The sequence below is a fragment of the Bufo gargarizans genome, chromosome 7, assembly GCF_014858855.1.
Source record: "Bufo gargarizans isolate SCDJY-AF-19 chromosome 7, ASM1485885v1, whole genome shotgun sequence".
Classification (NCBI taxonomy): domain Eukaryota; kingdom Metazoa; phylum Chordata; class Amphibia; order Anura; family Bufonidae; genus Bufo; species Bufo gargarizans.
This window is the reverse complement of record NC_058086.1, coordinates 8,970,974-9,043,062: the sequence shown is the minus strand read 5'-3', so window position 1 is coordinate 9,043,062 and position 72,089 is coordinate 8,970,974. Positions and strand designations below refer to the sequence as shown.

At 47.4% G+C, this 72,089-nt stretch overlaps 1 protein-coding gene and 1 pseudogene across 1 annotated transcript; both read right to left on the bottom strand.

Moving 5' to 3' along the window:
• Positions 1 to 32,382: 32,382 nt before the first annotated feature.
• On the bottom strand, positions 32,383 to 48,050 carry ANKRD54 (ankyrin repeat domain 54). Its single transcript, XM_044301452.1, has 8 exons — positions 47,797 to 48,050; positions 38,917 to 38,964; positions 38,382 to 38,480; positions 38,108 to 38,179; positions 37,981 to 38,028; positions 37,732 to 37,856; positions 34,977 to 35,084; positions 32,383 to 32,787 (listed from the first exon to the last, which is right to left on the bottom strand). Exons 1-8 carry the CDS (start codon positions 47,972 to 47,974, stop codon positions 32,713 to 32,715), a joined length of 753 nt encoding a protein of 250 aa, XP_044157387.1. The 5' UTR covers positions 47,975 to 48,050; the 3' UTR covers positions 32,383 to 32,712.
• Positions 48,051 to 65,024: 16,974 nt separating this feature from the next.
• Positions 65,025 to 65,226, bottom strand: LOC122944309 (annotated as a pseudogene).
• Positions 65,227 to 72,089: the final 6,863 nt, after the last annotated feature.

Sequence of the window (72,089 nt, the reverse complement as noted above, 5' to 3'; positions counted from 1 at the left end):
CGGCCTCCGTTACTTCGCTAGCCTCCCATTTGTAAGGCTTGCTTTTTTTCTTGGGTAGTCTCAGGGAATACCCCTAAACTTAGTTGCCCAAATGTCAAACAGGGGGTATTCTTCTGAAGAGGCCTACAGGCTTCTGACCCAGTCGGAAGAGGAATGGGAACCCTCATCTGACGAATCTAGCAGGTCAGAATATGAACCTGTAGAAAGCAGTAGCAGTCTGACTCAAAGTTCGGACGAGGAGGTTGAGGTCCCTGATAGCACCAGGCGTACCCGGCCCCGTGTCGCTAGATCACAGGTTGCGCAGGATCCGCTTCAAGGGCAACAGAGTGGGGCTGGCGCTGTCGGATTACGTGGTGAGGCATACACCAGCAGCGCAGCCCTCCCTGGACCTAGTACCAGCACTGCCATACAACATGGTGATGTGGCGAGCACCAGAAGGGCAGTTGAAGCTGGTACGGTGGCACGTGCATTAGTTACCCCGTCGCCGCCACCGCAAAGACGGGCCCGTAGACCCCCTAGAATCCCTGAGGTGCTGGCAAATCCTGATTGGCAGTCCCCAACTTCAGCCGCACCATTAGTTCCCCCTTTCACCGCCCAGTCTGGAGTTCGGGTTGAGACAGCTCAGATCGGTTCGGCCCTGGGATTTTTTGAGCTGTTCTTGACTGCGGAGCTCTTGGACTTAGTTGTGGCAGAAACAAACCGGTATGCCACTCAATTTATATCCGCCAACCCGGGAAGCTTTTATGCCCAGCCTTTCCAGTGGAAACCGGTCCAAGTTTCCGAATTAATTTTTCTGGGCTTTCTCCTCAACATGGGTCTAACCAAAAAACATGAATTGCGGTCATATTGCTCCACGAACCCAATTCATCACATGCCCATGTTCTCTGCTGCCATGTCCAGGGCACGATTTGAGGCCATCCTGCGTTTCCTGCACTTTAGTGATAACACCACCTCTCGTCCCAGAGGCCACCCAGCTTTTGACCGGCTCCACAAAATTCGGCCCCTCATAGACCACTTCAACCAGAAATTTGCAGATTTGTATACCCCTGAGCAAAACATCTGCGTAGACGAGTCCCTAATACATTTTACCGGGCGCCATGGCTTCAAACAATACATCCCAAGCAAGCGCGCCCGGTATGGGGTCAAATTGTATAAGCTCTGTGAAAGGGCCACAGGCTATACCCACAAATTTTCGGATCTATGAGGGAAAAGATCAGACCCTGGAGCCGGTCGGTTGCCCTGACTACCTGGGGAGCAGTGGGAAGACAGTCTGGGACTTGGTGTCACCCTTATTTGGCAAGGGGTACCATCTTTATGTGGACAATTTCTACAAAAGTGTGGCCCTCTTCAGGCATTTGTTTCTAGAACAGATTGGCTGCTGTGGCACCGCGCGAACTAGTCGCGCGGGCTTCCCCCAACGGCTCGTTACCACCCGTCTTGCAAGAGGGGAGAGGGCTGCCTTGTGTAACGAAGAACTGCTCGCGGTGAAATGGAGAGACAACCGTGGCGTTTACATGCTCTCCTCCATTTACGCAGACACGACAATCCAAATTGAGCGAGCAACCCGTGTCATTGAAAAGCCCCTCTCAGTCCACGACTATAACCTTCACATGGGAGGGGTGGACTTCAATGACCAGATGTTGTCTCCGTATTTAGTTTCCCGACGCACCAGACGCTAGTATAAGAAGGTGTTTGTATATTTGATTCAATTGGCTGCATATAATAGTTTTGTTCTCTACAGTAAGGCTGGGAGAACAGGATCCTTCCTCAAATTTCAGGAAGATTCCCCAACTTCTCCTGAGTACGGCGATACCAGATGTGTGACACATTTTTTAGCCTAGGTGGGCAAATGGGCCTACATTCCAAAGAGCACCTTTCTGATTTCACGGGCCATTTTTTACACATTTTGATTTCAAACTACTTCCCACACATCTGGGCCCCTAAAATGCCAGGGCAGTATAACTACCCTGGGTATATGTAAAAATACACCCCAAAACACATTCCCCAACTTCTCCCGAGTACGGCGATACCACATGTGTGACACTTTTTTGCAGCCTAGGTGGGCAAAGGGGCCCACATTCCAAAGAGCACCTTTCGGATTTCACAGGCCATTTTTTACAGATTTTGATTTCAAACTACTTCTCACGCATCTGGGCCCCTAAAATGCCAGGGCAGTATAACTACCCCACAAGTGACCACATTTTGGAAAGAAGACACCCCAAGGTATTTCATGATGGGCATAGTGAGTTCATGGAAGTTTTTATTTTTTGTCACAAGTTAGAGGAATATGAGAGTTTGTAAGAAAAAAAAAAATCAGCATTTTCTGCTAACTTGTGACAAAAAATAAAAAGTTATATGAACTCACTATGCCCATCAGCGAATACCTTAGGGTGTCTACTTTCCGAAATGGGGTCATTTGTGGGGTTTTTCTACTGTTTGGGCATTGTAGAACCTCAGGAAACATGACAGGTGCTCAGAAAGTCAGAGCTGCTTCAAAAAGTGGAAATTCACATTTTTGTACCATAGTTTGTAAACGCTATAACTTTTACCCAAACATGTAGAACAATAAATTTAGCCCAAAATTTATATATGGATGTTGTTTTTTTGCAAAATTTTACAACTGAAAGTGGAAAATGTCATTTTTTTGCAAAAAAATCGTTAAATTTCGATTAATAACAAAAAAAGTAAAAATGTCAGCAGCAATGAAATACCGTATTTTTCGCCCTATAAGACGCACCGGCCCATAAGACGCACCTAGGTTTTTGGGGAGGAAAATAAGAAAAAATTATTTTTAGCTTTTGGTGGGTTTGGAACTAATGGTGGTCTGTGGGTGGCACTATTACTGGGGATCTGTGAAGGACACCGTTATGGGGGGATCTGTGGATGACGGACACTGTTATGGGGGGATCTGTGGATGACGGACACTGTTATGGGGGGGATCTGTGGATGACGGACACTGTTATGGGGGGATCTGTGGATGACGGACACTGTTATGGGGGGATCTGTGGATGACGGACACTGTTATGGGGGGGACCTGTGGATGATGGACACTGTTATGGGGGGGATCTGTTGATGACTGACACTGTTATGGGGGGGGGATCTGTGGATGACTGACACACTGTTACAGGGGGGGGATCTGTGGATGGCACTGTTATAGGGGGGGGATCTGTGGATGGCACTGTTACAGGGGGGGGATCTGTGGATGGCACTGTTACGGGGGGGGGGGGGGATCTGTGGATGGCACTGTTACAAGGGGTGGGGGATCTGTGGATGGCACTGTTACAGGGGGGGGATCTGTGGATGGCACTGTTACAGGGGGGATCTGTGGATGGCACTGTTATATATGTGCCATCCACAGCCCCCCAGCCCAAAACAGTGGCATCCACAGCCCCCCAGCCCATAACAGTGGCATCCACAGACACTCCCCCCCCCTTAACTGTGCCATCTACAGATCAGCTCACCCACCCGCCGCCGCCCCCAGTGCTAATATTACATGTCTTATTCGATTAAAATGTATTAGATATGCCCCCTCACTCCTATATTGCTAATTGTACCTTACATCCTATTCCTAGCTTCTGTAATGCAGGCCGGGCGGCCGGCGCGTCACTCGCTGACGTCACTTGCCTGCGCCGCCTGCTTCATTCATAAAGTAGGCGGCGCAGGCACGTGACATCAGGGAGTCACGCTGCCGCCCGCCCGGCCTGCATTACAGAAGCTAGGAATAGGATTTAAGGTACAATTAGCAATATAGGAGTGAGGGGGCATATCTAATATATTTTAATCGAATAAGACATTTAATATTAGTATATCGGAGCGGCGGGGCGGGGCTATAGTACATTGATTGCACCGCCCCGCCGCTATTCCCGGCCCCCAGCTCCTCCTCCAGTCCCTCCCCCGGCCCCAGCGTACGCTACATCGCATCCAGCGATGTTAAATTGTCCGCATTCGCCCCATAAGACGCAGGGGCATTTCCCCCCGATTTTTTGGGGGGGGAAAGTGCGTCTTATGGGGCGAAAAATACGGTACCACTAAATGAAAGCTCTATTAGTGAGAAGAAAAGGAGGTAAAATTCATTTGGGTGGTAAGTTGTATGACCGAGCAATAAAAGGTGAAAATAGTGTAGTGCAGAAGTGTAAAAAGTGGCCTGGTCATTAAGGGTGTTTCAGCTAGGGGGGCTGAGGTGGTTAAAGGGCTTCTGTCACCCCCCAAAAATTTTTGGGCATATTAAAATCCTTATTGGACGACTATTCTCTATATAAGGCTCTTACCTTGTTCTGTGGCTTCGTTTCATTAAAAATTGAGCTTTTAAAATATGCAAATGACTTTCCTACCAGCAAGTAGGGCGTCTACTTGCTGGTTGCCGCCGCCTCCTCCTTTTAAAAAAACGCCCCCTCCTCCAGTTGATTGACAGGGCCAGGGAGCGCTCTCCTATTTCGGCTGGCCCTGTCTGCAATTCAAATTCCACGCCTGCACCTTACGTGTCTTCATTTGGCACAGGCGCTCTGATAAGGACGCTTGCTTCCTTAGCACTTCCTCAGAGCGCCTGCGCCGAAGACGTCTTCTCTTTCGGTTTTAGAGGTGACGTCATTGGCGCAGGCGCACTGAGGGAGTGCTGAGGAAGCGAGCGTCCTTATCAGAGCGCCTGCGCCGAATGAAGACACGTAAGGTGCAGGTGCGGGATTTGAAATTCTGACAGGGCCAGTCGGAGGAGGAGAGCGCTCCCTGACCCTGTCAATGTCACAACCATGTTATGGCCGTGACTCCTTGGGAGCCGCATACAGTTGCCCGCGGTTTGGGTTGTAGTGTCAATCGCAGCTGGAGGCATAATGTTGTAGGCCTCAAGTGCGGTTGCCGCGGACTACAGCTATGTGTGCGGTTCCCTTGGAGTTGTGTGCGTGTTTGTAAGCACTTTTTCTATGTTTGTGTGCACTCTGTGTTAGGTGTGGTGTGCACTCACATCTTCCCCTCACTGTGGTTGCCCGTGGCAACGTTTGGTTGTTGTGTACATGTGGTGGCAGTGTCCCGGCCTTCTGGCTGACTCCCAGGACATGAGTGCCACCCATGTCGTTGCCTGCGGCAACAGCCACAGTTTGTTTGTTGATTGGACAATTCCCCTTTAACTTGTCTTTTCCCTTCTGTGGTTTTGGAAGGGTTAACTCCCTTCCCAGTGTGTGTGTGAGTCACGGGGTGTGTCTGATTGTTGGGTGTGGCCTCTTGGCCCTATAAAGCCTCAGTTGTAGGCAGTAGCCAGAGAGGGTGCTTCAGCCTTGCTTGCTGGAGACAGCCTCCTGGTTACTTACCAACTGCCAGTGGGGGCCATCCTTCTGGTCATAGCAAATATATAATCTCGTTTGGTGTCTAGAAGATGTGTTTGGTTTTATGTTTGTTTATTGCACCTATGGTCCTGGGTTCCCGTGTGTTGTGTGCTGAGTCCTGTTGTCTGTGGTCAGTACTTCCACATGGGTTCCAGGCTTTGTGTCTGTGGCAGGTGAGAGTTATGTTTGTGGCAAGTACCTGCCATTGCAATAGGTTGCATTTGTTCTCCCTTCCTTGCAGCTTGGCCAGTGAGACTCCTGTTCCTCCGTATCCAGAAGGAACAGGTTGTCTTACCCTGACTCCTAGCCCAGGGACCAGTCGGAGGGTGAGTTAGGGCTCCGAGGTTCCTGAGCATGGGTCCTCCTACCTTAAAGGTCGGCCCATGCAGCTAGGAGTTAGGGTCAGGTTAGGGACGTGATAGGAGGTGACCTGCTCCCTAGTCCTGTCGTCCTGGTCAAGCAGCGACCATCTTCTACCATTGCACGGCTGAGGGTTTCCCCCATCCTCAGCCGTGACAGTCAATCAACTGGAAGAGGGGGCGTTTTTTGAAAGGAGGATGCACTTTGCCTCTAGAGACCTGCTGTGCACCAAAACAGCAGGCTACGAGCACATATGGGGTGTTCGCAAAATTGGGAGAAAATAGAGAACATATACTGGGGTGCATTTTCTCCTTTAACCCCTTGTGAAAGTGAAAAATTGGGGTCTGCTAGTAATTTTTACAAATGTGTGCTTTCAAATGCTTCTCTCAAGTAATTCTGCCTTCTGTGAGACACCTGTTTGCTAAAAAGTACCCTTTCCATTACTTAAAATGTTCGTACGGGGGTGCTCTTTCCGAAATGGGGTCACTTCTTGGGGTTTTTCATTTCTGAGAACTTCAGGAATTTATTTAATGCAACATGGCACCTAAAATCCATGTCTGCCAATTCAGGTCAGTAAAATCCATATTTAGCTGTTTGTATCTAGAGCTCTGCCATGAGCCCATACATCATTTTTTGAGCACATATGGGGTGTTAGCGTTTTCTGAGGGAAATGGGGAACAAAATGTAGGGTTTATTTTGTCCTGTTACCCCTTGTGAAAGCGAAAAATGTGCCGTGCGGCCATACATCATTTTTTGAGCACATATGGGGTGTTGGCTTATTCCGGTGGAAATGGCGAAAAAAAATGTGGGGTGCATTTTGTTCTGTTTTACCTTGTGAAAGTGTAAAAGGTGGGTGTAAAGCAACTTTTTTTTTCGAAAAAAATTGTTATTTTTCATTTTCACAGCCAAGCGTTTCCCAATTCTGGGAAACGCCTAATGGGTCAAAGTGCTCATTACACACCTTGAAATATTCCTTGAGGGGTGTAGTTTCCGGAATGGGGTCACTTTTTGGGTGTTTCCACTCTAGGACCACCTCAGGGTGTGTTTAATTGCAAGATGGTGCCTGTCAATTATTCCGTAGAAATCTGCTTTTCAGAAGCCATTTGGTGCTCCTTTCCTTCTGACCCCTGTGGTACACCCATATAGCAGTATAGAAGCACATAAGGGGTTATTGCTGTAATCAGGAGAAAATGGGTAATACATTAGGGGGTGCATTTTCTCCAGTTCCCCCTTGTGAAAGTGAAAAATTTGGGCCTAAAGTCAATTTTTCGGAAAAAAAATAATTTCATTTTCACAGCCAATTCCATTAATCACCTTGGAGGATAAAGTTCTCACTACACATCTTGAAATGTTCCTTTAGGGGTGTAGTTTCCAGAATGGGGTCACTTTTGAGGGTTTCCACTGTAGGGGTACTTCAGGGTGCAGTGGCGACTCTAGGAACAATATATAGGGGGGGCACAAAGATACCACAGTCAAAAATGGGGGGGCAAAAACAAAATAAGTATATAGAAATAAGATTACAAAATACTAGAGAGTTGCGGTATGCAGGGATACATTTATAATAAAACAATTTACTTACAAAAGAAGCTATTCAGTCGTCTGCTGTGCCTCCTCTGCTTGCTTCCGCGGATTCTTTCCCCTTCTTTCTGTCTCTCGTCAGTGCACAGGCGCACTGTTATGGTGGATCTGTGGAAGACACACTGTTATGGGGGCATCTGTGGATGACACATTATGCCTCTCATTAGCCCTCATTATGCCTCTCATTAGCCCCCATATCAGCCCTTATGCCTCATTAGCCCCCATTATTCTTCATATTAGCCCCATTATGCCTCATTAGCCCACATTATGCCTCATTAGCCCACATTATGCCTCTAATTAGCCCCCATTATGCCTCTTATTAGCCCCCATATGCCTCCTATTAGCCCCCATATGCCTCCTATTAGCCCCCATATGCCTCCTATTAGCCCCCAATTAGCCCCCATATGCCTCCAATTAACCCCATATGCCTCCAATTAGCCCCATAGACCCCATATGCCTCCAATTAGCCCCCATATGGCTCCAATTAGCCCCCATATGCCTCCAATTAGCCCCCAATTAGCCCCCATATGCCTCCTATTAGCCCCCAATTAGCCCCCATATGCCTCCAATTAGCCCCTATATGCCTCCAATTAGCCCCCATATGCCTCCAATTAGCCCCCATATGCCTCCAATTAGCCCCCATATGCCTCCAATTAGCCCCCATATGCCTCCTATTAGCCCCCATATGCCTCATATTAGCCCCCATATGCCTCATATTAGCCCCCATATGCCTCCAATTAACCCCCATATGCCTCCAATTAGCCCCATAGACCCCATATGCCTCCAATTAGCCCCCATATGCCTCCAATTAGCCACCAATTAGCCCCCATATGCCTCCTATTAGCCCCCAATTAGCCCCTATATGCCTCCAATTAGCCCCTATATGCCTCCAATTAGCCCCCATATGCCTCCAATTAGCCCCATAGACCCCATATGCCTCCAATTAGCCCCCATATGCCTCCTATTAGCCCCCATATGCCTCCTATTAGCCCCATATGCCTCCTTTTAGCCCCCAAATATGCCTCCTATTAGCCCCCAAATATGCCTCCAATTAGCCCCCAAATATGCCTCCAAATGCCCCCATATGCCTCCAATTAGCCCCCAAATATGCTTCCAATTAGCCCCCAAATATGCCTCCAATTAGCCCCATATGCGTCTAAATGCCCCCATATGCCTCCTATTAGCCCCATATGCCTCCTATTAGCCCCCATAATGCCCCCAGCAGCCACATTTTTTATAAAATAAAATAAAAAAACACTTACCTCTCCTGCTCCTGGACGGACGCCGCCTGCCATTTTCTCCCTCCTCAGTCGACTGTGCTCTAAACTGGCGCGCACAGCGTGAGGTCACAGAGCGACCTCACGCTGTGCGCAGCCCTGCACAGCCGACAGCCGAGGACCAGGAAGTGGTGAGTACAGAGCGTTCACCACTTCCTGGTTCTTCGGTACTAATGAGCGCTTCCATAATGGAAGCGCTCATTAGTATTCACTCAGGGGAATCAGCGGGGGGGCACCCGGGGGGGCAAGGAACAACATAGGGGGGGCAATTGCCCCCCCTCGCCCCCCTCTAGCGACGCCACTATCAGGGTGTCTTCATATGCGACCTAGCTCCCAAAAGCCATTCCTGCAAAATCTGTCCTCCAAAAGCCCTATGGCGCTACTTCCCTTTTGAACCCTGCCATACATCCATACATCATTTTTTTTAGCCCATATGGGGTGTTGGCATATTCGGGGGGAAATGGAGAAGTTTGTAACATCAGTTTTGAATAGCTTGAGGGGTGTAGCTTCTAAAATGGCGTGATTTCTAGGTGGTTTCTAATATGTAAGACCCAGAAAGTGACTTCATAACTGAACTGGTCCTGAAAAAAGGACCAGAAAATGTTCTTAAAAATTTTAAGATTTGCTTCTAAGCCTTCTAACGTCATTTTTAAATTTTTGGGGTAAATTTGGTATTTTTTCATAAATAAAAAAGATTTTTTTTAATTTAAATTTAACACTGTCATGAAGTACAATATGTGACGAGAAAACACTCTCAGAATGGCCTGGATAAGTAAAAGCGTTTTAAAGTTATCATCACATAAAGTCAGATGCCACATATTAGATTTGCTAAAAATCGCCTGGTCCTTAAGGTGAAAAATGGCAGGGTCCTGAAGGGGTTAAATACAAAAGTCACAAATCAATAATAAAAATCCTTTTTAATAATAAGAATAAGTTCAAATCACTCTCCCTTAAATAAAAATACATAACTAAAACACATCATGGGCATTGCCTTGTCCAAAAACACCCGTACTAATAAAATATAACAATATTTATCCCATATGGTGAATGGTGTAATGGGGGGAAAAAAAAATCATTTTGTTTGTCACTTCACCTCCTCAAAAAAATGTAATAAAAAGTGATCAAAAAGTCACACACTTCAAAATGGTATCCCTGAAAAGTACAGATTGCCCCGCAAAAAATTAGCCCTCACACAACTCTGGGTGTCTTCATATGCGACATAGCTCCCAATTACCATTCCAGCTAAATCCGTTCTCCAAAAGTCATATGGTGCTCCTTCCACTCTGAAGCCTGCTGTGCGCCCATACATCAGTTTTTGAGCACACATGGGGTGTTTCTGTAAACTCCAGAATCTGGGTAATAGATTTTGAGATTTGTTTGTCTGTTAACCCTTGATGTGTTGCAGAAAAAATATACCACAAAATAAGCTCTTATACAACTATGTGAACGGAAAAATAGAAAGGTTATGGCTCTGCAGGTGGGGAAAAAAAAATAATAAAAAAAAAAATACATGGGCACAGCTTCGGTATATAACACAGATCCTGCTGTGGTTTCTGTGCCCTGCTTAGATGTGTACACCTTCTGTATATAACACTACTCCTGCTGCTTGCACTAGTGTCTGTGCCCTGCATACATGGGCACAGCTTCTTTATATAATACTGGTCCCGCTGCCTGCTGTGGTTTCTGTGCGCTGCTTAGATGTGCACACCTTCTGTATATAACACTACTCCTGCTGCTTGCACTAGTGTCTGTGCCCTGCATACATGGGCACACCTTCTGTATATAACACTACTCCTGCTGCTTGCACTAGTGTCTGTGCCCTGCATACATGGGCACAGCTTCTTTATATAATACTGGTCCCGCTGCCTGCTGTGGTTTCTGTGCGCTGCTTAGATGTGCACACCTTCTGTATATAACACTACTCCTGCTGCTTGCACTAGTGTCTGTGCCCTGCATACATGGGCACACCTTCTGTATATAACACTACTCCTGCTGCTTGCACTAGTGTCTGTGCCCTGCATACATGGGCACAGCTTCTGTATATAATACTGGTCCCGCTGCCTGCTGTGGTTTCTGTGCGCTGCTTAGATGTGCACACCTTCTGTATATAGCACTACTCCTGCTGCTTGCACTAGTGTCTGTGCCCTGCATACATGGGCACACCTTCTGTATATAACACTACTCCTGCTGCTTGCACTAGTGTCTGTGCCCTGCATACATGGGCACACCTTCTGTATATAACACTACTCCTGCTGCTTGCACTAGTGTCTGTGCCCTGCATACATGGGCACAGCTTCTGTATATAACACTGGTCTGCAGCTTGCACTAGTGCCTGTGCCCTTCATACATGGGTACAGCTTCTGTATATAACACGGATCCTGCTGCCTGCTTTGGTGTCTGTGCCCTGCATACATGGGCATGGCTTCTGTATAGGACACTGTGACGAATACCGTACCCCGACTCACATTGGACGTCAACTACATAGAGCCAGCGAGATACGGTATGGTCACTGGTTACCAGGGCCTGATGTTACACTGTCCCTGAGGAGCAGGTAAGGTCATCTTGGTACAGTGTTCACAGAGTCCTCCTGTCCACACAGGCACAGAGGCAACAAGCTGAGAGAGGCCTTTCACTGCCCCAGTTAAACAGTGCGTTTTCAGACCAGGTATACTGCCACCAGCTTCTTGTTTGATATAAGCCAAGTCCGCTAACGGGATTATATAGGGTAAGAAACCAACCCGCGGAAGCGTAATACTAGGCTGAAACACGAAACTGGGAATTCGTGATCGAGATACAAGACAGCACAAGATTAAATTATATATTTAATCGCCTTAGGGCACACTAGAAAAAACACTATACACACAAAGAATATATACAGTGGTCTGAAGTTACAAATACAGGTGGCGTGGTACAAACAGTTAAGCAGAACAAAGTTCAGTTTACCAGGTATAGGAGTCCTTTGGGTTGTGATGAGTTCTTAGCTGTGGTCACATGGGAAGCAGTGATGTCAAAAGACAACTTTTCCATTTTTTTTTTTTACAAAGTTGGCATTTGACCAAAATATTTATCTCACCCAGCATGGGTATATGTAAAATGACACCCCAAAACACATTCCCCAACTTCTCCTGAGTACGGCGATACCACATGTGTGACACTTTTTTGCAGCCTAGATGCGCAAAGGGGCCCAAATTCCTTTTAGGCTACTTTCACACTAGCGTTTGGCTGTCCGCTTGTGAGCTCCGTTTGAAGGGGCTCACGAGCGGACCCGAACGCTTCCGTCCAGCCCTAATGCATTCTGAGTGGACGCGGATCCGCTCAGAATGCATCAGTCTGGCGGCGTTCAGCCTCCGCTCCGCTCAGCAGGCGGACACCTGAACGCTGCTTGCAGCGTTCAGGTGTCCGCCTGGCTGTGCGGAGGCGTGCGGATCCGTCCAGACTTACAATGTAAGTCAATGGGGACGGATCCGTTTGAAGATGACACACTATGGCTCAATCTTAAAACGGATCCGTCCACCATTGACTTTCAATGTAAAAGTCTGGACGGATCCGCTCAGGCTACTTTCACACTTAGAAAATTTTATACAATATAATGCAGACGGATCCGTTCTGAACGGAGCCACCGTCTGCATTATATGAGCTGATCCGTTCAGAACGGATCCGCTCTGAACGCTAATGTGAAAGTAGCCTTAGATGGGCATTTTTAGACATTTGGATCCCAGACTTCTTCTCACTCTTTAGGGCCCCTAAAAAGCCAGGGCAGTATAAATACCCCACATGTGACCCCATTTTGGAAAGAAGACACCCCAAAGTATTCAATGAGGGGCATGGCGAGTTCATAGAAATTTATTTTTTTTGGCACAAGTTAGTGGAAATTTTTTATTTTTTTGTTTTTTCTCACAAAGTCTCACTTTCCGCTAACTTGGGACAAAAATTTCAATCTTTCATGGACTTAATATGCCCCTCAGCGAATACCTTGGGGTGTCTTTTTTCCAAAATGGTGTCGTCATCTGTGGGGTGTTTGTACTGCCCTGGCATTTGAGGGTCTCCGCAATCATTACATGTATGGCCAGCATTAGGAGTTTCTGCTATTCTCCTTATATTGAGCATACAGGTAATGAGATTTTTTTTTTTCCGTTCAGCCTCTGGGCTGAAAGAAAAAATGAACGGCACAGATTTCTTCATTCGCATCGATCAATGTGGATGAAAAAATCTCTGCCCAAAAAAAAAGAAAGGAGGGGAAAGGCGTCTGCCAGGACATAGGAGCTCCGCCCAACATCCATACCCACTTAGCTCGTATGCCCTGGCAAACCCGATTTCTCCATTCACATCAATCGATGTGGATGAATAAATCATTGCCGAGATTTTTTATATATTTTTTTTGTATACAAAGTGTTTGCCAAAGCATATGAACACCGCCGCTTCCTCAGCTCATATGCCTCGGCAAGCGTATCTTTTACTGCAGAGGAGAAATCTTGTCTTGCAGCGCCGCATACACCGACTTTTGTGTAATCTGACAGCAGCGCAATGCTTCTGTCAGAATGCACATCAGTGTTGCAGCTAGTCGATCAGTTGGTCCACCTGGAAGGTAAAAAAAAAAAGAAAAAGAAAAAACCAGGCCGCAACGCAATACATTTTATTAACTTTATAATAACATTTGAACAGAACATATAAACTTTATTTAACTTTTTGAACTGAACGTTGACTTTTTTGCTTACTGGTGATTTTTTATTTATTTTTTACCTTTATAGGACAAACCTCTCCTTCCCCATGGGACAATGTGCAAAGCGCAAATCGCCCCAAGATGTGGCGAAGTACATTATGCACTTTGTCCCAGGTGAAAGGAGAGGTTTGCAGCAGCTGTGTGTGAATGGGCCCTAATAGCCCTGTGTGCCTGTCCTGTGAGATGCAATCCCTATGCTAAGTGTACCTGTGTGTGGTACTTCTGGAAACACTCCCCTAAGCATAGAGCAGGGTGGTCAGGGCAGTCAGGACAGAAATAGCGGGTGTCACGCCTTATTCCACTCCTGCTACAGACACAACATTTTTTTCGGGGTGGCGGTCGGTTTGAGGTACCAGCAACAACACTGGGGAAATGTTGCTCGTGTAGACGGCTCACTACACTGGTGGATGGGGCCACGGAACCTCCTGGATACAGGAGGTTATCGATGATCTCTTCCTGAAATTTGAGGAAGGATCCTGTTCTCCCAGCCTTACTGTAGAGAACAAAACTATTATATGCAGCCAATTGAATAAAATATACAGACACCTTCTTATACCAGCGTCTGGTCCTGCGGGAAAGGCGATAAGGAGCCAACATCTGGTCATTGAAGTCCACCCCTCCCATGAGCGAATTATAGTCGTGGACACAGAGGGGCTTTTCAATGACACTGGTTGCTCGTTCAATTTGGATTGTCGTGTCTGCGTGAATGGAGGAGAGCATGTAAACGTCACGCTTGTCTCTCCATTTCACCGCGAGCAGTTCTTTGTTACACAAGGCAGCCCTCTCCCCCCTTGCAAGACGGGTGGTAACTAGCCGTTGGGGGAAGCCCCGGCGACTAGGTCGCGCGGTGCCACAGCAGCCAATCTGTTCTAGGAACAAATGCCTGAAGAGGGGCACACTTTTGTAGAAATTGTCCACATAAAGATGGTACCCCTTGCCAAATAAGGGTGACACCAAGTCCCAGACTGTCTTCCCACTGCTCCCCAGGTAGTCAGGGCAAACAACCGGCTCCAGGGTCTGATCTTTACCCTCATAGATCCGAAATTTGTGGGTATAGCCTGTGGCCCTTTCACAGAGCTTATACAATTTGACCCCATACCGGGCGCGCTTGCTTGGGATGTATTGTTTGAAGCTAAGGTGCCCGGTAAAATGTATAAGGGACTCGTCTACGCAGATGTTTTGCTCAGGGCTATACAAATCTGCAAATTTCTGGTTGAAGTGGTCTATGAGGGGCCGAATTTTGTGGAGCCGGTCAAAAGCTGGGTGGCCTCTGGGACGAGAGGTGCTATTGTCACTAAAGTGCAGGAAACGCAGGATGGTCTCAAATCGTGTCCTGGACATGGCAGCAGAGAACATGGGCATGTGATGAATTGGGTTCGTGGACCAATATGACGGGCAATTCATGCTTTTTGGTTAGACCCATGTTGAGGAGAAGGCCCAGAAAAATGTTAAATTCGGAAACTTGGACCGGTTTCCACCGGAAAGACTGGGCATAATAGCTTCCCGGGTTTGCGGATATAAATTGAGTGGCATACCGATTTGTTTCAGCCACAACTAAGTCCAAGAGCTCCGCAGTCAAGAACAGCTCAAAAAATCCCAGGGCCGAACCGATCTGAGCTGTCTCAACCCGAACTCCAGACTGGGTGGTGAAAGAGGGAACTAATGGTGCAGCTGAAGTTGGGGACTGCCAATCAGGGTTTGCCAGCACCTCAGGGACTCTAGGGGGTCTACGGGCCTGACTGTGCGGTGGCTGCGACGGGGTAACTATTGCACGTGCCACCGTACCAGCTTCAACTGCCCTTCTGGTGCTCGCCACTTCACCATGTTGTACGGCAGTGCTGGTACTAGGTCCAGGATGGGCTGCGTTGCTGGTGTATGCCTCACCACGTAATCCGACAGCGCCAGCCCCACTCTGCTGCCCTTGAAGCGGATCCTGCGCAACCTGTGGTCTAGCGACACGGGGCCGGGTACGCCTGGTGCTATCAGGGACCTCAACCTCCTCGTCCGAACTTTGTGTCAGACTGCCACTGCTTTCTACAGGATTATATTCTGACCTGCTAGATTCGTCAGATGAGGGTTCCCATTCCTCATCCGACTGGGTCAGAAGCCGGTAGGCCTCTTCAGAAGAATACCCCCTGTTTGACATTTGGGCAACTAAATTTAGGGGTATTCCCTGAGACTACCCAAGAAAAAAAGCAAGCCTGTCTTACAAATGGGAGGCTAGCAAAGTACCGGAGGCCGCTGCGATTGATAAAAAATATCAAAACTGATTTTTTTTATCGCCGCAGTGCTTGTAAAGTGATTGTGCAGTGATAAAAAAAACAACAACATTTTTTGTCACTGCAGCGGGGCGGGTGTGGGTGAACGCACGTGTGGGCGACCGATCAGGCCTGATCGGGCAAACACTGCGTTTTGGGTGGAGGTTGAGCTAAGGTGACACTAATACTATTGTGATCAGTTCTGATCACTTACAGATTGTCGGGATTCGAACCTGTGACCGGCCACATCCCAGGCAGTGGCCCTGCTTGCTAGGCTACCATCCTCTCTGGACATTCCTCCCTGAAACCTATTAGTTAACCTCAGTCTTGCCAAGCCTTGCTCATCACCCTTGATTCCCCACACCTGGTACTTCCCTATATAAGTCAAGCCCCTTGCACTCTAGCTTGCTGATTATTGAGCTCCTGAGCCTTGATCAAGCTTCTCCTCATCCGTTGCTCTTGCTACTGCTGGAAGTCCACTGCTGACCAGGAATTGCCTACCGACTACTCTTCTGCCTTATCCCTACCTACTGAACTGCTACCACCGTTGCCATCCGGATTGTCTGACCACGCTTACTACCTGCCTGCGGTCCTTGCCACTGGGCTCCACTCCTACCTCCAGCCAGCGGTCCTCTGACACAGGTGAGCCTGTAGGACTGTTACACAGATACTATAAAAGTACAAATGCTGATTAGCGATACGCTAATCAGCGAATCAGTGACTGCGGTGCGGTGCGCTGGGCGCTAAATGATCGCTAAACTACCTAACCAAGAGGCCTAAACTATCATAAAACTATCAGTCAATACCAGTGAAAAAAAAAAGTGACAGTTTACACTGATCACTTTTTTCCCTTTCACTAGGTGATTGACAGGGGCAAGAAGGGGTGATCAAGGGGTTAATTGGGGTGCTGGGGGGTGATCTGGGGCTAAGGTGTAGTGTTTGGTGGCTACTCACTGTGATGCCTGCTCCTCTGCTGAGACCAACCGACCAAAAGGACCAGCAGAGGAGCAGAGAAGCCATTTAACACCTTATATTTACAAATATAAAGTGTTAACTGGCTTCTGATTTGATTTTTTTTTAAATCGCCAGCCTGCCAGCCACGATCATTGGCTGGCAGGCTGGTGACGAAATACAACTCTAATTTTTGCCGGCCCGCGATGCGCATGCGCGGGCCGGCTTTGACTGAAATATCGCGTCTCGCGAGAGGACGCGCCGGCGCGTCCAGGAGGAATTACAGGGCCGCCGCCAGGACGCGATCCTGCGGTCCTGTAGCAGTTAAATATGGGGTAAGTCAGTCTAATAGTAACTGATTCTGGAATATCATGTTATTAGTAACTACATATATGAAATTAGGGTCTAAGTGTGACAGTCATCCTTTAAAGGTGATATTTCTTGGACACTGCCTGTCACACGGTGCCCGGCACCTCACCCTCGAACGAAAAGAGGCAGTAAAAAGATACAGGTGCCCAAAGGAGCACAGAACTTCAGAGTATTTTTGGGTCTTGTCTCCTACTGCCGCCCCTGGATACGGCACGCATCTATGTTTATGCAGGCCCTCTGACTGTTTTTCTTCTAAACCCCTTCATCTTACATAAGAAGCTGTTAAACTTTAATACTTTGAAACTGTGCATACTGTCTGCCCCTGCTCTGGGCATTCCAAAATATGACAAACCTTTCTGTTTGTTTTGTTCTGAAATCAGTGGCGGATCCAGAGCCTGGTCTCGGGAGGGGCACTTTCAGATTATTTTCTGTCCGCCGCCACAAAACAATGGTACTTATAGAACAGACTACACAGTGTAGCGGTATACTGTATATTGTCGGGCACAGTGTAGGCTATATGTGTATAACAAACATATTTCACATGAAAACTTACAATTACTTGACTTGACCCTTGGGGATCTCAGACGCCACTTCCACACTTTGGCCGGGGGCTCGGCGGAGCTGATGTGTTTTATCCTAATGAGAAGGATTTCATAATAAGGATTTGGAGAAGGGGCAGAGGGATAGCAGAGCAGGGAGAGGCCGGTGCTGCTACTAGGGGGTCATACCATGGTGGAGTAATAAAGCCCACTATAATGCCCCCCAGTAGAAATAATTCTCCTTATAATGTGACAGTGCAAAAAATACCCCCTTGTAATGCCCCCAGTTGAGCTAATGTCCCCATAGTGCCCCAGTATAAAATACCCCTATATAGTGCCCCTAGTAAATGACCCCATAGTGCTCCACACCCAGTAATAAGAGCCCCCCTGTGCCAGTAATAAGAGCCCCCCTTTGCCAGTGATAACAGCCCCCAGTAATAACAGCCCCCCTTTGCCAGTAATAAGAGCCCCCAGTGATAACAGCCCCCCTGTGCCAGTAATAAGAGCCCCCAGTGATAACAGCCCCCCTGTGCCAGTAATAAGAGCCCCCAGTGATAACAGCCCCCCTGTGCCAGTAATAAGAGCCCCCAGTGATAACAGCCCCCCTGTGCCAGTAATAAGAGCCCCCAGTGATAACAGCCCCCCTGTGCCAGTAATAAGAGCCCCCAGTGATAACAGCCCCCCTGTGCCAGTAATAAGAGCCCCCAATGATAACAGCCCCCCTGTGCCAGTAATAAGCGCCCCCAGTAATAACAGCCCCCGCCAGTAAAAGTATTGTATATAATAATAAAAAACACATACTTACCTCCATGTCAGCGATGCGATGCAGGCCTCTTCTGGCCTGTGTCTCACTCTGTATAGCTCAGGCAGCGCGATGACGTCATCGCGCCGCCTGCGCCGGCCTCTGATAGGCCGCAGGCACTTGGCCGGCAGCCTATCAGAGGAAGGGAAAGGGACACGCCTCTCCCTCCCCTGCCGCAGCACAGGCAGGCATCTGTATCGCTGTCCTGAGGACGGCGATACAGATGACTGGAGATGAGCGCTTCCACAATGGAAGCGCTCATCTCCCTGTGCCCCGCTGCCGCCGCCGCCAGCTCGGGGGGGGGGGCAATTGCCCCGTTGCCCCCCCTGGATCCGCCACTGTCTGAAATGCAGGGGCGTAGCACTGCTGTACTGACTCACAAACACGGAGATCGGCAACGCCCCGTTGCCTACTCTTCTGCTCGCCTCGATCCTGTTGCCAGAGGCACCCCCTCTTGTGTCAGGGCAGTAGTGGCAGTGCAAGCCATGATTGAAAAAGCTTCTGAAATTGTTACCCTGTAACTGTTCAAACTCCTCATGACATTCAAAGCATTCTCACTCAAGTGCAACCAAAACATATCTCCATGGTCAGACAACTGAGACTACAAATGTGCACTCCTCATGCCTGCAAACATCTCATTCAAACGTTGTACTACTGTTACCGATTACAGATTCAGAAATGGGGGAAGGAAGTGTATCAGAACTTTTAACCGATCTTGTTGAACATGGCCCTCATGATTGCATACAATTAATGCAGCAGGAAACGTCTGATTTCCATTTCATCCACCATGACGGCCCACATTGAGATTGACCCTTGACCTCTGTAGGGGCAGGAACACATAGAGAGTTTAAGAACCCCCCACCCCTCCACCTCCTCAGTGCTTTCCTGCCCCTACAGGGGCCAACACGTGGAGAGTTCCTCCTTCATGGAGGATGAAATAACCTTATCTTTCTTGCAGGTTCTCCAGCTGGCCTCCCGCGGCAGGGGCCAAGGCTGGCCAGCTAGGAGCATCGAGGACCCTCGTCTTGGCTTATGCCGAGGCCTGTGGTCCTCCCCATACCTTCAGACTTCCTTCCCTCTTTGTGGAAGCAGTTGAGGGTGCCGGCTTCTCAGCGCGCGCGGCGCTCGGCGTCCTTTCCTTCTGGAGGACCCAGCTCTAGCGTCCGGCAGGGGGAGCAGGTGCGACGCATGGAGCGTCTCTATGGGCGGGCCGGGCGACGCACGCCTCTCTTAGTAGGCTAGTGCGGCGCAGGCCTACGCCGTCATGCAGGGCGCAGCTAAATGACGTCAGACGCCGGGAATTTTAAAAAAAGAAGACCGCGGTTCCTTTCGGCACCTCACCTGTTACACCGCGATGTCTGAGACACCTGCTCCCCGCCAGGAAGGTCCTGATCCTTCTGCCTCCAGCACCGTGAGTCCCCTTCTGGGGGGTGTATATTTCAGTTTTTGTAAGCCTGAATTACTAATGCTGGGTTATCTGGTTGCTTCCTTCTGCAGGGCAGCAAGGAGTTAAAATCCAAAACAAAACCCTTAAAATGCTGTGCTTGTTCCAAGCGTCTCCCCGAAAATTATAAAAAGAGACTATGCAAACCTTGCACTTCGGAGATTTGGAAAGAGGAGCAACCAGATATACTCTCGGAGATGAAGTCTTTTATTTCTGACGAGATTAAGTCCTCTTTAGCCTCCTTATCTACCCCTCCCAGCAACCCCATCCCTTCTAAGAAGCGCAAAATATCCGTTATTTCTTCTTCTGAGGGTGAAGAGGTTGAAGTGGCCTCTGCCTCGTCCAGACAATTTCCTAATGAGGAACCCTTGTCGGACGGAGAGATTCTGGAGGAGGATAAAAGATACTTTTTTTCCGCTAATGAAATGGAAGAGCTGCTCCGAGCAGTCAGGTCCACTATGGGCATTGAAGATATTCCTAAACCCCGTACGGTTCAGGATGAAATGTTTGGGGGCCTTAGAGCTAGGTCTCCTATTGTTTTCCCCATCAATGAAAATATAAAGGAAATGATATTAGAGGAATGGTCAGATCCAGAAAAGAGACTTGGCGTTCCTAAAGAATTCAGGAATAGGCTCTGCTTTGACCCGTCTGAAAGTAAAATATATAACCAGACGCCTAAGGTCGATTTGCAAGTATCCAAGGTAGCAAAAAAGACCGCCCTACCCTTTGAGGATTCCTCTCAGCTAGGTGATCCTATGGATAGAAAGGCAGATGGCCTCCTTAAGAAATCCTGGGAAGCGGCGATGTTTGGGGTAAAAACTAATATTTCCGCTACATCCGTTGCCAGAGCAATGTTATATATGGCTTGGAGAACTGGACGAACATCTGAAAAACAAGACTCCAAGAGAAGAGATCAGGGAATCTCTCCCCCTTCTCCGCTCCGCTACGGCATTTTTGGCCGATGCGTCTGCAGAGTCCATCAGATTTTCCGCCAAGGATGCTGCCCTTTCTAATGCTGCCCGTCGGGCTTTATGGATGAAAGCCTGGTCCGGAGACAAGGCATCCAAGGCCAAGCTTTGTTCTATCCCCTTTTCAGGGGAATTTGTCTTCGGCCCCACTCTGGATAAAATCCTAGAGGGCGCAGCAGACAAGAAGAAGGGTTTTCCAGAGGACAAAGAACCAAAAAAGAAGCCCTTTCGGCAGTACCAGCCCCAGCAGAGATCCTACAGGGGGAAAGGGAAGTCTGGCCGATGGAGTTATCCAAAGGGGGGGAGAGGAAGAGGCTTTATCCTCAATCCCCAGAATAGGCAACCTAAGCAGCAATGACGCCAGGGTAGGGGGGCGACTGATGGGTTTTCTATCCTCCTGGAGTCAGGTAACTTCAAATCCCTGGGTGCTAGATATAATCTCCCAGGGTTACAGGATAGAGTTCACATCAGTCCCCCCAAGAAGATACTGCATTACACCTCAGAGCAGATCAGATCTCCCGAAAATCTGGCAGGGCGTCCAAGACCTCTTAGAGCTAGGGGTAATTCGAAAGGTTCCTATCCCAGAGGAAAGGAGAGGATTCTATTCCAGTCTTTTTTTAGTAAAAAAAACAGACCAATCCTTTCGCACGATAATAAACTTAAAACCCCTAAACAGGTCCATCTTATACAGGAGGTTCAGGATGGAGACCATCCCATCCACAATCCCTCTGATTCCAAAAGGGGCATTCATGTCGTCAATCGATCTGAAGGACGCTTACTACCACGTCCCCATCCATCATCTTTCCCAAAAGTATCTAAGATTCGCTCTAAGAGGACCAGACAGGTCGATACATCACTTCCAATATGTCGCCCTCCCTTTCGGTATCTCCTCGGCCCCCAGGGTCTTCACAAAGATCGTAGTAGAGATGGTGGCCTGCCTTCGTCAGCAAGGAATCACAATTATTCCTTATCTCGACGACTTTTTAATTCTGGGCAAGACAGAATCCGAGAACCTTCTGGCGACCCAAAGATTCTCGGAACTCTTAAAGAGCCTCGGATGGATTATAAATATAAAAAAATCCACCCTAACCCCGTCCATGAGAATAAAGTTCCTGGGTGTGGAATTAGATTCGTCCCGGCTGATGACCTTCCTCCCTCAGGACAAAGCTACTGCACTGACAGAGAAAGTCAGAACATTCCAGAAGGCTCGCAACTGCTCCATCAGAAAGGCCATGAGTCTCCTGGGAAGCCTAACCGCCTGCATCCCCTCGGTGGCATGGTGCCAAAGCCACACAAGAATAATCCAAAATTGGATCCTAACTATCTGGGACGGAAGACAGTTAAGTCTAGACAGGGTCTTTCGGATCCCTCAGTCTGTAAAAACAGACTTGGATTGGTGGAAGGTAAAAAGAAGACTGCTAGGAGGCCTTCAGTGGCGGAATCATCCCGTCATTCAGGTAATCACGGACGCAAGCCTCGGAGGCTGGGGAGCAAAGATAGGAGATCATCTTCTACAGGATACCTGGCCCGCCGAGATAGACAGATCCTCCAACTACCGAGAGCTTTACGCAGTCCTGGAAGCATTATTAAAAGGAGAGTGCCTTCTAAAAGGGCGACATCTAAGAGTAATGTCAGACAACACCACAACGGTGGCTTATCTGCGTCACCAGGGGGGAACAAGATCACAGCCTCTTGGCGAGATAGCAAAAAGAATTTTCTCCTGGGCAGAAGTAAACACTTTATCTCTGTCCGCCATCCACCTAAGGGGCTGCGAAAACACAGTAGCAGACTTTCTGAGCAGAGAGATAGTAGACCCAGGAGAATGGTCTCTGAACAGGAATATCTTCCAAAAGATCTCGGAAAGATGGGGCTGTCCAGAGGTAGACTTATTCGCCTCCAGAAAAAATGCGCAGGTAGACTGTTTTTGCTCCCTAAACCCAGGAGACAATCCATGGGCAATCGATGCTCTATCAATACAATGGAATTGGAGACTAGCCTACGCCTTTCCCCCAATACCACTACTACCTCGGGTCGTCCAGAAGCTCCTGGAGGAACCGACTACTCTCATCCTGATAGCCCCTCTATGGCCAAAGAGAAGTTGGTTCTCCACTCTAAGACAGCTATCGCTGGAGGATCCGTGGGAGATTCCCTTCCAGAGGGACATTCTAGTCCAGGGCCCTCTTCTTCATCCAGACCCAGGCATGTTCAGGCTGTCAGCCTGGATCCTGAGAGCGAGACACTAAGAAGCAGAGGACTTTCGGAAAAGGTGATACGTACTCTGAGGGCAAGTAGAAAAAAGGTGACCACCTCCATCTACCTCAAGATCTGGAAGAAATACTGTTCCTGGTTAGGAGTTGAGCGCCCAGACACCACCTCTCCTCCCATCAACAGAATTCTGGACTTTCTACAGTGCGGCCTTGAGTTAGGCCTTAGACCTAGTACTTTGAAGGTCCAAATTTCTGCCCTAAGCTCCTTCTATGACTGCAGCCTGGCCAACCACAGATGGATCAGGAGGTTCTTCAGAGCGGTTGCAAGGTTGAGACCCTCCCTGAGATCCAGAACTCCGACCTGGGATCTTAACACCGTACTAGAGGGCTTAACAAAACCTCCATTTGTACCTTCGTCGGAGATCTCTTTAAAACACCTTTCCCTTAAGACTGCCTTTCTGATCGCTATCACCTCAGCCAGACGCATCGGGGAGATCCAGGCTTTATCGTGTAGAGAGCCCTACCTCCAAATTAACAAGGATCACATCCGTCTAACTCTCGACCCAGGCTTTCTCCCTAAAGTAGTCTCTCCTTTCCATCTAGAGCAGGAGATCTTCCTACCCTCTATCCCTAGGTCCGAACATGCAGGGTCTAGTGATAGGTTACATCTCCTGGATGTTAGGAACATAGTTATCCGTTACCTGGATTCTACCAGAGATTTTAGGGTGGATGACAATCTCCTTATTCAGTTTTCAGGGAAGAATAAAGGAAAGAAGTTAGCCAGGTCTTCCATAGCTAGATGGATCAGATCCACTATTGAATGCTGCTACAAGATCCAGAACAAACCCAGTCCTGGTAATGTTAAAGCCCATTCTACTAGGGCCACGGCCTCTTCTTGGGCCGAGAAAGGAGGGGTCTCGCTGGACCAGATTTGTAAAGCCGCAACCTGGTCTAGCACTAATACTTTTGTAAGACACTATCGTCTTAATCTTCCGGACGCAAATGAAGCTCTTTTCGGCCGGAAGGTTCTACAGGCGATATCCCCACCCATTTAGTTATCTGATATGTCTCAATGTGGGCCGTCATGGTGGATGAAATGGAAAAACCGCAATTAGACTTACCGGTAATTCCGTTTCCTTGAATCCACCATGACGGCCCATACTATTCCCCTTCCCAAAAAAAAAAAAAAGTTTTTGGGGATTTATGTTGCATATACATGCAGGAGTTTAAGGGTATGGATCAATATCCTTTTACTTTTGTTCCACCTTTTCGGGTAATTGTAAAGCACTGAGGAGGTGGAGGGGTGGGGGGTTCTTAAACTCTCTGTGTTCCTGCCCCTACAGAGGTCAAGGGTCAATCTCAATGTGGGCCGTCATGGTGGATTCAAGGAAACGGAATTACCGGTAAGTCTAATTGCGGTTTTTTGATCACGTTCATGAAAAACCTCTTTCTAATCCTGACGGAGTATTTTGTAGATGGAAGCAGGTTCATGGGAAAGGATGATCAGTTCCATAATGGATATGCAGTGCTCACACAGCACAAGGTAGGTACAGCTGAACTTTTCCCACCTCATATATCAGCACAAGAGGCGGACTTGAAGGCACTCACTGAGGTGTAAAATGGTCAAGGGGAAGAAGTTGAACATCTACACGGACTCAAGGTATGCTTTTGGTATTGCACATGACTATGGACCTTTTTGGCGGGCCAGGGACTTCCTAACATCTACAGGCTAGCCTATAAAGAATAAAGACTCTGTACTAGAACTTATGAACTCTCTGTTACCATTATCAAGGTCAAGGCACACACCAGGCACACCACGGTGGAGGAAAAAGGTAACAATCAAGCTGACAAAGCGGCCAAACAAGCCGCACTACAGCCCGTAAAGACTGTCCCCTCCCTGAAGACGTGTCTGTAAGTATGCTCCAGAAGATGACTGATCAAGCCCCTCCTGAGGAAGGAAAAAGAACTTTGGGCAAAGCACGAGGGACGAGGAATCTGGAGAAACAAAGAAAGGACTTGTTTAACTCCTCCAATGTATCCTGCTATGGCACAGGAGGCCCATGAGCCTACCCATCTGTCTAAAGGTGCTATGTATGGTAAGTGTTGAAAATGCTGGTTGGATTGCACCAGGGTTTTCCACAGTAGCAGCTCGGTTTGTACAAGGGTGCATGATTTGTGCATTGAATAATCCCGGTCAAGTGGTGAAGACTCCAAGCAAGCACACCCCGGGGCCATTTTACCCATTTCAGAGATTGCAGATAGACTATATACAGCTACTTAAGGTAGGTGTGTATGAGTTTGGTGTGAGAGGAGAGAGTAATGGAAACCTACGTATGGTCTTATGATCTATATCTTTAAACTGCAAAAGTCATGTTTGTCATGTGATTTTTTTTTTTTACCGTTTCAAGACGATATTATTGTGAGCTTGTCTTTGAATTAAAGAGAAATCTGATACAACTACATCCAATGTTTGTGTCAGTTTCCCGATCTCTCGAATCCTTTTTATTTTGGATTCCAACAATTATAGGTGAAGGGATATTTCCCTAACAGGCCTAACAGACACAAGGTATGGCTTGTGTCAGAAGAGACTGGGTTACTTGTGCAGAACAGGTGGAGACAAGTTTATTGGCTTTTTATGTTAGATACTGTTACTCCTAGTGGGCTAAATGAGAGTTGTAACTATATTTTTATAACTTCCAAGTTAGTTATTGGGTGAGACATTTAATAGATGGAGGCTATGAACATTGATTCATTTTTGACATGTGTAATTATATTGTCGAATGTCATTATTATTATTTTATGACATTGCTTTGTAAATTATTGTGGTGTCATTGCTTTTAACAAGTGATTGGCTGCATTATATATTCACATTAAGGCTACTTTCACACTAGCGTTCGGAGCGGGTCCGTCTGATGTTTCATCAGACGGATCCGCTCCTATAATGCAGACGTTTGCATCCGTTCAGAACGGATCAGTCTGCATTATAACTTAGAAAAATTTCTAAGTGTGAAAGTATCCTGAGCGGATCCGTTCAGACTTTACATTGAAAGTCAATGGGGGACGGATCCGCTTGAAGATTGCGCCATATGGTGTCATCTTCAAGCGGATCCGTCCCCATTGACTTCCATTATAAGTCTGGACGGATCCGCTCGCCTCCGCACGGCCAGGCGGACACCCGAATGCTGCTTGCAGCATTCAGGTGTCCGCCTGCTGAGCGGAGCGGAGGCTGAACGCCGCCAGACTGATGCATTCTCAGTGGATCCGCCTCCACTGAGAATGCATTAGGGCCAGACGGCTGCGTTCAGGGCCGCTTGTGAGCCCCTTCAAACGGAGCTCACGAGCAGACACCTGAACGCAGGTGTGAAAGGAGCCTAAGCCTGAACCAAGCATGCCTGAAGAAGGATCTCCGGTAGGAGAACGGAATGGAATGCATTTTGGAGCATTCCATTCTGTTCACAATGGGGACAAAATTGAAGTGTTTTTTTCCGGTATTGAGACCCCATGACTGATCTCAATACCGGAAAATACTAACGTTAGTGTGAAAGTAGCCTTATAGATGATTGGTGATTTTTCGACTTTTCACTTTTGTGGATGTAAAATGTTTTGATTCATTCAAGATTATTTTTTTTTTTTTAAAGGAAATTTTACAGCATTGCAGCGTCTTGCGTGTTTTTTTAGGAAGTGACATCGCATATGACAATTAGTCACTAGTAGGGTTACGAGGTATACTAATAAGTCAGCGATATATGCAGGCATGTGTTGCCTCTCATGGCAGGGCTTCCAACTGGCATTTTTCAGCAGGATAATTCTCGTCCACACACAGCAAGGGTTTCCCAGGAATGTCTCCACCAGACTGCAATAGTTCGACCAGTCACCAGATTTATTGTCAATGAAGGAAGTGGTAAAATGGTGCCAAGGGCAGGGGTATCAGAAATGGCTGATCACTAGGGATGAGTAAATTGACTTCGGAAGGTACATCTGAAGTAGATTTGCTAAAAACTTTGTTCTAATACTGTACAGACTTTGGGAATTAATTATTACTGGAAATAACCTTGGTACTGAACTCTGGTTTGGTTCCTAGTGGAACTAGAGATGAGCGAATTTCCGCTTATGAAAGTGGTTTACACTTCGTTTGGTGGTAAAAGGTGGACTCCCCTGCATAACGGAAACGGGATGGATCTGTTTTGCAGCCCATAGACTTCTATTATGACGGAATGAATAGCGGAATGCCTCTAAAGGCATTCAGTCATAGAATTGCGTTATGGTCCGTGGTAACTGAATCCATTAATTGATTCTGCTTTTACCACCAAACGAAGCGTGAACGAATTTCATAACATGAAATTCACTCCTCTCTACTGACAGTGTGTCTGTTTTTAATGGCTGTTTTTTTACTGTCGGGTGTATACAGCGTGAGTGGACTGACCGATTTACCACTATAACTTACCCAAGAAATTGTCATAAATTTTGACATAAATATAGGTCTGCTCATGGCAGGCGTAGATTTGCTTTTCTGGTACAAAACCAACCAAACGATGCTCTAAACTTGCACTCCTTGATAAACTTGTATATGTGCCAGTCTCAGTAAGTTTTTATTTTTTTTATATCCACACCTATCAGACTTCTATTATGACGGAATTAATAGCGGAATGCCCCTAAAGGCATTCCGTTATAGAATTGTGTTCTGGTCTGAGGTAACAGAATCCATAACGCAATTCACCTTTTACCACCAAACAAAGTGTGAACGAATTTCTAAATATGAAATTCCCCAATTTTTTTTTTTTACAGTAATAAATTCCCAAAGTTATTACACGAAGTAATAACTTCATTCTAATATCCGATAGTCGGGATCCGCTGATCAGCTGTTTCAGAGTTTGAATTAAATGAGGGCAGTTCTGTTCACAGTTCACAATGAACAGAGCCTTGTACTCCGGCCGACTCCGCTACTCTGAACCCCAATCATTAGATAATACTCATCATCAATCCAACGTGCCTCACTTCCGGAACTTGCTATCATAGGTGTATTTCTGGCGCAGATTGCAGCGCAAAGGTTATCGGATTACCCGATGTGATGTATTGGATACACGATGAACAAGCGTTTCGCTCGTTCATTGGCTAATCAGTGGTACATTTACACTGCCCGACTATCGCTACTGAGCGTTACTATGAACAATCGTTAGGGAGAATCTGTGCGATTCTTGGCCCGTGTAAAAGGCCTTTTACAGATCATCCAGCATCGCCACCACATGGACTAGAACTTTCAGCCAGGTAGGCAGGCACATTGATATAGACTGCAGTTCGGGTGTATGCGAGCAGGGCAGGAGGCGGCCAGTATCTATATGATGTTTTAGCAAAGATATTTAAAGGGATTATCCAATATCATAAACTGCCCCCCCATGTGCCGGGCCCCTCACAAGGAATAGACTTACCCCGCTTCTCTGCTGGTACCCTCATGACCGCTGCTGCTTCTCCCCATCTGGAGTCGGGAGGTGCGGGAGCAGCCAATGGCAGGCGGGGATAAGCCTCTCTCACTAGGGAGGCTCGTCCCTGTCTGCCACCCACTGGCTGCCTGCCTTACCCCCCCCCCCCCCAGATATTTACCTCGCCGCACGGGGAGAACCAACAGCGGCCGTTCGGGGACCAGAAGTGTGTGTGTGTGAGAATGAGGCGTATATGTAGTAGTGCTGTGTTGCTGCTTTTTACTTGCCGTTTTGTTATTTTTTGGGGGTGAAAACCATTTAGATACCAGCCTGGCTTACCACCTCATGCCTTTAAGCTTGGCTTCTGATTTGACATGCTGTTTTGTTGATTGGTGCTCAAATTCAGGCAAAATAAATCTATGTAAATTGACCCTTATCAACTGCATTATAAAAATTACAATAGGAAATGAGCAAATCGATTTGTAAGGACTCATTCACCTGACAATGAACGAAAAAAACATGTCTGCTCCCCTAACCCGAATTGATTGTATCATAGTCATTTATGATTATCAATCAGCTCAGTTCCTTCTGCTCTATTACAAGCAGTTGGCATTTTAAGGATGGTAGGTTCCCTTTAAATAACTAATTACAACTATATTTGTAAATGAAGTAGCATCCCTGCAGTTAATCAGTGGCAAAACCACCATACATGAGAACTATAAAGAACACAAAGTATCTCTATTGATCTGGAGTATAGATCCACGGACATTCCACACGCCAGTGTATAAAACTGGAAGCACATGGAAGCTCTGTACTACAGATCCACACTGCTCCCAATTTTAGCCGTCCTAATGTGACAACCATCATATGCTCATCTCTGCCCAGGAGCGATCTGTGATTGTCTTCTCTGGAACACAAGTCCCCTTACCAACCTGGGTGTGTAATTATCAATACACACTGATGAAAAACTGTAGGTAAATATATAGCAAGGAACATAAAGCAGCACAGACAGTTTTTGTTTTTATCTTTTTAATAAAAATTAAAATGACAGAGCATTAAATGACATTATAGTCAGTGTCATGTTCATAGCACAACAGATGCAGAACGTATTCAGAGACAGAAAATAGAGTAATATGTAAAACATTCATCATGTCCTGCAGCCTACTGCACAGTACAACTTTAAACATTATCAAATTAACTCAACTATTTTTTTCCTTCTCATCCATGAAATTAAATACCTGAAAAACAAACAAACAGACACTGGGCAGATTTACTAATCCTGTCTAATATTTGTACAATGTAAACTAAGACCAAGCAGTCTAAAGTTGCGCAAGACTGATCACAGTGGATCACGCTGTATGATATAGATGGTGCCTTTTTAGACACTTGTCTCACCACCATGTATTAGTTTGTCTTTGTGCCAAATTTTGGTCCATGTCACATCTTAAAGGGGTTGTTCACCCCTTTTCAGGCAGACAGCACCGGCATGGCTAGATCTGTGGAGGGAATCATACTTACCTGATCCCAGCCGATGAGTTCCGGCTTAGCTCCAGCTCTTTCCCTGTCCGGTTTGACACGGGTCACGTGGCCGCTGCAGCCAATGACTGGCTGTGGTGGCGATGTGCCCCCCCCCCCGCCCCCACGCATCACATGACCCACTAAGATGAGGGATACATAACTGCTGCTGCAGCCACGTAACCTGCATCAAAATGGGTATTAACAAAGGGAGACCCGAGAGCTGCAGCGAAGCAAAGGAGCCAGAACCCAGCGGCAGGAATCAGGTAAGTATGATTAAAGTGGTTCTACAGTTGTTTTTTTTTACTGATAATCTATCCTCTGGATAGATCATCAACATCTGACCAGCGGGGGTCCGACACCTGGCCCCCGCCAATCAGCTGCTTTAGAAGGCAGCGGCGCGGCATTCTCATCATTTACCACTGTCCCAGTGACGTCACGGCTAGTATCAACTGGCCTGGGCGGGGCTAAGCTCCATTCAAGTGAATGAAGCTTAGCCCCGCCCAGGCCATTGATACTAGCCGTGACCTAACTGGGCCAGCTGTAAACAGCGAGAAGGCCGTGGCGCTGCTGGAGTGCCGCTGCCTTCTCAAACAGCTGATTGGCGGGGGTTCCGGGTGTCAGACAAACTGCAGAACCCCTAAAACAAACTGCAGAACCCCTTTAAGTATGGGTCTGGCCACGCTGGAGGGTGTGCCAAAAAGGCCCTCCTAGGGTAAACAACCTCAGGAGCTGTGCTCCTTTCTTTCCTGCTGAGCCACACCACCCTTGTCTAGCGAACAGAAGAAAAAAAAAAAAAATCTAAAATAATAAATGTGGTAATGCGGTGCTCAGCTATTTGGAGTGATCTTAGCTTCTTGAGATCTTGTCTTCCAGACATCTCAGTATGAAGTGTAGCAGTCTCATGACACATGAGCCTTAAAGGGAATCTGTCATCAAACTGTTGGCATATACACATAGCTGTGGTTCACCTGATTAAAACACCGCTTTTCTTTTGTTGATCCAAACCTCTGTTCATGAGTTATGATACTTTTTTATAATGTGCAAATTAGGCCTTTCGTGCAATGAGGGCGTCACCATTGGTCTTGTTGCACCCAAGATTTGCTCCTTTCGGAGGCCAGTCCCTCCCTCTCTGCTTAATTACTGTCTGGCCCCATCAATCAAGGCAGCCAGGGAGCTTGGGTGCAACATAAGCAACGGTGAGGCCTTCATTGCACCAAAGGCCTAATTTGCATATTTTTTTTTAAAAAAAGTATCAAAACTTGGGAAAAGAGCCTCAGATCAACGCAAGAAAAACAGTGTTTTAATCAGGTGAACCACAGCTATGCGTCTAAGCAGACACTGCCACCAGCGACCTCCCCATCAAGGCATATTCTCTTCTCAGACATTTAAGGCTTAGTCACAGGATATGCTATAAGTGTCTGACAGATATAAGTCTAATCTCTGGGTCCCACACCTATCTGGTGGGTCCTGCTGGCCAGGTTTACAAAAACAGCCAAACTCACTGTGCTATGTGGTTTCTGTCTCAAGATCTCACAAAGTCCGGAAGCAGCATAACACTGTAATCCCGGCAATCTGTCGCAGCCTGGATGCACCAGCCAGTGGGAATGCTGCATAAGGATCCCTGTTCTAGAGATATGTGCATATCCAAAGGCGAGATCTGCACACAAAAGACATTTATGGCATATCCTGTGGATATACCATAAATGCCTGAGACAAGCATATCCCTTTAGAAGGTTACTTAATAACAGACTACATATAGAAGAATATACTAGAAAATAGCATTTAAAAAAAAAATCTCAGGCATCTTCCATGAAAAGTACATCTATGCTCTCAGTTCTTTGTCAAGCCAAAATAGAGAAGTTCCCTGTAATTGCTCAGAAGGAACAGATTAACAGATTAGAGCTAGATGTGTGTTCACACATACTTTACGTTTTTTTGACGGCAAGAATAGACCGTCAATGTGATCCATTAGGATCCTTTTAAAATGGATTGGTTATAGCTGTCACAGCTGTATTATAAATGGAAGCCCTCATGGTAGTGTGAATGGAGCCTGGGAGACAACGCTTGCTTTTAATGTCAGTTGCTTAGTTAATGGATCTGTATAAATAATACTGCCTCCACAGGATACGGTAAATTGCAGCTATAGGGGGTTAGGAATAAATGGACAATGCTGAAATATGCAGAGATCAAGGGACACAGCACATCACACAACACAGTTATACACCAAAAAACATCAAATTTCACAAGAAAGTATGAAAATATATAGCACCACAAATCAGAAATGAAAGGCTTCAGAGAAGATTGTCACAATAGCACTTTACCCCTTACTGGTCAATTTCGTCACAAACGTTCCTTAAAGAGGACCCTTCACCACTCCTGACATGTCTGTTTTAATAGCTTCATGCGTTCCCCATGTAATAAGAATAGATGCTCCAGGATTGTTATGTCTCTATGTTGTGCCATTCCTTTACTATTTCTACTAGATGTTGTGAATGAATTGCTAGCAGTCTGCAGTAAGGGTACAGAGGCGAGGTAACCAGTTGGGGGGGGGGTACCTGCACAGTCTGACAATGGCAGCACTGACTGTATAGAGTTGGACTGTGCAGGTACAACCCCCCCCCCCCCCCAACTGGTTACCACCCCTCTGTACCCTTACTACAGACTGCTAGCAAATCCTTCATAACTTCTAGTTGAAATAATAAAGCAACTGGACAACATAGAGACACAATGATACTACTCTGGGATTGTTATTACATTGGGAATGCATGCAGCTATTAAAACAGGCATTAAGCTGGAATTGAATGTTGAGTGTACATTAGGCAAAATAAAGTATGCAGACATCAAATTACCTAGAAGGCAAAACTTCTGAGCTTTCTGCATGGTAGCCATCAAAGTGCAGGATGGCAAGACTCTTACGACAGCCGACAGGTTTACAACATACCAAGAATGACACATTCAGCACTCCTGATGATGAAGCCTGCACGTCTGACTACCTGTTCTCCATGTTCTGCATCTGCAGACTGAGAGATGTGAAGCTAGCCAGTAACTCCGTCACCTCATCCACCTGCAAAAGAAAGCAAATCCTGAGAAGCGTGGATATAAAAAAAGAAATACCATACTGAGACTGGCACATATACATGTTCATCAAAGAGTGCAAGTTTAGAGCCTCGTTTGGTTGGTTTTGTACCAGAAAAGCAAATCTACGCCTGCCATGAGCAGACATATATTTATGTTAAAATTTATGACAATTTCTTGAGTAAGTTATAGTGGTAAATCAGTCAGTCCACTAACGCTGTATGCACACGACTGAAAAAAAAACTGCCATTAAAAACAGACACACTGTCAGTAGAGATGAGCGAAATTTCATGTTATGAAATTCGTTCACGCTTTGTTTGGTGGTAAAAGCAGAATTGCGTTATGGATTTGGTTACCATGGACCATTACGTAATTCTATGACTAAATGCATAACAGAATGCCTTTAGAGGCATTCCGTTATTCATTCCGTCATAATAGAAGTCTATGAGCTGCAAAACAGATCCGTCCGGTTTCCGTTATGCAGGAGAGGACTTCTATTATGACAAAATGAATAACGGAATGCCTCTAAAGGAATTCCTTTATGCATTCTGTCATATTATTGCGTTATGGTCCGTGGTAACGGAATCCATAACGCAATTCTGCATTTACCACCAAACAAAGCGTGAACGAATTTCAAAATATGAAATTCACTCATCTATAACTGTCAGTTTTACATGGCCATTTTTCAACCATACGTGCCTTCATATTCTGGCTGTTTTTAATCTATTTTTCATGGCTGTTAAAAATGGCCATGAAAAACAGATTAATTTCATTGGGCCTAATTTTTGTTAAAATCTCAACCCCTGAAGTGCCCTCAGTATACATAATGTCCCCCATAGTGGTCCTCAGCAGTAATAATGTCCTCCATAGTGGCGCCTTCTGTTATAACGTCCCCCATAGTGGCCCCCAATGTCTCCCATAGTGGTCCTCAGCTTTTTTTTTTTTTTGCTAAAAACAAACCTCAAACACTCACCTCATCCACTTGCAGGCGCAGAGACAGTCACTGCTTTCTTGATTGTGAAGGACATGCACTAAGCCTAATGATGTCGTCATCTGGTGCTCCCATCATGATCGCGCCGTGACATTACACTAAGCGCAGGTCCTTTACAATCAAGAGGAGCAACTGCCTCTGCAAGTGGATGAGATGTTTATTTGTTTTTTTAACCTCTTAAAGGCCATATTGCACTAGTGTACCTGTTTTTAATGGCTGTTGGCGGCTGTTAAAACTGGTCCCATTGATTTCAGTGGGGTCCATCTGGCCGTGAAAACAGCCATAAATAGGACATGTCCTGTTTTTGGATGGCTGCTATTCACGGGCCATTAAAAAATATTTAAAAAAACAGTCCTGTGAATAGCCCCCATAGAATGCAATGGTTCTGGAAACAGCCATCACACGTGTGCACGTGACTAAAAGTCATGCTGCTCTAAACTTAACCCTCTTTTCCTCATCCCTTTTGAAAAAAAAAAGGGGGGGGGGGGGAGAGGCAAACAGAAAAAGCCACAAATGTTAGCACAAATCTGGCATTTGCCAAAATGTATAACTTAGGCTGGGGGAATTTACTGATTTATGTCAATTTTCTGGTGTATATTATTGAATGCAATGATGTTTAATTTAAAAAAAAAACCAATCCCTTAAACTACAAGTAATATCATGTAAACTCCGCACAATTCAGAATTGCACATGATACTTTTAGTAAGGCCTCATGCACACGAACGTATTTTTTAACGTCCCGCAAAACGTGGTTCCGTTGTACCGTGATCCATGCCCGTTTTTTCTTCCGTGGGTCTGCCGTGATTTTTGGAGGATCCACGGACATGAAAGATGAAAAAAAAATCTAAGTCAAGTTTGCCATTGAAATGATAGGAAAAAACGGACACGGATCACGGACACGGATGACAATCTTGTGTGCATCCGTGATTTTCACGGACCCATGAACCGTTGGCCGTGAAAAAAATAGGACAGGTTATATTTTTTTCACGGCCTCGAAACACGGGTCACGGACGCGGTGTAAAAACGGTGCACAAGCCGAGTTTTCTACGGCCCCATTGAAAGTCAATGGAGCCGCAGAAAAAAACGGAAAACGGCACAACGGCCACGGGTGCACACAACGGTCGTGTGCATGAGGCCTAAGACTGGAAAGTAATAACGGAGGAGTATACAAGACATGTCTGGTTTACCTGCTCCTTGGTGCTCGTCCTCTGTAGTCTGGAACAGATCTGATCGAGCTGCTCTGTCTGTTCCTGCTGGCCCAGCCTTTCCAGGTATTCCCGTAACATCTGGATAATCTACAGGTGGAAAATACAAAAGTCGGTTTAAGGAAAAAATAAAAAGTTAGTTAAAGGGAATGTGTCACCAGCAAATGACCTTTTGTTTAAATCATGTTTGTCATGTTTAAAGGGCTTCTGTCACCCCACTAAACCTTTTTTTTTTGCTTACTTATAATCCCTACACTGCGATTTATGGCTACATGATCAAATTAATCATTTTGGGCCTGTAGATTTAGTTTAAAACAAGCTTTTAAAATATGCTAATTACCTTGCTACCAGCAAGTAGGGCGGCCACTTGCTGGTAGCAGCCGCATCCTCCACATTGTGATTGACAGGGCCAGGGAACGTTCTCTGCTGGCCCTGCCTGTTTGCATTTAAAATCTTGTGCCTGCGCCGCGGCCGTACCTGTCTTCACCTGGCGCAGGCGCACTGAGAGGCGGCCGCTCCATTCTCAATGCTCCTGCGCCGGGTGTAGATGTGATGTCATCGGCGCAGGCGCATTGAGGATAGAGCGGCCGCCTCTCAGTGTGCCTGCGCCAATTGAAGACAGGTACGGCCGCAGCGCAGGCGCAAGATTTTAAATGCAAACAGGCAGGGCCAGCAGAGAACGATCCTGTTCCCTGGCCCTGTCAATCACAATGTGGAGGGGGCGTCTTTACGATCGGAGGATGCGGCTGCTACCAGCAAGTAGCCGCCCTACTTGCTGGTAGCAAGGTAATTAGCATATTTTAAAAGCTTGTTTTAAACTAAATCTACAGGACCAAAATGATTAATTTGATCATGTAGCCATATATCGCAGTGTAGGGATTATAAGTAAGCAAACAAAAACAAAAAAGTTTAGTGGGGTGACAGAAGCCCTTTAAAGTATTAGTAAATAATTCTTGATGTTATTTTTGAATTTTCCATGTCGATATCTATATTTAATTAAAAAACATAAAATCCTGCAGTATTTGCACTGGTCACTAAGGCTACTTTCACACTTGCATTTTTGGCGGATCCGTCATGGATCTGTATTATCTGTAACATAGCCAAGACGGATCCGTCATGAACTCCATTGAAAGTCAATCGGAGACAGATTAGTTTTCTATTGTGCCAGAGAAAACAGATTTGTCCCCATTGACTTATATGGTGTGCCAGGACGGATCCATTTGGCTCAGTTTCATCAAGCAGGCAGCGTTTTGGTGTCCACCACCAGAACGGAATGGAGACGGTTCGGAGGTAAACTGATGCATTCTGAGCGGATCCTTTTCCATTCAGAATGCATTAGGGCAAAACTGATCCGTTTTGGACCGCTTGTGAGAGCCCTGAACAGATCTCACAAATGGAAAGCCAAAATGTGAGTGTGAAAGTAGCCTAAGCCTAATAATTGGTGCCACTTCTTGGCCTGCATAGATCACTTTACTGCAGTTACCTGCTTACCTATCATTCTAATCTGCGATATGGCCCATGGGGCCGAGGTAAAGCAGTTTTCTTAATACTTTCTAAATGCTGTTAAGCTCAGGCAATATGGCCATCCCTATAATCATGTTCAGGAAAGAGAATTAAAGGGATTTTCCTCAGGATAGGTCATCAGTATCTGATTGGTGGGGATCTGACACCCGGGACACCCGCCAATCAGCTGCCTAAGAAGGCAACAGCACTCCTGAGAGCACCGCGGCCTTCTCCGTGCTCACCAAGCACAGCGCCGTACCTTGTATAGCGGCTGTGCTCGGTATTGTGCTCAGCCCCACTGCAGTTATTGAAGACATTTGTTGAGCCAAAGACTGAAGTAGATGCAACAGGAAGGAGAATTTTCCCTGCCCTTTGAATCAGCTTCTGGCTTTGGCACTAAAAAGTGCATGAAACCTGCCACAAACAAATGCTGCATTTTTCCCAAAAGGTTTAAGTTTACACTGTCTAAATGTCAGACTAGATTAGTAAATCTGCTCATTTGTATTGTGAAGCATTGATATTAAAATAAAATGGCCAATTTTTTAATACGGCGCGGTTTATACCACTGATAATTGACATGACTATGTCTACGTTCCCTCTGTGACAGTAAATATAGCATAATCAACATTTGCACGCTGCCCTCGCCACTTTCTAAAAAAGGGTGTGTGTGACAGGGGGGGAATATGGGCGTCAATCAGCCCCAGCACTTTTATCATCATTTACACCTGTTTTCTGACATAAATGACTAAAATCTACTCCGGTGCATGAATTGGCAAAGGATATGGCAATTTATGACTAGGAATCCCAGATCAAGTGAAGGGGATACCAAAGGCCGGCCTAAAATACTGGTCTTCCTTATGTCTGTACTCTGAGGGGGTCATTTATTATACCAAATTAGACATATTTCAGGTATTGCGCCGCTATCTGCAAATTCACCCGCTTACGCCAGGTCTAAAATTGTGGGCATGGTGCGGGTGGAGAAGGACCGGTAGGCCAGTCTCATTTACAATTTTCTATTCCTGTTTTAGGTGTAGAAAAGGGTCTAAATATAAGGCCGCTCGGAAGCTGTATCACATTTAGAACTGGCGCAGGATGCACCGAAGTTATGGAGGCATGCTTTTCTTCATAACTTCGGAGCTTTATTAATAAATGTGCCCCTATGTATTAAATCATAAGTCATAAATGACAGATGGCACAGGACTACAAATGCAAATTATAGTCCGCAAGCTCTCACCTGTTTCACCTCTAGTCGCAGAGATTCCAGAGTCTGTGATTTTCCATCTTGTAATATGTTCAACTTTGACTTAGCTAAATGAAGAGGGGTACGGCCTGCACGGTCTAAAGCATCCACTCTGGCACCTTTCAATAAAATGTAAAAAAATTAAATATGGGTAAAGTGAAAACTAAAGCTACTTTAGTAAAAAGATTATTACTTTACAAGAATATAATTTTCTGTCTACTGAAACATGGATCGGTTTCCTACCTCCCCGTAAAAGGGTTGTAATGACAGGAACATGACTGGTGCAAGCAGCTAGAAAGGAAAAAACATACAATGAAATAACGCACCTCAATGCAGGGAAGATGGTAGCAGATTCTCATAGAACACCTACCCAAGTGCAATGGGGTGTTCCCTAGCCCATCTCTCTGATTTGGATCAGCACCATGGTCCAAGAGTAAGTGCACTAAAAGAATTTAAGAAGAGATCTTTTGATAAATGCTGAATATGATGATTTACCTGCAGCATATTCTGCCTTCCTGGAGGCTGCACTAATACTGCGCCACCAAGTTACAGAAGAATAATCTACAAAACCATCGCTTGCAAATAAACTGCCACTGAGAAAAATCTAAGGATTTCTGTAAAATACATTCTGTCAAATTCTGTACCAATTTTGTCGTTTCCATTGCAGGATGCGAAGTGCAGAGCTGTACGGCCCTTGTCATCAGCTGCACAGGGATCCGCTCCGTCATCTAGCAGGTGCTGAACTGGAGAAAGAAGAAGAAAGCTTTATCCATTTTATATACACGTCTTGCAAACTTGATTCATGGGAAAACCTAAAAATGTGTAAAAAAAAAATTTCTGCCAGTTTAAACCAGATAACAACGCATCCTTTTTTTTTCTGATTGTAGATTTTTTAAATCTATTTCCTGAACATAATTCTGGTGCGGCCATCTTGCCTGAGCTGCTCTTAACAGCATTTAGAAAGCATTAGGAAAATTGCTTCACGGCAGCCACATGGGCCATAGACACAATGGACAGGAGGGGACCTCATTGACTTGTATGGGAGCGTCTTCTAGGCATGATTTGTGCAGGAAGAAAAGCAACTTCCCTATGCAGCTGTTGCACATACTGACAGTCACCCTAGGGTAACACTTTCTGTGATACATACAGAGGAAAATATATGTATATGTGAACACGTACCTGTGTCTAGATCATTTCCATTTGCTGCTTCTCGTAACTTCCGAAGAGCTGTTAGGAGATAAGAAGTTACAATGGCTTTTATCCAAGTATAACCTGAAATAGCTAACTGTAAAGAAATTATGGATTGAATATCAGTTCCAGACATCTGAACGAGATTGTTTCTGCTCTATGTGGATAGATTTCTACGAGCCCCATTCAGACCACCGGCAGACACAGAAATTTCCAGAACAAATCTGCCAAGTGTGAATACACAGCAGTATTGCATAAAAAAAACCTGCTTCCCTAGCCGGTGGCAATCATACATGGGCTTAAAAAGGCATCAGATAGGTTGTACCATTTAACCTATCCACCATCCAGGAGGATAGGGGATAAGTGTCTGATCGGCGGGGTCCGACCGCTGGGGCCTCTGCTAAACACCAAAACTAGGATCTGTAAATGATGCAGATGTGCACGTGTGTCCGCCTCTCAGTTCACCTCTATGGGACTGTCTGAGACAACCAAGTACAAGCGCTCGCCTATCTTCAGCAGCCGCTTAGAGTTGAATGGAGCTGAAGCCTACACTCATGGCTGTAGCCCCACTCACACTGAGGAGCAGGGCCGAAACGCTCACGATTAGCAGGAGCCCCAGTGGTCAGACAATTATCCACTATCCTGTGGACCTATCCATAAGTTGTCTTAAAGGGGTTTTCTAGTTATACAAAAAAATAAATGAAACCAGCATTCAACCTTACTGCATTATATACATTTGAACAAAAATATAAACACAACACTTTCGGTTTTGCTCCCATTTTGCATGAGCTGAACTCAAAGATCTGAAACATTTTCTACATACTCAAAAGACCAATTACTCTCAAATATTGTTCACAAATCTGTATAAATCTGTGTTAGTGAGCACTTCTCCTTTGCCGAGATAATTCATCCCTCCTCACAGGTGTGGCATATCAAGGTGCTGATTAGACAGCATGAATATTGCAGTATAGGGCCGTGCATTATCATGCTGCAACATGAGGTGATGGTCGTGGATGAATAGCACAACAATGGGCCTCAGGCTCTCGTCACGAAATCTCTGTGCATTCAAAATGCCATCAATAAAATGCACCTGTGTTCGTTGTCCATAACATACGCCTGCCCATACCATAACCCACCGCTACCATGGGCCACTTAATCCACAACGTTGACGGCAGCAAACCGCTCACCCACACGACGCCACACACGCTGCCTACCGCCTGCCCTGAACAGAACGCCTCTCCAACGTGCCAGACGCCATTGAATGTGAGCATCTGCCTGACGAGCATGCAGATGAGCTTCCCTTAGACGGTTTCTGACAGTTTGTGAAGAAATTCTTTGGTTTTGCAAACCGATTGTTGCTGCAGCTGTTCGGGCGGCTGGTCTCAGACGATCATGGAGGTGAACATGCTGGATGTGGAGGTCCTGGGCTGGTGTGGTTACACGTGGTCTGCGGTTGTGAGGCCTGTTGGATGTACTTCGAAATTCTCTGAAACGCCTTTGGAGACGGCTTATGGTAGAGAAATGAACATTCATTGCGCGGGCAACAGCTCTGGTAGACATTCCTGCAGTCAGCATGCCAATTGCACGCTCCCTCAAACGATGCGACATCTGTGGCATTTTGCTGTGTGATCAAACTGCACATTTCAGAGTGTCCTTTCATTGTGGGCAGTCTAAGGCACAGCTGTGCAATATTCATGCTGTCTAATCCTAAACACCTTGATATGCCACACCCGTGAGGTGGGATAAATTATCTCAGCAAAGGAGAAGTGCTCACTAACACAGATTTTGTCAGATTTGAGAACAATATTTGAGAGTAAAGGGACTTTTGTGTATGTAGAAACATTTTCAGATATTTGAATTGACCTCATACAAAATGGGAGCAAAACCGAAAGTGTTGCGTTTATATTATTGTTCAGTATAAGTCAGATGATGTTCTGAGTGAATTATGACTTCTCTAGCATAATTTGGATCTGTAACCCGCACCCTACGTTTACATCCCAGAGCAAGATTTATGGGGACTGCCTGTAGCATCAGGTCCCTACCTCACAGATCACAGATCCAAGCAGAGTCGGCTGCCTCATTAGTAGTATTCACTTCAATGCAGTGAATACTAATGAAGCTGTGTTGGATATGTGTTAGGGGAGGGGACCTCTCCCAGCACAAAGACTTTTACTAAAGAAATTATTTGACAGGTCTTCATCAGGATTTTAACTCCAGACCTGTATGTCACGCAGAAGAGTTACCATTAGATGCTGCCCTATTAACTTCTATGGGGCCCTTTTCTTCCATTCCATGGCTCAGCAAAACAAATGAAACATGTCCTATACTTGTCAGTGAAAATCGGGACATGGACAAGTCTATGGGTCAGCGAAAAACAGAATACAATGATTTTTGTTGTGGACATGCCGAACTGTCTGCAAAAAATCTGATCCACATTTTTGCGGACAGCATATGGCCGTCTGAATGAGCCCTTAGGGCTCATGCACACAACCACATGTATTTTGCAGTCAACAAAATACGGATCCCAAAAAATACGGATAACATCTTATGTGCATTCCGTATTTTGCGGAACGGAACAGCTGGCCCCTAATAGAAAAGTACTACCCTTGTCGGTAATGTGGACAATAATAGGACATGTTCTATTTCTTTGTGGAACAGAAATACGGACATACGGAATGAACACGGAGAACCTTTTGTTTTTTTTGCGGCCCCATTGAAATGAATGGTTCCGCATACAGTCCACAAAAGAACCGGAATGGACACAGACAGAAAATACGTTTGTGTGCATGAGGCCTTAGGCCCCTTTCACACGGGCGAGATTTCCGTGCGGGTGCGATGCGTGAGTTGAACGCATTGCACCCGCACTGAATCCTGACCCATTCATTTCTATGGGGCTGTGCACATGAGCGGTGATTTTCACGCAACACTTATGCGTTGCGTGAAAATCGCAGCATGTTCTATATTCTGCGTTTTTCACGTAACGCAGGTCCCATAGAAATGAATGGGGTTGCGTGAAAATCGCAAGCATCCGCAAGCAAGTGCGGATGCGGTGCGATTTCCACGCATGGGTTCTAGGTGACAGTCTATTCACTGTATTATTTTCCCTTATAACATGGTTATAAGGGAAAATAATAGCATTCTGACTACAGAATGCTTAGTATAATAGTGCTGGGAGGGTTAAAAAAAATAAAAAAGTTAACTCACCTTATCCCCATGATCGCCTAGTTCCCGGTCGGTCTCTTCTTTAGCTGTGACTAAAGGACCTGTGGTGATGTCAGATCAAATGCTCCATCACCATGGTGATGGACCATGTGATTGGAGCATGTGATCTGACATCACCAAAGGTCATTCAGCCCAAGCCCACAGCTAAAGAACAGACCGACCGGGAACTACACGATCATGGGGATAAGGTGAGTTAACGTTTTTATTATTTTTTTAACCCTTCCAGCGCTATTATACTAAGCATTCTGTATTCAGAATGCTATTATTTTCCCTTATAACCATGTTATAAGGGAAAATAATAGAATCTACAGAACATCAATCCCAAGCCCGAACTTCTTTGAAGAAGTTCGGGTTTGGGTACCAAACATGCGCGATTTTTCTCACGCGAGTGCAAAACGCATGACAATGTTTTGCACTCGCGCGGAAAAATCGCGGGTGTTTCCGCAACGCACCCGCACATTTTTCCGCAACGCCCGTGTGAAACCAGCCTTACTCTACTTACCTGCTCTGCAGGAGGGGGTTGAATTTTCTGTGCTCAAAAAGCTATTTTCTTCACAGGCATAAACACTAAATAAATGGTATATTACTGAAAAAATTGTGCCCTTTACCAATCACCCTAAATAGTATGCTCACTATACTGTATGGGTTATTAGGAATACAACTAGGGTTGTTTCAATACCAAAAATTTTATTCTGTTTTGATAACATAAAAAAGTATTGTGATACTCGATACCATGCAAAAAATAAAATAAAACCCCCAAAAATGCTGTGTGCATTCCGCATTTTATGGAACGTCCGGCCCATAATCGAACAGTCCTATCGTATTTTGTGGGGGAAAAAGGTGACAAAAAAAAAAAATGGCGAATCGCACAGTTTTATAAAAAAAAAATTCTGTTACGGCATTCACCGCATAGGACATTTTTTAAAATATTTTAATAGTTTGGACTTTTTGTGATATGTTTATTTATTGTTTATATATTTTAGATGTAAAATTAGGAAAGGGGGTTATTTATACTTTGTTTTTTTTTTTTTACTTTTTATCCCTTGTCCTATTCACCCTAATAGATCTCTATTAGAGTGAATAGGACTTCACACTCTCCCTGCTGTCCTGTGCTTACCATGGACAGCTTCAGTAGTGTCCTGGATGCCATGGTAACCGATCGGAGCCCCAGGATTACACTGCTGGGGCTCCGATCACAAGCTGCCACTGCCACCAATAAAGAGGGGACCCTGTGGCCACTGCCACCAATGAATTTAATACTGGGGGGGTGGGGGGCGCACTGCGTCACCAATGTTTTTAATACTGGGGAGGGCACACTGCGCCACCAATGATAATGAACGTTTAATACAGGAGGCGGGTGTGTCGGCGGCAGAATCACATAGCCGGCACACTGCCTCTGACAGGGAGCTGCGATCAGGGGTTAACTGCCACTGATCGCAGCTTCCTGTCATATAGGCTGGGCACCGCCTCCTGTATTTGTATTAGACGTTAACTTTCATTGGTGGCGCAGTGCGCCCGCCCCTCTCTCTCCTCATTGGCAGCGCGGCACAGGGGGAGGGAGAGAGTGACTCCTTCTCCCCTGTGCTACGGAGGGAACATGGCGCTGACAGCAGCTCACTTGTGTTCTGCGATACTAGACTGCGCAGCCCAGTATCGAAAAAATGGAAATCCCGGTACCGAATCAATACTGGTATAAAAGTATCGATTAGGTATTGAAATTTCGATTCCAGAGAAAACTCTAATTACAACTGTACCAGATACTGTTTTGAGATATTTCATATTAAGGATGTTACAAAAACGTTAATGGTTTTTGCTTTGTTATTTCTTTTAATAACAACTTTTACCATAAAAGAAAAAATAAGTAAAACTTCTATTTTTCTGTCATAACTTTTACTATAAAGATGATTTTACTGAGATTTGAGCCCCGAGCAGCAAACAGCTGCCGTACCGACTCCTCTATAGAAAAGCTCTGCTGTAAAGATGGGATTTTTTATGCCTTATAGTTTTACTATTTGTTTTAATTAAATATCACAAAACAGTATTGCTGTCCCCGTAACCCATACAATATAGTGAGCACATCATTTATGGTAATTGCTAAACAGCGTGAATAAAAATGGGGCCTGTGTGGAGCCCTGACATTTCTGAGGGCTTTGCTGGATCCAGCCTGCTTGAAGTCCTGCTGGACAACCCCCACCCTAAGGGCTCACGCACATGTTTGTTTTGCGGTGGGCAAATTGCGGATCCCCAAAACCCTGATAAAGGCAGTGTGCGTTCCGCATTTTGCAGAATGGAACGGCCATCCCATATTAGAACAATCCTATCCTTGTCTGTAAATAACAGGACATGGTCTATTTTTTTGCAGGACGGACATGGAACACGAAGTCATTTTCGTTTTTTGCTGCCCCGTGGAAGTTAATGGTTACGCATACGAGCGGCAAAAAAATGGAATGGACAAAAAATATGTTTGTGTGCATGAGGCCTAAGACACAGCATGATTCCTGACATCAACTCTACAGGGCAGGGGCAGGGAGAATAAGGGTCCATTCACACGTCCGTTTTTTCTTTCCTGATCTGTTCCGTTTTTTGCGGAACAGATCAGGACCAGATCTGGACCCATTCATTTTCAATGGGTCCTGGAAAAAAATCGGACAGCACAATGTGTGCTGTCCGTGTCAGTTTCCGTTGTTCCGTTCCGCATGTCCGTTTAAAGGGGTTGTCCGGGTTCAGAGCTGAACCCGGACATACCCTTATTTTCACCCCGGCAGCCCTCCTGAGCCTGGCATCGGAGCATCTCATGCTCCGATGCGCTCCCGTGCCCTGCGCTACATCGCGCAGGGCACAGGCTCTTGTGTTTTCAATAACACACTGCCGGGCGGTAACTTCCGCCCAGCAGTGTGTTCGGTGACGTCACCGGCTCTGAGGGGCGAGCTTTAGCTCTGCCCTAGCCGTTTTACTGGCTAGGGCAGAGCCAAATCCCGCCCATCAGTGCCGGTGACGTCACCGGGCTGCCTGTCAGCCCCATAGAGAGCCCGGTATGTCACTGGAACTCAGAAAAATGCCTTTGCCCTGCGCGATTTATGTCAGGGGGGCTGCCGGGGTGAAAATGGAGGGATGTCCAGGTTCAGCTCTGAACCTGGACAACCCCATTAAATATAAAACATGTCCTATTCTTTTCCGCAAAATTCGGATCCTGGTACAATACAAAGTCAATGGATCCGCAAAAAACGGAAGACATTCGGATGTCATTCCGTATGTCATCCGTTTTATACGGAATCCGTTCCTGGAAACACATAACAAATTTATTTATTCAATTTTTTTTTTAAAGAAATCCAAACAACTTTATTTGATTATTGAAATTTATACATGTTTCCGTTTTTTGCGGATCCGCAAAAAACGGATGACATACGGAAACATTTTCAGGAACAACAGATCCGCAAAAAACGGACCGAAAATCGGGATATAGGAAAATACTAACGTGTGAATGTAGCCTAAGGGTCCATTCACACGTCCGTTGTTTGTTTTCTGATCTGTTCCGTTTTTTGCTGAACAGATCTGGACCAGATCTGGACCCATTCATTTTCAATGGGTCCTGAAAAAAAACGGACAGCACAATGTCAGATTTTTTTTCAGGACCCATTGAAAATGAATGGGTCCAGATCTGGTCCAGATCTGTTCCGCAAAAAACGGAACAGATCAGGAAAGAAAAAACGGACGTGTGAATAGACCCTAAGAGGCAAGGTCACGGACGATGTTGTGTCTACAGGGCAGGGTCCAAGCACATGATGTCATCTGGACAGAAACGCAACACAGTGGAAAATGTGACCACGACGGAGTGCAGGAAAATGGGGCATTAAACAATCACTATTAGGCCTCATGCACACGACCGTTGTGTGTTTTGCAATCCGCACACCGCGGATCCGCAAAACACTGATGGCGTCCGTGTGCGTTCCGCAATTTGCAGAACGGCACGGACAGCCTTTAATATAGCTGCCTATTCTTGTCTGCAATAGGACACGTTATATTTTTTATGCGGACTACGCGGAGTGCTGTCCGCATCTTTTGCGGCCCCCTTGAAGTGAATGGGTCCGCATCTGAGCCGCCAAAACTGCGGCTAGGATGCGGACCAAAACATCGGACGTGTGCATGAGGCCTTGGTAAGTGACAATATGTGCTGTTTTCTGTCAATTGATGCTGATAACGGCAAAACCAGAATACCCCTTTAATGGGACAACCCCTTTAAGGCTTGTTCACACTTTCCAGTGGTGGTATGTCCTTTGATGGAATAGTCAAAATAAAATAAGTATACAAAACACACTGCTTGCTTCACCTCAGGAAAAAAATATTGAAGAAAAAGTGGAAAAAGTTATACATATGGAATATAAAAACGTTATGTGTCAGTATATGGTGAGGAAAGTAACTTTTTCTCCAAAGCTTTTTTTATTGTTTAAAAGTATTAAAGACGATACATACATTTGGCATGGCTGTGATCGCACTGATCGGCAGAGTAATGATACGGCTCCGGCAGAGGATCAGCAAAAACGCATCCGGTCAATAATACAACCGGCTGCATCTGTTCAGAATGGATCTCTAAAATGAACAAGACGGATACGGCACTAAAACCATTGGAAGTCAATGGCGCCGGATCCGGTCTTGATCAGTATCCCATGACGCACACAAAATCGCTGCTTGGAAAGCAACAAAACGGAAGGCATTCTGGAGCGCTCCGTTCTGGTTTGTCCAGTTTTATCCCCATTGACAATGAATGGGGACAAAACTGAAGGGTTTTCCTGCGGTTTTCAGATCCTCTGAATGATGTCAAAACCAGAGAGGTAAACACAGATGTGAAAGTGGTCACCTGTCGATTTTACCGCATTGTGAAACCTATAAAACAATGGCACAGTTGGGTTTTTCCAGTCCCACACAATTAATATTTTTTCCCCCAGATTCCCAAAACACTGAATAGTGCCATTAGGTCTCCTGCACACGATTGTGTGCTTTCCGTTGCAGTATTGTGGACCGCATTTGCGGATCCGCAATACACAGGCGCTGTTCTGTGGCCATTCCGCACCACAGATGCAGACCCATTCACTTCAATGGGTCCGCAAATCCGGAGATGCGGAACGGAAGCACGGAACGGAACCCCTCCAGGAGCACTAGGGAGCGCTTCTCTGGGGTTTCGTCCCGTACTTCCGTTCCGCAAAAAGATAGAACATGTCCTTTATTTTTGCGGACCGGCCGGATCGCGGACCCATTAAAGTGAATGGGTCCGCGATCCGCTGCGGCTGCCCACACGTTCATGTGCAGGAGGCCTTAGAAAGAGCAACTTGTCCTGAAAACATCCATGCCTTCATATGGATACGTTAATAGAAAAAAAAAAATTAAATAAAAAAAAGTGTGGCTTTAGGAAGGTAAAAAATGATTTACAATGGAAAGGTATTAATAAAGGTAATACAGACATTACGTCTGTAATGTGAACAGTGCTGTACTGTGGTGGTATGCGCCCACACCTCAGGATCCAGCTGTGCAGCCATTATACGTACCCGCAGTGTGTAACATCAGACTAATTTACTGGACGGTAGTCAGTTACCGCACGTACAACGTGCACACACGGGTCACAGGCGGCATTTTGTAGCGCCTTCCCCTTCTTACCATAGCTCTCCCTGGCCAGTGGGCACAGCCTGTAGCGGTGCTGCCGGTGGGATCTCACACAGCCTCCCGGACTCCGCCTTGGTTTCTCGGGCTCTTCCCATAAAGCTTTCAGCAGCTCGGGCACCCCGGAGCCCAGCTCCCCGGGAAGAGACGACTTTCCCTGGTCTTCTAGCTCCATTCGCTCCCCAGGCTCCAGACAGTCCACCAGGCCGCAGTCACCATGACGACCACCTACCCCAACCAATCAGCCCCGAGGACGCCTGGAAATCCCGTAGTAGAAACTACCAATGGGAAGGCGTGACGTCAGGCTCATTTGCATATGGGTTGACAGCTTGCGTGGGCAATACAATCGGTAGTGACTAGAATGGGGTTGCTCCTGACAGGTGTGATGTCATAGGAAGAGGCGGAGTCTCGTTATCCAGGGGGCGGGGCCTCAGGATTTGTTGGAAATGCTTCAGAGCACGTTGTTGGAGAGAGGAGCAGAGGCTGCAGGTCGCTGTGTGGAGCAGAAGACTGACTGTTATTTGTACTTGGGGGGGATTAAACCTTGTATTGGAGACTGTATGTTAGGGGGAGGAGGTGATTTAATTACATGGCACTGTATGCTGGAGGGGCTGAAGGCAGGGGAGTTATGTATTTTACATGGCACTGTGTGCTGGAGGGGCTGAAGGTAGATGGAGTAATGTATTTTACATGGGACTGTATGCTGGAGAAAACGGAAGACGGGGAATGATGTATTTGTAATGTTTTCTGTCAATTGATGCTGATGCATTACCAGTTCTGCACCCTGCTACTCTCTTTATTGGGCTAACACCAATGCCATCTATGTATTTTGTACAGGTCCTATACACTGTGCATTTCTAATGTTTGCAACTGTTATGTTCAAATGTAATGTGCCTGGTTCGCCAGCAGGTGGCAGCAAACACGGCAGAGCTGTACTTGGAGAGAATAGAGTTTTCCATTCTATTTTACCCCCCTCCTCTGTGGAGGAGTGGGCTAGTCCTACTTCTTGTAGAAAGGGTTGGGACCAGTTAAAATGAGTCTAGTTTATCCCTTGCCGTCTCTGCTGGATGTGCCCAAGCCAGCCAGAGCACCCTCAGCTCTGCTGGCCATGGAGGCCAAAGCTCAGAGCCTCAGGAGGAAGGTTCCCTGGCCTAATTTAAAGACTCCATGTTGAAGCTGCCAGGATTCCTTCTTGGCGGAAGATAAGTCTGACTAAAAAGAGAAGTGCAGCATACAGAAGAAATAGTCGTACAGCAGAGACAGCGAGAAACAGAGGTAGCAAAGTCAAGTTTGCCAGCCAATTTTAATGCTAAAGCCTGCTGGGACCAAGACAAAGCTTGAAGATTGTTTCTGATGAACGTTTATTCAAATAAAGCTGCTGTTCAACTATATACAAGGTCTGTTATATACTATAGTACCGCGCGATGCACTCCCTACCCACCGTCACTGTTGTCAATGCCTTGAAAACACAATATACAATGGATTTGAACTCCCAGATTAGTATTTACCTGTTTCTGAGTTCTGCTTTTCCAACTGTATGTTCGTGAACATAGGTGGGTAGCAGGGGCGTAGCTAATGGCTCATGGGCCCTGGTGCAAGAGTTCAGCTTGGGGCCCCCTTCCCTCAGTATACTGGTGTCTTATGCACCACAAGGGTCTTTGGGCCCCCTCAGGCTCCTGGGCCCGGTAGCGACTGCTACCTCTGCACCCCCTATAGCTACGCCCCTGGTGGGTAGGGAGTGCATCGCGCGGTACCATACTATATAATATATGTCATTGTTTTTGGGTAGCAGCCGCAGCGTTAGTTGCCAAGAGGTTGGAAGCGCTAGTGTAATAAAGTAGAATACGGAGTCTTTCAGGAAGCAAATATATACAAGGTCTAGAATCAAATTTTCTTGCAAATTCCTCAATTATTCCCCCTATTTATTGCTTTGGATCCAAAGCCTGGGGTCCAGCTGTATCCAGGTAGGAGCACTGTGGCACATATAAAGGGACATTTTAGACCGCACTATACCAGTCAGCATTCCTATACCTGGGTTGCATTACATAGAGGGCCTTAGGTGGAGGTGCCCGTTGCATATTTTACATGGAACTGAAGCCAGAGGGAATGATGTATTTTACATGGGACTTTATGCTGGGGGGGCTGAAGGCAGGGGAGAATGATGTATTTGACATGGGACTGTATGTTGGAGGGATCTGAAAGGAGGTTATTGGTGTTTTTGTAGTGGTGAAGGAAGGGTTGGGTGATAAACCGGTATCTATGATATACTGCGGTATTAATTAACAGCGATATCACCATGTCTTAGTTGCCACAGTATTTTAGTGACGTCAGGCCAGCTTTTACCATGAGAAGGCCTGTAGCCCATGAGCACAGAGAGGCTGTGGGCTGAGAACAGTTGCTGCACTCTGGGGGCTGCTGCACAGAGAGGCCGGGGCTAAGAACAGTGGCTGCACTCTAGGGGTTGCTGCACAGAGAGGCCGTGGGCTGAGAACAGTGGCTGCGCTCTGGGGGCTGCTGCACAGAGAGGCCGGGGCTGAGAACAGTGGCTGCGCTCTGGGGGCTGCTGCACAGAGAGGCCGGGCTGAGAACAGTCGCTGCACTCTGGGGGCTGCTGCACAGAGAGGCCGTGGGCTGAGAACAGTCGCTGCACTCTGGGGGCTGCTGCACAGAGAGGCCGGGGCTGAGAACAGTGGCTGCGCTCTGGGGGCTGCTGCACAGAGAGGCCTGGGCTGAGAACAGTGGCTGCGCTCTGGGGGCTGCTGCACAGAGAGGCCAGGGCTGAGAACAGTGGCTGCTGCACAGAGAGGCCGGGGCTGAGAACAGTGGCTGCCCTCTGGGGGCTGCTGCACAGAGAGGCCTGGGCTGAGAACAGTGGCTGCGCTCTGGGGGCTGCTGCACAGAGAGGCCGGGGCTGAGAACAGTGGCTGCCCTCTGGGGGCTGCTGCACAGAGAGGCCGGGGCTGAGAACAGTGGCTGCGCTCTGGGGGCTGCTGCACAGAGAGGCCGGGGCTGAGAACAGTGGCTGCCCTCTGGGGGCTGCTGCACAGAGAGGCCTGGGCTGAGAACAGTGGCTGCGCTCTGAGGGCTGCTGCACAGAGAGGCCGGGGCTGAGAACAGTGGCTGCGCTCTGGGGGCTGCTGCACAGAGAGGCCGGGGCTGAGAACAGTGGCTGCTCTCTGGGGGCTGCTGCACAGAGAGGCCGGGGCTGAGAACAGTGGCTGCGCTCTGGGGGCTGCTGCACAGAGAGGCCTGGGCTGAGAACAGTGGCTGCGCTCTGAGGGCTGCTGCACAGAGAGGCCGGGGCTGAGAACAGTGGCTGCCCTCTGGGGGCTGCTGCACAGAGAGGCCGGGGCTGAGAACAGTGGCTGCCCTCTGGGGGCTGCTGCACAGAGAGGCCGGGGCTGAGAACAGTGGCTGCCCTCTGGGGGCTGCTGCACAGAGAGGCCGGGGCTGAGAACAGTGGCTGCACTCTAGGGGTTGCTGCACAGAGAGGCCGTGGGCTGAGAACAGTGGCTGCACTCTGGGGGCTGCTGCTGCACAGAGAGGTCGGGGCTGAGAACAGTGGCTGCGCTCTGAGGGCTGTTGTAATATAGCTGTAGTGTGTAGGGACTAAGACCCATATGGGAAGCGCCAGTCTTTAGTAAATGAACCCCAATGTTTTAATTGACTGAAAGGCATCTTTATGATGCCAAGGTGCCCTTCCTGACAACGTGCACCTATGATGGGCACACTCTGAACAACCCACTTATCAGGGTTTTCCACTAGGATGTCCCATTTTCTGTGGGAGCTGTGAAGATGGCTGATCACTGCTAACTCCAGCACTCCCATGGAGAATGAATGGAGCAGCAGGGGGCACAGCTGCTCTATCAGATTTGGGGGGTAACGGTGACCCCGTTCTTGGTGGGCAACTAAGAGATATTACTGCATGGGGGCATCAAGGAGACACGAGTACATGTTTTGACTGTTTTTTTTTCTAAATGGCCAATTGCGATAAATTTCTTAATATCGTTATCGTGGGGATATTTTTGATATCGCCCAACCCTACTTTATACTTGTTGTGGAAAATTATTGTTCGCCGTATGGTCGCCATCTATCCTATGGAAATGCGCAGATTCTTTTGCACGATGGTCTGGTCGTCCCGACCTGTAGCTGATTTGTGCCCGGCCTGGTATTACTGCAGGATACCAGTGTCATGGCGCCGGCTGAGGCGGGAGGGATGGGGACCGTCAAACAAAGGTTTCTTCATCCGCAAGGATAAGCGCGGCAACGAAAAGGGTGCGAATAAGTGTGCGAACATAAGTTTGCGCGATCATTCACATCTTCGCCAGCCAATCACTTCATACCATAACCTGTCTCCCCATTGGTCATGATTGTAAGACCGCCTCCCATCTTCTGGTATAAATAAACCTCGCCTAGCTGTTGGAAGCAGGCACTTTATTGGATCCTACTTGAGAATGTCTCTGTGACGTTATTTTGGAGGAATTGCGCACACATCGACGCACACTACACCAAGGATTTCCCGATTGTACTTCTGGCGGTTGTTTTCGGTTGTGAGAACGAGACAAAGGATCATACTACAGGGGGAGCATTATATATGGGGGCCTTATAATAGAGGAGGAGAGCATTTTAAAGATGGGGCATTATAATAAGGGAGGGGAGCGCATTGTACTGTATGGGGACAGCATTATATATACAGGGTGTGACAAATACCACACCTCGTGCCCGCTTGACGTCAACTACGTCGAGCTCACGAGACGCAGTATTGTCCCTGGTTACCAAAAACGTGACGTTACGCCCTCCAGAGGAGCAGGTAAGGTCAGGTTGGTACAGTTTACACACACCTCCTGTCCACGCTGGCACAAAGAGCCAACAAGCTGAGAGAGCCTTTTCACTGCCGCAGTGAAAACAGCGCTGTCTCAGCCCGGGAAATCTGCCACCAGCTTCTCGTTTGAAATAAGCCCGGTCCGCTAACGGGATTATATAGGGTGAGAAACCAACCCGCGGTAGCTTATAACTAGGCCAACACAGACGTGGGGATTCGTGATCGAGATACAAGATAGCACAAGATTAAATTATATATTTAATCGCCGTAAGGGCACACTAGATTTAACACAATATACACAGAGAATATATACAGTTGCCTGAGGTTACAGATTATATGGGTACAACAGGGTTAAGCAGTGTAAAAATCAGTTACCGGGTACATAAAAGTTCCTTTTGGTGGTGCGGTGTTCTTTGCTGCAGCCCACATGAAGAGCCGTGATCTCAGCTAGTTCCTGGGTCCCTCTTTTGATTGAAACACCTTTATTACAATCAGTCGTCATACATACATACTTTAGTACTGTGACGCAGCACAGGCCACGAATCAGTACATACTAAATTACTTACAATCGTCTTTGCGAGCATGGCATTGTTATGTAAAGTACAGGCTAACCTACACTATAAACAGTCCAGCAAGGGTACCCTGTTAAATCGTTAGATAACTAAATTTAATAAGAAATATGAGAATATACATATACACAAGGTTCTATATAGTTAATCCAAGGAGAGGCCAGGGAATGGTCAAATACACAAGGTAAATGGTGGATAGAGGCGGGGGGCCGGGGAAGAAATCCCTAGCACTGATCCCCTACGCTGGTCCTCTGCCCAGGGACGTCTCCTGGTGGTGGGGGCGCCCTGTCCACGTACCTAATCTCCAATTCCTGACTGTCCCTGGTGAGGTGAACGGTGGAGGGAGAAAGGTAATTTGTGGTGTCCTGACGGATAACTAGCACAAAGTGAAAGAATTAGTTAAAGAGGTGTCCACTGTATACTGCCCTCGTGGCGTAACCAGGAGGTACAGGGCACACCAAGAGGATAAAATTATTAATACGAACAGACACACGCACAATTAAGCACACATATATTGAAATGGATAACCTACAGCCCCGACGCGTTTCACCCATACCAGTGGGCTCATCAGGGGGTTATACGTGGTAGGTGTACTGAGGTCCTGGAACCCTTGCCAGTGGTTATGGCCGTCCCAGTCCAATGATACGTGCGTAAATAGATACAAGAATAAATAATCCTTTATGACACGACAACAGACCCGGAATAGATAAATGATTGCCAAATGGCAATTTACATACGGTTACTCGGCGGCATGGTTAGTAAACACGACTGCCTAGATACACACTGCAGATCTAGATAGGAATTGGAGATTAGGTACGTGGACAGGGCGCCCCCACCACCAGGAGACATCCCTGGGCAGAGGACCAGCGTAGGGGATCAGTGCTAGGGATTTCTTCCCCGGCCCCCCGCCTCTATCCACCATTTACCTTGTGTATTTGACCATACCCTGGCCTCTCCTTGGATTAACTATATAGAACCTTGTGTATATGTATATTCTCATATTTCTTATTAAATTTAGTTATCTAACGATTTAACAGGGTACCCTTGCTGGACTGTTTGTTTTACATACTAATACCCCGTTTTAGTATAACCTTGGTATCTGTATTGCTGGACTTCTACATTTTTGTTTTTTGCTATGGCTACCTTCCTTTCGGGAACTATCTTTACTGATGATCTGATAAATGAAGCGAGGGACATCTTTTCGGATAGGGGCGTTCCCGTGCTGGACCAGTCAGCATCAGGTAAACAGGTATTCAGTGATCTATACACCTACTATAAAGACAATATCAAATCCTGGTGGGAGATTAAGTCGCTTGAGAGTTATCTCGAGCAAAAAATTGTACCACGGGGACTCCGTATCTGCATACGACCCGCCGACAGAATCTCCTCTCCAGGATTTTTGGTTAGATGGGAAGACACCTTGACTCATAACTCTCTGTCCCTTATGAAATTACTGTTGGATGAAGAGAGATTATTGTTTGAAAACACCTCCAAGAAATTGAAGGAACAAATTGACACGGCCCTTAAACTCAAGGAAGATCCAGAATTTGCCAGAAGGGAGGCATCTTTACAATCAGCTGTAGTCAGGTTCCAGGCGCTCATAAAAGAACGCAAGCACAGACAATTTGTGCGGGACTTGGGTGATTTTAGAGAAAATCGGGCATATACTGCCATACAGAGTCAGGTGTCTGAATCTGAACTTTCATCTTCGGACGTAGACACTTCCGACACCGATTCTCGACCAAAACCACGATACGTGCCCTCGAATCGTGGTCGCCCTGACTCTAGACGACAGGGCGGTCGGCGATGGTCAGGACAAAGCAGCTATCGAGGCAGGGGCGGAGGCTATCGAGTTCATGGGTATCAACATCCCCTCCCCGTTTATCAGCCGCCCCCTCCTCCTGGCTCCTCTCAAAACACCCTATCTCAGCAGCCGCCACCTCCCGTTGCCTCTGCTTCCTCTTCATCCTCTTCTTCTTTTTTAGAGAAAGGGGTGATCCCCTATTCGCTTCGGAATCATTAAGAAAGGTGCCTGCAGATGATCTCCAAATCATTAATCTCTCTGCTCGGACCCTTCGTCCTGAAGAGATGGGGGTCCTCAAGGCGGGGACTGTCGTTCGTACCCACCACGGACTTCAGTATCTTCACCTGGACCAAGGACCTCCATCTCTTCTGTAGAAGGCTTAAATGGCACAAGTTTTTTAAGAACTCCAACAGAGACATGTGCCGAAGACTGGGCCTGGAAGAGACGGACTATGGGGACCTGCAGGACCTTGTTGACCTCAATAGTGAACATAACAGAACCCCTGGCACAGGCCCATTTACCAAGCTTAGGCCCAAAAGTAAGTAGAATGCCACCCCCATTGAGTTCAGAACACATTGATATATTCCTTCAGCTGGTCACACGAGATCTTGACCAGCTGGGATATGTGAGACCTAGATCCTTTAATCTATCAGTTTCGGAGATGGAGGCACTGAGGTCATTGGAGAGGGATGAGACGATCGTGATCAAGCCATCCGATAAGGGTGGCAATCTTGTCATCCTTGACTCCTTGCTGTATAAAAATATGTGCCTAGACCTCCTTAAAGATAGAGAGGGCTATGAGATTCTTCATAATAACCCGACTGTAATGTACTTGGGGAGCTCAAAAATATCTTGGACATGGGTTTACAGAACAAGGTGATCAGCACCACAGAATATGCATTTCTCCTGCCAGTGAAACCTTTGGTAGCTACATTCTATGGCCTCCCTAAAGTACATAAGGGCACTTCTCCCCTTAAAGGCCGTCCAATTGTGTCAGGCGTCAACTGCTTGACACAGAACTGTGGTGTCTATCTGGACCAGATTCTGAGGGAGTTCGTCGTGTCCCTCCCTGCCTACACGAGGGACACGATGGACTTCCTCAATAAAATCAATACCTTGAATCTGGATCCAGCATGTATACTCGGCAGTATTGACGTCGAGGCTCTGTATAGCTCTATACCACATGAGCAGGGTCTCAGGGCTGTTGATCACTACCTCAGAACCAGAGGCACTCAGTGTTTTTCGCATAATGTCTTTATCCGTGAACTTTTGACGTTCACTCTTAATCACAACTTTTTTCTGTTTGATGCACGGTTCTACCACCAGCTCAGGGGGACGGCGATGGGCAGTCCTTGTGCCCCGTCATACGCCAACCTCTTCCTGGGCTGGTGGGAGGACACTCACGTTTTTCCGGACCACGTCGTCTGGTGGGCAGATCATATCCAGTTTTGGACCAGATTCATAGACGACGTGTTCATTGTCTGGAAGGGCGATCCTCCTAGCTTCAAACGATTTGTGGCGGACCTTAACGCCAATGCTGTGGGCCTTAACTTCACCTGTGAATGGGATCATGAGTCCATTACCTTCCTAGATGTAAGGGTCACTAAGATGGGTGACAGCCTTATCAACTAATATCTATCGTAAGAGTACGGCCACCAACTCCCTCCTCCACTGGAGCAGCTATCACCCTGCCCCACTTAGACGAGGTATACCCAAGGGTCAATACCTGAGAGTGAGGAGAAATTGCTCCAATGATTCCTCTTTTTTTCATGAGGCTGGTAGGCTTCAGGATAGATTCCTGGCAAGGGGTTACCCTAGAGGAATACTCAGGGAGGCGTTCCAGAAGTGCGTCCACTAGACCGCGGACCGAACTCCTAGTCCCAAGAAGGAGAACTGACGATAACCCTCAACCGGCACGGATCATCGCCAATTTTGACTCCGCTAACCGTGAAACGAGGGAGGTCCTACATAAATACTGGCCGATCCTACACATGGATGCTGATATTTCGGACATTATAAGCAAATACCCATCGGTCTCTTATAGACGGGGTAGGAGCCTTAGGGACCGTTTGGTTCATAGCCACTTCTCACCACCTCATAAGGTTAGCTCCTGGCTTGACCGAAAACCCATGGGTGTCTTTAAATGCGGTCGATGTAAGGCCTGCCAATATGTCCTAACCACCAAATCAGTCACCTGTTCGGCCACTGGTCACTCGTTCCAGGTCCGGGATTTTGCCAACTGTCTATCCAAGGGGCTGGTCTACCTATGCCAGTGCCCATGCCCCATGGATTACGTGGGCAAAACGAAACGGGAGTTCAGGAGAAGAATCCTAGAACATGTGAACGATGTCATCAAAAAGGAGCCCACACCTGTGTCCACACATGTGAATGACTGCCATGGTGGCGACCCCTCTTGCCTCCGGTTTACTGTCCTTGAACTGATATCCCCCTCTCCAAGAGGTGGTGACTTGGACAGGCGTATTTTACAGAAGGAGAGTGAGTGGATTCACAGGTTTCGCTCCCAATCACCCCGAGGACTCAACGAGCGCCTGACCTTTTCATGTTTTTTATAATTGCCCACTCTCTTCATATGCCCAACGACATCAATAATATATTTTTTACTTGATTGTAAATTTCCACTTTGCCTTGCTGCTCTGGCCTCGGTGCGGGGTCTCCCCCGCCCGGTAGCTATCCCCTTAGCACCTCTGGCCTCAGTAAAAAGTAATTTCCATGGTACATAGCCTGGGTACGTAAAGTACCCGAACGTTACTTATATGGGGTGTCTCTGCACGGTGACACACCCCCAAGTGGGCATCCTTGTTATCCTCAAGGTAGCCCTTTCTATGCATCTAAGTATGTGTATACATATATATTCATTAGTCCATTCTTATCTTCCCTGGCACAGTATCTCCTGATGCCCCCTCTTTTCTTCTATCCTTTATCTGTCCCTTATCATTATGCCCATCCTCTCAAGCTTTACCCTTTTAGACTTCACCTCATATTTGGCTTGGTTCACTCCTGCTGAGTATTATCCCTCATCGCTATAATGAACCTGATAATCTTTGTATGTATGCAGCCCACTTCGGGTAAATATCTCTGCCAATCGGAATTACCTGGTTCACACCAGACCTCCGGCTCGGCACTAACCTAGGTGCGTCAGTTCCGGGGTGCGTTCCAAGCTGACACGCACGCTACCTACCACACACCGCACTTCCGGTTAGGTAGCAACTGCATGTACGTCACTTCCGGCGTGCGGTCCATGCTGACACGCACGCCGTATGCTAGTGACACATGGACGGGCTCGACTATACCCACCGGGAATCCGCCGGGCAGATCATCAATGTGGACGCATTTTAGAGGGCGTTCCTCTTTGGAACGCACCAATTACGGCGGCTGCATTATAGCCTTGTGGGTATCTGCACTTGTGATTGGGCGTCTGGGATATTTAAAGGGAGGGGTAAACCCAGGATGACCACCTCAGGCCCACTTCTCCACACTGCAGGCGACACCATGTAAGTACTAGACAAAAAATTTTCTTCATACAGTTTTATTCCTAATCTAAGTTTAGGCACATATGCATTTTAGGTATCCCTTTGGCGGCTAGCCCTGCACCCTGGGAGGTATAAACCGTGGCACCTTTATCCTTTTTGGTGCATTTCAGCTAGGTAGACCCATGTTCTCATTCATGAGCCTCCTTACCAACGATCTGTACGCAATCTCTTGCTATTGCCAACCTCAGGTATTTATTTACCTTAAATATTTAGCGCCATGGGCATTCATCTTTCATTGTCCCACTTATTCTAACCTGAGTCCTTTATTTCTATCTAGATCTGCAGTGTGTATCTAGGCAGTCGTGTTTACTAACCATGCCGCCGAGTAACCGTATGTAAATTGCCATTTGGCAATCATTTATCTATTCCGGGTCTGTTGTCGTGTCATAAAGGATTATTTATTCTTGTATCTATTTACGCACGTATCATTGGACTGGGACGGCCATAACCACTGGCAAGGGTTCCAGGACCTCAGTACACCTACCACGTATAACCCCCTGATGAGCCCACTGGTATGGGTGAAACGCGTCGGGGCTGTAGGTTATCCATTTCAATATAGCTGTGCTTAATTGTGCGTGTGTCTGTTCGTATTAATAATTTTATCCTCTTGGTGTGCCCTGTACCTCCTGGTTACGCCACGAGGGCAGTATACAGTGGACACCTCTTTAACTAATTCTTTCACTTTGTGCTAGTTATCCGTCAGGACACCACAAATTACCTTTCTCCCTCCACCGTTCACCTCACCAGGGACAGTCAGGAATTGGAGATTAGGTACGTGGACAGGGCGCCCCCACCACCAGGAGACGTCCCTGGGCAGAGGACCAGCGTAGGGGATCAGTGCTAGGGATTTCTTCCCCGGCCCCCCGCCTCTATCCACCATTTACCTTCTGTATTTGACCATACCCTGGCCTTTCCTTGGATTAACTATATAGAACCTTGTGTATATGTATATTCTCATATTTCTTATTAAATTTAGTTATCTAACGATTTAACAGGGTACCCTTGCTGGACTGTTTGTTTTACATACTAATACCCCGTTTTAGTATAACCTTGGTATCTGTATTGCTGGACTTCTAACCTACACTATACATTGCAATGAATGCTACACTAACATACCTATTCAATCACAAAACCTTCCAACAAAGCATTTAGACAGTGATGAGGGAAGAGGAAGTGGGAAGGAGGGGGTAGGGAGGGGGAATCACATGCCCAAAGCTTTATTGAGAGGACAAATACAAACGGGGGGAGAGGGGGAAGGAGAGGGGTTTAGTCCTCTTCTTCTTCGTCAACGTCCAAGATGTTGTAGTCCCGCAACAGACTATGGATAAGTCTGCGGCAGTCCAGGACGGACTTGTTCTCCCTCCTGAGGATGAGCCGGTTCCTAGCAAACCAAATAGCGTCCTTAAAACAGTTCATAAGGCGCCAGGCCTCCTGGATGGCTCCAACAGTATGAATCCTAGGAAATAGTCCATACAGCACCGAAGTGCATTGCAGGCTGTTCCTGGGTACAGAGTCTTTGAGTTCATGTTCCAGGGCGTCCAACAGGCGCTGTGCAAATGGGCACTCCCAAAACAGGTGATAAGATGTTTCCTCCACGAATGGGCACCTGGGGCAGTACCTGGTTTTGCACAGGTTGCGGGCATGCATGAATGACCGGATGGGCAGTCCGCCCTGAATGGCCATCCATGACAAGTCCTTATGCCCGTTGGTCAACCTGTTTGACGACACATTAGTCCAAACTGTCTCTACGGTGTCGTCCTGGATCCCTGGAATTGACTCCACCATGTCCTTTGCTCTGATGAGTTTGTGGATAGTTTTTGGCTTCCACAAGTCGGGTTTGAGGCCCTCCAGCTGGTGTTCCCTCACAAACCTAACGACGTCCCCGGAGAACCAGGGAGCGGGCCAGTTGTAAGGGATGGAGCTGTCCCACTTGTCCCAGCCCAGTCCCCTCCAGAGGAGCAGGAGGAAAAAGCGAGACATAGCCTTGCCCGCAGAGCCGTCAGCAGTTCTCAGAGTCCGACGAACGCTGTCACAAACAAAGGCGATCCGCAGTAAAGTGGGCAGGTCCGGTATGCCCTTTCCGCCCTTCTGGGGCTCTTTGTACATGATGGCTCGTTTCACTCTGTCCATCTTAGATCCCCAGATGAAGCGAAACACTGTCCTGGTGATGGCCCTGGAAACGGTGGCAAGAGGGGGCCATGCCTGTGCGGTGTACTGTAGCACAGGCAAAACTTCATTTCGCAGGTCGAGTGCTTTGCCCTCAATCGTGAGGTGTCTAAGGCTCCACAGTCCAATTCTTTGATTCACCTTGGCCAAGCGTTCTTCCCAAGACTTGAGGGCTGCGCCTTCCTTCCCGAACCAGACTCCTAGAATTTTGATGAAGCCCGGTTTGGTGGTAAATGGGAAGGGGGCAGAAGAGGCCAGTTGCCAGTCCCCGAAGAGCATGGCTTCTGACTTGCCGCAGTTGACTTTGGCCCCTGAAGCTTGTCCGAACTCCTCGCAGGTCTGGACGAGTGCAGTCACCGAGCGCCGGTCAGCGCAGAAGACGGTCACGTCGTCCATGTACAGCGAGCACTTGACCTCGTAGTGTCCAGGTCCTGGTGCGGTGATCCCTCTGATCTCCCTGTTCTGTCGGATAGCCTCCGCGAAGGATTCTATAACACAAACAAAAAGGAGAGGTGAAAGAGGGCAGCCTTGCCTGACCCCAGAGAGGACAGGGAAGGGGTCAGTCTTCCAACCGTTCACCAACCCCGTGCTGCAAATATCAAGGTACATTAGGTCAACAAAAGAACAGAACCTCCTGCCTAGACGTAGACTTGCGCAGCGCCTTGCCCATAAACTCGTGAGAGACCCGGTCGAATGCCTTCTCCTGGTCCAGGCTGACCAGGGCGGCATGAACACGGCGGTCCTGGATGTAGTGCACCGTGTCTCTCACAAGAGCGAGGCTGTCTGCGATCCTGCGGCCTGGGATGCCGCAGGTCTGGTCCGGGTGGATGATTCCGCCGATGACGACCTTCAGCCGGTTGGCCAGTACCTTGGAGAGGATCTTGTAGTCCACTTCAGGAGAGAGATGGGGCGCCAGTTTTTCAGGTCACATCTCTCCCCCTTCCGCTTATACAGGATCGTGATCATTCCTTCCCTCAAGGATGGGGGCATTGTACCCTTCACCATCATCTCCTCATAGAGTTCCAACAGGTCCGGACAGATCAGGTCCCCCAGCGCTACATAGAGCTCCGCTGGGAGGCCGTCACAGCCCGGGGTCCTGCCGGACCTAAAGGATCTAGCGGCAGGGAGCACCTCCCCCACCGTCAGAGGGTCATCCATTGCCTCCGTACTTGCAGGGTCAAGGTGGTTAGTGATACCTGACAGGAATTTATCGGCGGCCTTCTGGTCGGTGTTCCGCAGGGAGTAGAGGTCGCTGTAGTAGTCTGTGACGACTCCCATTACTTCCTCCTTCCCTGAACGCATGTTGCCGTCTTTTTCTCGAAGTTCGTTCAGGGGCGTGTGGCCGGCGTGGAGTTTCCTGAAGAAGAACGAGTTACACTTCTCATCCTTATCCAGGTTTTCCACTTTGGAACGGAAGACGAGTAGCTTGGATTCCTCCTCAAAGTGCCTTTTCAAGCTCTTTTTGGCCCCCTCCAGCTCCTCTCTAACGCTCCAGCCGCACCGGTGAAGGTCTTGCAGGGACCGCAGCTCACGCTGCAGCGCTCTGAAGGCCCTCTTCTTCTCACACGCCTGGTGTTGTTGCTTGGCCTGAAAGAGACAACGAAACTGGACTTTAACATACTCCCACCAGTCACTAGTCTGTTTGAACAAGCATTTGACATTCTGCCAGGCTATGTAGACCTCCCTAAGTTCCGCAAGCACATCCTCACGATTCAGCAGGGCGCAGTTCAGTTTCCAGGACCCTCGGCCGGGGGGGAACCCAGTGCCTAGGGTGCACTGGACCTGAATGGCCCTGTGATCGGAGAAGAAGCAAGGGACCATAGAGTGCCTAAACTGCCTGACTGCCCGAGAGGTAAACACAAAGTCGATCCGAGAACGAAGTGAGCCATTGGGTCGGCTCCACGTGTAATTAATGGAGCCTTTCCCCATGGAGCCCACAACGTCCTGCAGACGCGCCTCGGTCACCATCTCAATGAGCAGTTTGGAAGTGACATCAAGCTTGCTTGACGTCCCGGAGCTGCGTCCGTCCTCCTCGATCGGGCAGTTGAAATCCCCGGCCATCACTACGGTCCTGGTGGTGGCGAGTTGCAGTCGGAGGGCCTGGAAGAGATCCAGTCGCTCACCCTTGTCAGGGGAGGCGTACACAATGATGAGCCTAACCGGCTCTCCCGCCCAGGAACCGTCTACGACAAGTAGTCTGCCGCAGACGAGCTCCTGGACGGAGTCAAGTGTGAACGCGTTTCCCCTGAGGAGGATGGCAACCCCGGCCGACTTGCAGTCGCCACCACCGGACCAGTAGGAGGGGCCGTGGGACTACTCCCTGGCCAGATGGTTGTGTGACTTAGAGGGGGGCAAAGAACACTCCTGTAACATAAACACGTCGGCAACCTGTGCAGTAAGAAAGGTTAGTATCGTCTGACGTCTGAACCTGTCCCTGATGCTCCTAACATTGATGGTAAAAAGGTTAAAATTCGCCATCATGTGAGAGAAAGAAAGAGGTTAGCGGAAACAATACATCTTAGTTACCACTCCGGTCGCCCGGCGGCTTCCCTATTTCTTGTCCGCTGTCTGTGGGTTGCCCCTGCAACAGCGCAAAGTTGGCTACGATCTCCTCTAGGGTTATCTGTAGCCGTATCGGGTCGGCGGTTGCTCCGTTGGCCACTATCTCCTCCACCTCGGTCTCATCGAGGCTAACGGGGTGGTGGAGGGTTTGCTGTTGGGGGTCCTCGTTGGTGGCCACCGGTTCTTCCGTCTGCTGCTCTGTTTCCTCTTTGTCGGATGAGGGCCCGTCCTCTACTTCGACCATCTTCTTTTTGGAGTGGTCAGCGATGGGGCTGTCCCTTCCCTTTCTCTTCCCTTTCCTGACCTCTGGGGAGTCAAGAGGGGGAAAATCCTCCAAAGAGAGGGCTACAGCAGCTGGAGGAGGGGTTAGTGCTGCTGCAGTGGTGGCAATGGGGCGGGTTGGGCTTGGGGCGGTGAAGGGTGCCACTGAGGTGATGGGCAGTTGGATAAGGGAATCCTCAGTGGTGGTGATGACGGGGCGGGAGGGGGGCCTAGGGCAGGTGTCTGCTTACCCTCCTTCTGTTTGGACTCCTTCACTTTGGGTCTTGTTGCTGCCGGAGGTGCGGCTGCGGTGGGTTTCCCGCTGGCCGGTGCTCCAGCTGCCCAGGTGCGTTCTCTTTGTGGGCAGTCCTTGTAGATGTGTGAAGCCAGTCCGCACAGGTTGCATGCAGTCTTCTTAGGGCAGTCCCGGGTTTCGTGCCCTGCCACACGACAGATCCAACAGGCCGCTTCCTTGCAGTCACTCAGCCTAAGCCCCTTCTTGCCACATTTCCTACAGGTCTGCGGCATGTCGGTGTAGTAGATGAGCACCTGGGAGTTGCCTAGCGAGAAGGTCAGGGGTAGGTGTTGCACTCCGTCCGGGTCTGTGGGGTCCCTGTTCAGACGGACGATGACTGACCACTTGCCAGTCCAGAAGCCGTTTCCGTCAAGGATGTGGATGGGGTCCCTCATCACGGTGCAGAAACGCTTCAGGTAGGTGACGATATCCTTGCTTGGGATGTGTGGGTTCCGCATGGCGACAGTTACTCTCCTTTCTTCTCTCTGGACTGGGCAGCTGCCCACAAAGCGTCGAAACGGGGAGTCCGGCTGTGCGGCTTTCACCATCTCCCAGTACCTCTTGCAGATGGCCACGGAAGCGAAGGTTATCCAGAACACCCCAGCGAAGAGGGAGTGGATGCTCGTCACTTCCGGTTTGGCAAATCCCTGCTCCAGGACCATCTTCTTGCCAAACACATCCTGGCTCAGGTCCGGCGCTCTCCCGTCCACTTCCTTTAGCTTCAGGACGACCGTCTGCCTCATCCAGGGCTCCAGGGGAGGGGAGGGGAGCCGGGGCCGGGCTTCTGGCCTTTCTGTTGCTTCGGAGGGGCGGTCGCCACTGGGTCTGCAGCCGATGAAGTGGAGGCTGAAGGGTCCTGGAGGGCCTCTGCCGTGGCCTTTCTTCCTTCTGCGGTCTTCTTGGTCTTCTTCTTGGGAGGCTTGGAGGTTGAGGTAGAGGCCATGGCTTCTTCCTTCTTCCTGCCTTCCTCTCCCTGGAAAGTCTTGCTGGGCGGAGCTTCTTCCGGGGGAGAGCTTCGCCGAGCCTCTTTTCCTCGCCGGGGTCTTCAGTCGTCGGGGTTCCTCGTCGAGTCTTCGCAAAGTCTTCCCCTGAATCGCAGTCGGAGAAGATCTTCCAGTAGTTGTGTTCGGGCTGTCGAGATCCAAGTAAGCACTGTCTAACGTCGTACACCAAGACTATTAAGCCACAGGCCAAGAGGAGGTCGGAGACCAGAGCACTCTTGTTCCCTGGGGAATAGCCCTACACCCAATAGCAGCAGTGAGCTGAAGCTGAATTTAATCAACGATGCTCAAAGGCAGAGTGCAGGGGGTACCCACAAGGACCTGGGCCGGCAAGAAAAGGCAGACTGATAAGAACAGATACTACACTTGATCTTAGCCAAAAGGCCGAGAAGCCTGAGGAAGATCAAGATGGTTGTCTACTAAGAATATCAAATTGAAGGTTCCCTCCTGGAAGTTGGGTCCTAAGTTTATTGGGCCTTACAAAATCTTGTCCGTCATCAATCCTGTTGCCTACCGTCTTGATCTTCCTCAGACTTGGAAGATCCATAATGGTTTTCATAAGTCCTTATTAAAACCTTATGTCCAACCCATTGTACCCTCGTCTTTGCCTCCTCCTCCGATTGTGGTTGATGGTAATCTTGAATTTCAGGTCTCTAGGATTGTGGATTCTCGTGTTGTCCACGGTTCTCTCCAGTACCTCGTTCATTGGGAGGGTTATGGTCCTGAGGAGAGGATGTGGGTCCCAGTGACGGACATTAAGGCCACTCGTCTCATCAGGGCTTTCCATAGGTCCCATCCTGAGAAGGTGGGCTCTGAGTGTCCGGAGTCCACTCGTAGAAGGAGGGGTACTGTCACCACCAGACATCTGAGAAGCTCTGACTGACGTTCTTCAGAACCTCCTCCTTGAGGTTCCTTTTGTTTTGCTTTCTCATCTTGTTAGCCTCTCTCAGCTGTCATGTAGGTGCACTGATTGCATCCTTTTAAATCCCTTCCCATACTGCATCACTTTGCGGTTTATACAACTTCCTGGAGTGTGTGCATGCTGGATGCTACTACTGAGTCTTCTACAGATACGTTTTGTTCATTCATTTGTATTTTCCTGTTTGCTGGATCCCAGGTGACCCTGACTCCCTCCGTATCAAGTGTAGGGAGCCAGTGGTCGTATCCCCTCACTATTATAGGGTGTTCAGGTGTTATACAGTTGAGGAACGAGGATATGCGATCATCTACCATTGAGATTTTTGCATAGGCTGAGCAGTTCGGGAGAGAGCCAGGTCTGTTGCAGGGCTATCCCTTTGGTTCCTTAGTTTTGGATCCAGTCAGTCGGATCTTCATTTTGTGTCTTCTAGTTTTCTGTACACCTTCCGTGACAGGTGGGTGTTGGATTTCCCACGACTCAGTTTCTTTTGGCACAGGTTGCAAATGGCATCGCTGTTGTCAGAGGCAGACACAAGAGCATGCGTTGATTGGCGTGCTGTCTGGCTGACCCCGGGTGCCGATACATGCTATCTGACTGTGCCACTTGCTCCTTGCGACGACCTCCCCCTGCTTCCAACTCGTCTCCTCCTTCTCTCTGTCTCCCCTTCTGAACTTTCCCCCTCTTCTTCTTCTTTTCGAGCAGGCACCCACGTGGCATCCACGGACACATCGTCATCATCAACCACTTCACTTGTATCTGACACCTGAGCAAAGGAAGCAGCAGTGGGTACAACATCATCATCATCACACTGTACGTCCATGTTAAATTTTAAATATAATTTTTTTTCCTGCAAGGTATTTGAGTGAATTACACCCTGTAACGGTTTGAGTGCAGGCCAAGCTAGCCAGTGGCCACAATACAGTATGTGTGGGCCTGACACACACGGGCTTGCAAATGTGATTAGATCCCAAAAATAATTTAAATAGAATTTTTTTTTACTCCCTGTATCAGTATGAGTGCAGGCCTAGCCAGCCACTAGCCAGTGGCCACAATACAGTATGTGTGGGGGCCTGACACACACGGGCTTGCAAATGTGATTAGATCACAGTTAAATTTTAAATATCATTTTTTTTTCTGCAAGGTGTTTGAGTGAATGACACCCTGTAACGGTATGAGTGCAGGCCAAGCCAGCCACTAGCCAGTGGCCACAATACAGTATGTGTGTGCCTGACACACACGGGCTTGCAAATGTGATTAGATCCCAATTTTTTTTAAATAGAATTATTTTTTTCTGCAAGGTATTTGAGTGAATGACACCCTGTAACGGTATGAGTGCAGGCCTAGCCAGCCACTAGCCAGTGGCCACAATACAGTATGTGTGGGCCTGACACACACGGGCTTGCTAATGTGATTAGATCACAGAAAAATATTAAATAGAATTTTTTTTTATCTGCAAGGTATTTTCTGTCACACCCTGTATGAATGGTGTGCACTGTGCACACAGTGCTGTCTATGACTGAGCCTGCAGCCTCTCACACACAGGCAGCCAGGCAACTGCAATATATATATATATATATATATATATGAAGAAAAAAAAAAACACACTGATGTAACAGCCCTGAAAGGGCTTTTTGGGGTGCTGTCAGGATGCTGTCCTTACAGCAGATGAGTCTGTGGACACAGAACAATGCCCTAGCTAACGCTTTCCCTATTGAATCAGCAGCAGCTACACTCTCCCTCCTCTCTCTGTGAATGCAGTTTCCGAATGAATCTAAAATGGATGCTGTCCAGGAGGTGGGAGGGTCTGGGAGGGAGGGTCTGCTGCTGATTGGCTGGAATGTGTCTGCTGACTGTGAGGTACAGGGTCAAAGTTTACTCAATGATCATGTATAGGGGGCAGACCGAACATCGCATATGTTCGCCCGCAGCTGCGAACGCGAACAAGCTATGTTCGCCGGGAACTATTCGCCGGCGAACTATTCAGGACATCACTACTGCTGACCATACATTGTGACATCATAATGGAATCCTGGACACTATCATCTGCTGATCATACATTGTGACATCATAATGGAATCCGGTATACTATCATCTTCTGACCATACATTGTGACGTCATAATGGAATCCGGGATACTACCATCTGCTGGCCATACATTGTGACATCATAATGGAATCCTGATCACTATTATCTGCTGACCATACATTGTGACATCATAATGGAATCCTAAATACTATTATCTTCTGACAATACATTGTGACATCATAATGCATTCCCGTATACTACCATCCGCTGACCATACATTGTGACATCATAATGGAATCTGGGATTCTACTATCTGCTGACCATACATTGTGACATCATAATGGAATCCGGGATACTACCATCTGCTGACCATACATTGCGACATCATAATGGAATCCTGGATACTATTATCTGCTGACCATACATTGTGACATCATAATAAAATCCTGGATACTATCACCTGCTGACCATACGTTGTGACGTCATAATGGAATCCGGGATACTACCATCTGCTAGCAATACATTGTGACATCATAATGGAATCCTGGATACTATTATCTGCTGACCATACATTGTGACATCATATTGGAATCCGGAATACTATCATCTGCTGACCATACATTGTGACATCATAATGGAATCCTGGATACTATTATCTGCTGACCATACATTGTGACATCATAATGGAATCCTAAATACCATTATCTTCTGACAATACATTGTGACATCATAATGCATTCCCGTATACTACCATCTGCTGACCATACATTGTGACATCATAATCTGAATACGGGATACTACTATCTGCTGACCATACATTGTGATATCATAATGGAATCCGGGATACTATTATCTGCTGACCATACTTTGTGACATTATAATGGTATCCTGGATATTATTCTCTTCTGACCATACATTGTGACATCATAATGGAATCCTGGATACTATTATCTGCTGTCCATACATTGTGATGTCATAATGGAATCCGGGATACTATCATCTGCAGACCATACATTGTGACCAGGGATGAGCGAACCCGAACTGTATAGTTCGGGTTCGTACCGAATTTTGGGGTGTCCGTGACACAGACCCGAACCCAGACATTTTCGTAAAAGTCTGGGTTCGGGTTCGGTGTTCGTCGCTTTCTTGGCGTTTTTGAAAGGCTGCAAAGCAGCCAATCAACAAGCGTCATACTACTTGCCCCAAGAGGCCGTCACAGCCATGCCTACTATTGGCATGGCTGTGATTGGCCAGTGCAGCATGTGACCCAGCCTCTATTTAAGCTGGAGTCACGTAGCGCCGCACGTCACTCTGCTCTGATCAGTGTAGGGAGAGGTTGCAGCTGCGACGTTAGGGCGAGATTAGGCAGTGATTAACTCCTCCAAAAGACTTCATTCAGAGATCGATCTGCAGCTGTGGATGATTGAACTGCTGCTATTCAATTGCTCACTGGTTTTAGGCTGCCCAGAGCGTTTTTCATTCACTTTTTTCTGGGGTGCTCGGCGGCCATTTTGTGTCTTGTGGTGCGCCAGCACAAGCTGCCACCAAGTACATTTAACCCTCAATAGTGTGGTTATTTTTTGGCTATATCCTACATCAGGGTGAAGCTGTCACACCAAGTGCTTTTAACCATCAATAGTGTGGTTATTTTTTGGCCATATACTACATCAGGGGCAAGCTGTCACCAAGTGCATTTAACCCTCAATAGTGTAGTTGTTTTTTGGCTATATCCTACATCAGGGTGAAGCTGTCACACCAAGTGCATTTAACCCTCAATAGTGTGGTTATTTTTTGGCTATATCCTACATCAGGGTCAAGCTGTCACACCAAGTGCATTTAACCATCAATAGTGTGGTTATTTTTTGGCCATATCCCAGTCTAATTCTGTCTGTAAACGTATACCTGTCACCCAGCGCCTAAATAATAGGCCTCAAATTTATAGTCAGCTAAATCTGTGGTTATTGCTGTAGCTGGGCAAGTTATTTAGTGTCCGTCAAAGCACAGTTTTTGTTCTGGGTTGAAATACAATTCCCAATTCAGCAATTCTCTAAATTAGTTGTTTCTGCTGTATCAGGCCTACTTTAAATCTATCCATAAAAGGGTATATTACAGTTAAGGTGCAGATAGGGTCATTCTCAATAACTTCACACACACGCTACTGTGCATATCCCAGTCTAATTCTGTCCGTAAACGTATACCTGTCACCCAGCGCCTAAATAATAGGCCTCAAATTTATATTCATCCAAATCTGTCATTATTGCTGTAGCTGGTCAAGTTATTTATTGTCCGTCAAAGCACAGTTTTTGTTCTGGGTTGAAATACAATTCCCAATTTTGCAATTTCCTAATTTAGTGGTTTCTGCTGTATCAGACCTACTTTAAATCTATCCCTAAAAGGGTATATAAGATTCAAGGTGCACATAGGGTCATTCTCAATAACTTCACACACACACGCTACTGTGCATATCCCAGTCTAATTCTGTCTGTAAACGTATACCTGTCACCCAGCACCTAAATAATAGGCCTCAAATTTATAGTCAGCTAAATCTGTTGTTACTGCTGTGCCTGTATTAGTGTAATACGGTACCTAAATAGATAGCCAGATAGTGTTAGGTGTCTGTAAAAAAAGGCCTGAATTTGAATTCAATACATTGGGCCAAATAATATTTTTGTTGTTGTGGTGAACGATAACAATGAGGAAAACATCTAGTAAAGGACGCGGACATGGTCGTGGTGGTGTTAGTGGACCCTCTGGTGCTGGGAGAGGACGTGGCCGTTCTGCCACAGCCACACGTCCTAGTGTACCAACTACCTCAGGTCCCAGTAGCCGCCAGAATTTACAGCGATATATGGTGGGGCCCAATGCCGTTCTAAGGATGGTAAGGCCTGAGCAGGTACAGGCATTAGTCAATTGGGTGGCCGACAGTGGATCCAGCATGTTCACATTATCTCCCACCCAGTCTTCTGCAGAAAGCGCACAGATGGCGCCTGAAAACCAAGCCCATCAGTCTGTCACATCGCCCCCATGCATACCAGGGAAACTGTCTGAGCCTCAAGTTATGCAGCAGTCTCTTATGCTGTTTGAAGACTCCGCTGGCAGGGTTTCCCAAGAGCATCCACCTAGCCCTTCACCAGCGGTGGAAGACATAGAATGCACTGACGCACAACCACTTATGTTTCCTGATGATGAGGACATGGGAATACCACCTCAGCATGTCTCTGATGATGACGAAACACAGGTGCCAACTGCTGCGTCTTTCTGCAGTGTGCAGACTGAACAGGAGGTCAGGGATCAAGACTGGGTGGAAGACGATGCAGGGGACGATGAGGTCCTAGACCCCACATGGAATGAAGGTCGTGCCACTGACTTTCACAGTTCGGAGGAAGAGGCAGTGGTGAGACCGAGCCAACAGCGTAGCAAAAGAGGGAGCAGTGGGCAAAAGCAGAACACCCGCCGCCAAGAGACTCCGCCTGCTACTGACCGCCGCCATCTGGGACCGAGCACCCCAAAGGCAGCTTCAAGGAGTTCCCTGGCATGGCACTTCTTCAAACAATGTGCTGACGACAAGACCCGAGTGGTTTGCACGCTGTGCCATCAGAGCCTGAAGCGAGGCATTAACGTTCTGAACCTTAGCACCACCTGCATGACCAGGCACCTGCATGCAAAGCATGAACTGCAGTGGAGTAAACACCTTAAAAACAAGGAAGTCACTCAGGCTCCCCCTGCTACCTCTTCTGCTGCTGCCGCCTCGGCCTCTTCCTCCGCCTCTGGAGGAACGTTGGCACCTGCCGCCCAGCAAACAGGGGATGTACCACCAACACCACCACCACCACCTCCGTCACCAAGCATCTCAACCATGTCACACGGCAGCGTTCAGCTCTCCATCTCACAAACATTTGAGAGAAAGCGTAAATTCCCACCTAGCCAACCTCGATCCCTGGCCCTGAATGCCAGCATTTCTAAACTACTGGCCTATGAAATGCTGTCATTTAGGCTGGTGGACACAGACAGCTTCAAACAGCTCATGTCGCTTGCTGTCCCACAGTATGTTGTTCCCAGCCGCCACTACTTCTCCAAGAGAGCCGTGCCTTCCCTGCACAATCAAGTATCCGATAAAATCAAGTGTGCACTGCGCAACGCCATCTGTGGCAAGGTCCACCTAACCACAGATACGTGGACCAGTAAGCACGGCCAGGGACGCTATATCTCCCTAACTGCACACTGGGTAAATGTAGTGGCAGCTGGGCCCCAGGCGGACAGCTGTTTGGCGCACATCCTTCCGCCGCCAAGGATCGCAGGGCAACATTCTTTGCCTC

What these genes read in the sequence shown, in the direction of transcription:
- ANKRD54 (XM_044301452.1), bottom strand. Translation starts at nt 47,974, where the DNA reads ATGGAGCTAGAAGACCAGGGAAAGTCGTCTCTTCCCGGGGAGCTGGGC. An exon ending in TGGAAATGATCTAGACACAG is followed by an intron (nt 38,481 to 38,916) that starts GTACGTGTTCAC and finishes TTCTTTCTCCAG; the next exon opens with TTCAGCACCTGCTAGATGAC. An exon ending in GAACACCCCATTGCACTTGG is followed by an intron (nt 38,029 to 38,107) that starts GTAGGTGTTCTA and finishes TTTCCTTTCTAG; the next exon opens with CTGCTTGCACCAGTCATGTT.